General features: G+C 43.7%; 2 long non-coding RNA genes across 2 annotated transcripts; both read left to right on the top strand.

Annotated features, from left to right (window-relative positions):
- Nucleotides 1–21838: 21838 nt before the first annotated feature.
- LOC146785260 (uncharacterized) lies at nt 21839–56054 on the top strand. The gene is made up of 3 exons (XR_014970947.1): nt 21839–22028; nt 44435–44521; nt 55949–56054. It is a non-coding gene; the product is annotated as an uncharacterized LOC146785260 (long non-coding RNA).
- Nucleotides 56055–60855: 4801 nt separating this feature from the next.
- LOC146785259 (uncharacterized) lies at nt 60856–61640 on the top strand. Its single transcript, XR_014970698.1, has 3 exons — nt 60856–60938; nt 61389–61477; nt 61581–61640. It is a non-coding gene; the product is annotated as an uncharacterized LOC146785259 (long non-coding RNA).
- The last annotated feature ends 10449 nt before the right edge of the window (nt 61641–72089 follow it).

Genomic DNA, 72089 nt, shown 5'->3' with positions numbered 1-72089 from the left:
AAGCTCTCTCTGTGTTACTGGTTTGCTATAACTTTGGTACTCTTCAAATAAAGAATGTAAACTTTTTTTAAAAAAATCAGAGAAAGGTGTTGTCTGTGGTGGCCAACATGCACTGCCTGCTGTACTGGCCACTGTGCCACTGCACACTGTACTCTCTCCACGTTGTACTGGCTTCTGGCAACTCTGCTGCTTTTCTCCTGACCTCGATGTGTCTCTGTAGCCGCTTTTCCACCCACTCTTTACCTTTTGTGCTATCATGTTACAAATGAGTTGGGACTTTCTCTCTTGACTTCTGTTGTCTCAGCTTATGAATTACGAGTCACAATGTCGATTGTGCTGCCCATGGGTGGCGGCGGTGGCAGTTAATATTGTACGAATGCATGTTTGTTGTTACAGTCCATATTTTGATTGCTTACTGAAGGGCGAAGTGATACAACCACGGATGGATCGCGAGCGTAAAATACAAATCATTGATGAAATGCAAATTTAATGAAACCTCAAAACATGAATATGACGTTTGATGTCGAGATTTCCACACCACCAACACTCCCCGGATCAGATGCAATCTCTTTTGACACAGTGACAGAAACAAGGGCCAAATATTCAAAGCCATTTATTGGTCCTTAAGCTTGTGATTCACTAAATCTCTGGGTTTGTGACTGCTAAATGACCTTTCTAAATGCAATAAACATATTTTATGATTTAGTAACAGGTTACTCAATCACAAAATAGTTTTAGAAAGATATAGCAAATCGCTAATTGGAAATGGCGCACATAGGTTGTCCCATCTAAATAGCAATTCGTTATGGCTTGTGGAGAAGCACAGTTTTACGCTTTATGTTTTGCATCAGTCTTTCTTTAAAAATTTGAGTAGGAGTTGTGAGAGGCTGGCTCTGTAAATGATGTACACTTATGTAAGTGGACACCTTGCACTGATCCAGACAACCCTTATGGTGATTTTAGTGGTCTTAGACAACCTTAGAAAACTCTCTAAGTGGTAGCTGTGGAGAGCAGCCTTCAGGCTTAGTCCAGAAAGAGTGTAAAGCTGCTTGTTTTACCAGAACATAATCTTATAGGTATTGATTAAGCAAAAAAGAAAAACACAGTGTATTTATAAAAATATGTATTTATTATAAAACACTCACTAACACATACAGATATCTCCTAGCCAGAGATATACACAATGCACACAATACTTTGCAATAGAAACAGGTAAATAGCACAGAACACACAGTGGTCCCCAGTGGGAGACCAAACCATATATTAACCCTTTCGATGCGCATGACGGAGCGGTTCCGTCATGCGCATCAGTCGCGCTGTGCGTATGACGGAACCTCTCCGTCACGGCCCCGCCCGCACAACGAACCTTCAGCACAGCGCGGTAATCCGCGCCGCGCTGAAGGGGTTAAATATTGGTATGCGAACCACAACGCGAGTCAAGACAACGTGTAAGTCGTTGTTGCAATTTTAAAGAAATAGGACCCTTCACAGTGGACCCTGAAGAAACCCTGTGGAAGACAAGAGGTTGGAGAGCCACCCCACCCGTGGATACCTTAGGAGCCAGGCTACCTGCACCAAGGAAGGTGGATTCAAGATGTGAAGAACCTGTAAGCAGAGGGGACAGAGTCTATGCCACTCAGGAGTGGCCAGGAGGCATGGAAGATGAATGCCCACCGATGTCAGGTGCTACAGGAGAGCTGATGGTGACCTTGAAACTGCAGCTGTGTGGAGCAGGCAATGCTGTAGAAGACCAGGAGCTGTACACGAGCTGTCCCATGTCAGATGTCGAGAGTTAAGTGGTCGGTGTCCAGCGGGAGCACCAACAAGCCTTGGCAACTGCAACCAGCGTGGAAGTTGAAGACGGTGCAATGTGGGGACCAGCAAGGCCCAGGAGACTCACCACAAGTAGGAGAGTTGGGGCAGGCCCGAGCAATCAGTGGAGCCCAAAGAATTCAAAGGTGACCCTAAACAGGACCCACGGGCCGTACGAACTGGATTTGCAAGAGGACCTCGAGCAGCTTACCAAAGAAGCAGGCACGCGGTGCAAGCAATGCGGTGTGGTCAAAGTTTCTGGTCACTGGAGATGCTTGAGGTTGGGGCTACTTGGAGCCTGAAGATCTAGATGAAAGGAAGCCAACAAGCTTTGCAACGGCAAGTCGACACGTTGCACAGGGGTTTGGTTCCTGTGGCTCTGACGAGGGATACTGACCTCAAACTTGGTGAGAGGACAGGGCAGGCCTCAACGGATGTGGAGAACTACCACCTGTATTGCTGAGCCTTTCAAAGTCTGTTGGAGCCCAGGATCAGCAGACCGGTCAGCTTAGTTGCGGTGCCTGCAGATGGAGGCAAGTGACTCCTTCACTTCAAGGGAAAATCCTTCAAGTGTCTTGGATGGCCAGAGGCCTTGGAAGGTTTCCTATATGGAGCACACGCACGGACGTTGCAGCAGACGAGCAGGGCGAAGAGATCAGGAGCAGCAGGAGTCTTCCGGTTTGCAGCCTTGATGCCCAGAGCAAAGTCTAGCAAAGTCCAGAGTGCCCAGATGGTCAAAGTTGAAGTGGTGTCTGAATTGAATTGTGTACCACGACAAATCTAGGGACCCACCCTCAGGTAAGCCCTTAAGTACCCTAAGTAAATGGTTGGGACAATTCAGGGTTTTCTCCCAGGGGAGGGGTTGGACAGTGGGGAGGATACTCCCATGTCCTTTGTCCATTTTCACGCCAGAGAGGGAGCCAACGGTTCCCTGAGCTGGTTTGAACTGGACTATGCAAGAAGGGCAACAAATGTGCCCTTCAAGTAGACTGAGGGGCACTGGCAAGTGCTCCCACCCAGCCCCAATACGCTAAACCCTTTCTGGGAGGTGGTCACACCTCCCTTTGACATGATACCTGTTGTTCTGACTTCCCCTGCTCGAGTTTGGCTCAGCAGCAGGAGGGCAGAATCATGTCTCTTGTCCGCAGCGGCCATATTGTGCTGTCTGGGTCTAGAAGACTGGTACCGGGAGCACTGAGGGCCTAACGGGGGGCATTTACAGTGCTTGGAATCATACCTCCCACACCGTTTACATGGTTGATACTAAACATGATAGGGTTCGTTACAGCCAGTTTCGAGATGGTCATCGCGCAATGATGCGGTGCCCCTCTTTATGTTATATGGCTGTCTCACTTACAAACCGGGAACATGGACTCCGAAGGCTGTAGGCGTGTCCTGCTCATGCAGGGGCACCCTCACACTTAGAACCGAGCACCCTGCCTTTTGGATTGAAAAGGCCTGCTGTAGTGGTGACTTATAGGTTTTAAGTGCAGTGACCCTTGATATAGGGAACCTATATCTTTCGTAAGTGGGCTTAGCCCCAGCTTACACAGACTGCTATGGCAGGCCTGTAATGACAGTTTGAATGGTCTCCATATACATGCTTCAGCCCATGGGGGACCCCTGGTGGGCCTATGCCCTGGGTACCTAAGTACCATCTACTAGGGACTGATAAATGTACACCAGTGTCCAATGTAGGATGTACCCAAGTACTTACTATAACAATTTAGGGGAGAAAGCAGAGAGACTGGGGTCCTGATTAGCAGGATCCCAGTCAGACTAGTCAGAAACAGCATAGCACCAGGCAAAAAGTGGGGGTAACCATGAAAGCAGACCCTACTTTCCTACAGGAGTGCATTATACTCACGAGTAGTCGTTACTCACGTGTTCTTCTGTGGGTAAACAGCCATTTGTGCACGACTTTTATTTCACATACCATTACAACGCAAGCATAACAACGCATGGGCTGTAACAACGTGTAGCCTTTACTACGCATGTTATTACTTCGCATGCGCTGTTAAAACGCATACGTTGTAATGCGTGTATGGCGCGCATTGAGTCGTCCCACTCACTGCTTGAGTTGTGGATGGTGTGGTCACAGCGTGTGGTGTCGGAGCAGTTGCAAAAGATGAGTGTGAGTGGAGTCGTTTGTTCTGATGACGCCATGCACCAGAGCCACATCCGTGGGATTCCACGCCAAGCATCTGCTTCCTGACAGAGGATTTCCCTTTTCCACTGTTGAAGGTCTGGATGGGGAGGAGCTTGCTCCGTTACGGACCGGATTGTAATGTAAAAAACCACTGCTGCCTAGACACTGCAAGCAAGGTACACTGGTTGGAGCTGGGGCATCGGGAAGTGAATCCTTTGGATTCTGTGACGTAGCAGACGATGGCTAGTGTAGAGAGGCGACGTCGGCTGCACCTTCAGACGGTATGGATTGGTGAGCTGTGGGGCCTTGAGCGGCGCGGCTGAAGCAAGTAGAGGAGAGACACTGGTGCCGAGGACAAGGGACATGCACCGAAGAGAGAGAGGTAAGACGGGCTGTGTATTTTTAAAGGGTTTGTGTTTGAGGAGTAGTGTTTTGGGGTTGTGCAGGGTAGTGTTTGTGTGTAGGGACAGGAGTGGGGGATGGGGAGGGTCGTGCAAGGGTTAGTGTTTTAGGGATTAGGGTAGTGTTTTGATTTTTGTGTAGTGTAGGGTAGTGTCGGTGGGGTTGTGCAGGGTAGTGTGTCAGTGTAGGGACCGGACTAGGGGTAGGGGCGGGGTAGTGTTTTAGGGTTTAGAGTAGTGTTGTGGTGTTTGTGTAGTGTAGGGTAGTGTGTTAGGGTTTAGGGTAGTGTCGGGGGTTGTGCAGGGTAGTTTTTCAGTGTAGGGAGTGGACTGGGGGTAGGGGCAGGGTCGTGCTTGGGGTAGTGTTTTAGGGTTTAGGGTAGTTTTGTAGTGTTTGTGTACTGGAGGGTAGTGTTTTAGTGTTTAGGTTAGTGTCGGGGGTAGTGTAGGGTAGAGTTTCAGTGTAGGGGACGGACTGGGGGTAGGGGTAGGGTCGTGCTGGGGGTAGTGTTTTAGGGTTTAGGGTAGTGTTTGTGTAGTGTAGGGTAGTGTTTTAGGGTTTAGGGTAGTGTCAGGGGGTCGTGTAGGGTATTGTTTCAGTGTAGGGGACGGACTGGGCCTAGGGGTAGGGTCGTGTTGGGGGTAGTGTTTTAGGGTTTAGGGTGGTGTTGTAGTGTAGGGTAGTGTTTTAGGGCCCGATTCACAGAACTAACTTAAGACAAAATCCTAAACTTACTACCATTTTGGTATTCACAGAAGGCACTTACTCATTTTGGTATTCACAGAAGGCACTTACTCATTTCGGTATTCACAGAAGTTAGGAGTCCTAACTTTAGGACTCCTAAATGCCTTCTGTGAATACCCAAAGTCTTAAAATTAGGATTTTTCGCAGTTTAGTAGTAGTATAGTTAGGACTCCTAACTTTAGGACTCCTAAATGCCTTCTGTGAATACCGAAAATCTTAAAATTAGGATTTTTCTCAATTTAGTAGTCCTAAGTTTAGGACTCCTAACTTTAGGACTCCTAAATGCCTTCTGTGACTACCGAAAGCCTTAAAATTAGGATTTTTCTCAGTTTAGTAGTAGTATAGTTAGGACTCCTAACTTTAGGACTCCTAAATGCCTTCTGTGAATACCGAAAGTCTTAAAATTAGGATTTTTCTCAATTTAGTAGTCCAAAGTTTAGATTTAGGACTACTAAATTGAGAAAAATCCTAATTTCAAGACTTTCGGTATTCACAGAAGGCATTTAGGAGTCCTAAAGTTAGGAGTCCTAACTATACTACTACTAAACTGAGAAAAATCCTAATTTTAAGGCTTTCGGTATTCACAGAAGGCATTTAGGAGTCCTAAAGTTAGGACTCCTAACTTCTGTGAATACCGAAATGAGTAAGTGCCTTCTGTGAATACCAAAATGGTAGTAAGTTTAGGATTTTGTCTTAAGTTAGTTCTGTGAATCGGGCCCTTAGGGTTTAGGGTAGTGTAGGGTAGTGTTTCAGTGTAGGGGATGGACTGGGTATAGGGGAAGGGTCGTTTTGGGGGTAGTGTTGTAGTGTTTGTGTAGTGTAGGGTAGTGTTTTAGGGTTTAGGGTAGTGTCAGGGGGTCGTGTAGGGCAGAATTTCAGTGTAGGGGACAGACTGGGGGTAGAGGTAGGTTCGTGCCGGGGGTAGTGTTTTAGGGTTTAGGGTAGTGTTGTAGTGTTTGTGTAGTGTAGGGTAGTGTTTTAGGGTTTAGGGTTGTGTCAGGGGGACGTGTAGGGTAGTGTTTCAGTGTAGGGGGCAGACTGGGGGTAGGGGCAGGGTCGTGCTTGGGGTAGTGTTTTAGGGTTTAGGGTAGTGTAGAGTTTTGTAGTGTAGGATAGTGTTTTAGGGTAGTGTTGTGGAGTGTGTGTTATATAGGGTAGTGTATATGGATGTAGACATTAGCATAGTGATGGGTTTAAAAAAAAAAGCGTTGTAAATCTATGCGGGGAATTGGGATCCGTTGTAAAGACATTTCTTATGCATTTGAAAGCAAATGCGAAGTAATGGGATTCGTTATAGAAAAATGCGTTGTAACGGTACTTGGGAACTAAAAACAACATTGTAAAAGTATGCGTTGTTTCAGTTTGCGAAGTATCGTCGTATATTCTATTCTGTGTAACTAATTTAGGACTAGAGTAGAAGAGTTAAAGTTCAAGATGTCGAAGTCTTTCTCTGTTCAATCGTATATTTCATGTGTGTTAGAAATGTAACTGACTACTTTGAATCTCACATAGACACCTAAGTATAGCTTGTCCTATAAACGTGTTTGTGAAATGATCTAACATTACAATTAGGATAATAACTTGAATGAAAAGATCATTCATGATGCTGTACATTATGTTATAAGGTGATCAATGGGTCACAGAGAAGATTTATTGTTACCCGTGTGATGTTCATTTAGCCTAATGGTAGGCCTGAACTGTGTTTTAATTTTCTTTTCCGACTAGCGTTCAACTTTGCATTTGCCTATACTGCGGAGTGGGATCTATAGTAGCAGGATTACCTGTACCCTGGCACCTGTACTAACCCACTTGGGATAGCAAATATGGTTAAACGGGTTTGAATATCTATATATTTATATATATTATGTGTATACATAAAGAAGGTACCTGTGTCCTGTGTCTCCAAAGCCCATGTTACCAGTGCTGCTCCTTACGGTTCAGAACTCTGGCAATTCTGGACTTGGCAAGGCTAAGTGTAAATGAGAACAATGTCATATGGACTCTAATGAACTCAGCCCAGAGTACCCGTTACTGCAGTTAAAAGTGGACCTTGCATTGAAGCTAATTGTAGATATTGTAAACCTAAGGCTCAAGCTGTACTGGCTTGGCATATGGTCCATGGAAGAGCTGAAGATGTACAGGGATGCGCTCAGTGAAATTTTATTGTAAGATGTCCTTCTGCTTCCAGGATCACCTGGTTGAAATATGTCAAAAGGTCCTTTGCAGGCTTAAGATTGAGAGACCTGTGCCATAACCCTTGAACTATTAGACTGAACGGAGCTGGTTACCCCACTCCCCCCCCCCAGCGCCTTGAAACCCTCACGGGTGAGTGGTGCGCTTACAATTCCCTGATTGATTGATTGATTGATTGAACTATCTTCACCCACCAATGCGAAGGCAAGGTACTGAGGTGTCCTTATGGATAACAGAGAACCTGCAGCTGCGCTATGCAGACTTACCATGCTCTTCTGCTAAAAAGAAGTGTTTTCAACCATGAGGATTTCCTGGATTATATAAAACCCTCCTTCTCCAGGTATTTGTTTTTGAAATTCAGATATGGTGTCCTTTCATTAGATACTTTAACTTTTACGTGGTCGGCCGTTGCAGTCAAGTCAATGTTATTTCCTGTTTCCTGTACCTCAGAGAAATACATGCTGTTTTTTCATCATGCTGATCATAAAAGTAGAGCAAGTTGAGTTGCATCCCCATGCCTTTCTTTGGAATTAATCATCCGAGTTAACGCATTGAGAATATACAAAACTGAGACCAGTTTAAACATAGTTTGTGCTGTCTCAAAGTTTTTTACATGCTGCCTGTCTCAACGGGCCAGATTATTGAACAGTGTAAAATGCTCATTGATTAATAGCTCATCATATTTGCAAATTATCACAATTTACATTGTGAATTTTAAATATGTAGGGCCTCATTTACAATATTTTGACACACAGCAGCGCAGCAAGCCTTAACGCTGCACAGCCATGCGTTAAAATAAAATGGCAGGAATGCGCCTTCTCTACAAGATATGGCGCATTCCTTTCCTTCTCCACTGGGTTGGCGCACAAACAGCAGCTGTGCGCCAGTGCAGACACCTTGCACCATTTTGCAAGGGTGCCTGCGCTGAGAGCATGATTGGTTTGATGAGGAAAATACACCTTCCTGCCCAAAAACAATCACTAACGGCATTTTTCTCTTTCTTCTGCAGCACGCATAGAAAAAACGAGTGAAATTAAAGTATTCCTCCTTGTTGCTTATGGTGACTTTACATGGCCTTGAAAATATGGGGAAACCCATTGAGCTGCTGGGTCGTCTATAAAAGTGACACACCGGTGGCACAATGGACTTCTAAAAAAAACCCTTAGGATGCTATTATTTTATGAACATTGATTATTAATATGTCTGTGATGTGCTGTTGGATTTTTTTTTGTTTAACAACAAATTTTATTTGGTCATTTTGCAATATATCGGGCGGAAGCCCCACAGTGGCATATATGATCATTTGAAAAGCATATGCAGTGATAACCATTTCCATCAAAATAAACAGCCCCTGCCAAACATGCAGGTAAACCAAAAATAAAAGCAATATAAACAATATGCAGACAGTGGTCAGATCCCGAAATATAGTACATGATGCAACAGATTCCCAATATTCATTCCAATAAGACGGTGATACAATCAAGCCACATAGTTCGGGGTAATGCAGGGCGGAGAGCAAAGGGTAACTTTTATGGGTCTTCCTCTGGCAGAGGGGGCAAGTCAATTCCCCGATAATTCGCCCATCGTGTCCAAATCTTATGGTGTTTCCGGGGGCAGCCCCGAGCTGCAAAGACAGCGATCTCAGCTCCCATACACTTATCTAGTGCGGCCTTCCATTTGCCTATAGTCGGAGGAGAGGATGCCTTCCAACACTGCGCTATGTCTCTCTTGGCAATAGTAAGGGCAAGGAACAGTAGATGTTGTTTGTAACGATTCCCCCCAATGTCGTCTGTGGAATGTAATAGGAACAGCCCTGGGTCCAATGGAAGCACCCACCCCAACACCTCATCGAGACATGATCGAACCCTGTTCCAAAAGGGTTTTACTGTTGGATTTTATTATCCGATCTAATAATAAAGATGAGAGTGAATGCATAAATATCACTATATTCAGCCAGCGATTTGGCCATTATGGTGGATGCTATGAAGCTTTCTATCGGTGTTATAGGAGGTTCTGTGGAAAGGCCTACACATGTTGAGGAATCAGTGATTTGCAAACTGCGAATACTATGATTTCTTGACAGCAGCTTGGTATTTTTAATATTTGCTAATGGTAAAGCTGGGTTCCACTACAGAACTTTTAACAAGGAACCCTAGGTCGATGTCTCTTTTTACCTGCTGAGAAGTGTAAAGGGGAGAAACAACTCATCACAATATTTTTTTTTTGTAAAACTTTTTATTGATAAACAAACATCAGCAGTACAATCACATTTCAGAGGAAGTAGTACATCAGGCTTCATGGGAACAGTAGGGAATATACGTTATACAGAGTATACTGTAGAAGGTCTAGGGTAAAGGGGGATCTTCGTTACTGGAGACAAGGGGAGGTAGACATATATCTCCTCGGTAGGAATTCCACAAACCCCAAACACGGGTCAATTTCTTGGGACAAACTCATCACAATATTAACGTTCCAAAACTAATCAAAACTCAAGGACCACTGACTCCAACTTTAGTTTAAGGGGTTTATTACAAAGCCAAAAACAACTGGATATACAAGCACCTCAAGACGAGATGGTAGAAGTACATGGGAACTAATCCAAATCCAAATCTACGTAAGATCCTACACTGATAAATCATAAACAGAATGAAAAGCTTCAAAAATAGAACGCAAGCAAGAACTGCTCCAACATTTAGGTCAGTCTTCATCTGCAGCTAGGAAGAAAAAAAAACATTAAACTGTCCCTACACTATCTCTAAAGCTCTAAAGTGACATCCCTACTTAGCATTTCCCAGACAAAACCCAATCAAATGGTGTCAGCTTGTGAAGTCTTCCTAAGAAGCACCTTCACAGTGTAAGTCAGATGATTAAAGCTACAGAGCTCGTTCTAAGATACCCTTCCCAGATAACTCCTCTGACCCCTTCTCCTAACTCATCCTGTCTCCTTCTCTCTCCAACGCTCCTTCTGCTCTCCTCACTCGGGGCTCTTTCCATATTACAAAGTCACAAAAACGTAGACAAGCCCACAAATCACCTCATGCTAATGGACACTTCTCCTAGGTAACTTTCCACCGTCTTCTTCATGTACAGTCCGTTGGCCTTGGTTCCCAGGCCTCCTCAGTGAGAATGAACATTGGCTCCCAATTATCGGCATTCCTTATACAATGTTTCATCTCTCCTCCATTCCTTACTCCTAAAACAAAAGACATTAGTTCTAACTAACAAAGGCAGCTTCTCACGCCTGCAACTGAAACGTGAGAATCGAACATCCTTGTGTGCACATGAAATTCGCTGACTACTTCCAAATTGAGAGCCTACCAGGGAAAATACATTTCAGGCCTACTCAATTCAGCTAACATAAGAATAAACGAACAGGCCTTTTATAGCAAAATGTGAACATTCATTTAGGCCTTTACACATCAGGATTTACACACATTAATAATACTTTTGCTACAAACGTCTAATATTATTACATGTTAAGTATAGCTCGTTATTTCTTCGTGCAATCTTCATCATGGTGCACGTCTAAATCAAAATGCATTTCATTACACATAAACTTTTCGTTAGGCAGCTATGACATACTAAGGATTACAACACCAAAAATAAACAGCTTTTCGTTTCTTCTTTGCATAACACAAAATCATTTTCAAGTATTTCACTTACACATTTTTGTAAATACAACACACTTCTACTGATCGAAATTAATACAACACAAATATATAGGTGGGTGCGAACTATCTGTGATTATGATGCACCCCTAAAACTTTAGAGCACCATCATGCTCTATCAGTTCCCCCCTCCGATGACTAGTGTCATCACAACAAATCACACTCCCTGGAAAAAGAACCGATCTAAACAGAACCTGTAGCCACCCTTTCCTGTCGGAACTTCTCTAGGCTCTTAATATTTTCGTAATGACTGTCCTGCTGTTTTTCCATCCTTCGCTCTTGCTCTTTAAGGGATCTCATAATTCGATTCGCCCTATGCCACTTATAGAGTCTCACAAATCCCCATATCAGAATCACACAAACCACTACTATAACGATGGGTTTCAAGATATATCCAAGAATTCCCTGTCCTAGGGAAGAAAACCAACTCCCCACCTTACCAAATCCTTTTCTAACCTTTTCCCAAATTGCTTCAGTAGCCAAATCATGCACCTCATGATGTATCTCAGTAATATTGCTTATATACCTCTTCAGATCTTTACTGTTATCAGGTATATAAGTACAACACTCTTGGACTTTCAACATTTTACAGACTCCGCCCTCTTTTGCCAATAAAACATCTAAAGCAAGATGATTTTGTATCACCATTGCCCATATAGAGACCATCTCTTCATCTACAAGCAACAATGACTGAGCTGTATTAGTCGATAACTTGTCCACTATAGTTGACAACTTCCTAATCTTGACATCATTCAATGCCACTACCAGACTGGGTATTATTGCTCCAAAAATGTCTCCTACTATTTCCCCTGCACTCATACCTCGCTTGCTTCTGGAATGTAATCCACTTTCGAAATGCTTAAAATCCTCTGCGTGATACATCTTGGGAAAAACCACTGCCACATAACACGTATCATACCAGTTCAATGGTAATCTCACATAGGCATTCTTCCCACATACAAAATAAATATTCGGCACCACTTGTATCGCATCTTGCAAACATTTCTTTGCTGAGGCCTCAATGGTGAAAATATGATCACATATACTTTCTCCCACAAAGGCCTTATCATAGTAAGTTTGTACTTGTCTCACACACAACTTCCCTCTTTGTGGAAAATCTAATGCAATTGGACCACTACTCCCTCTAGCCTTGTGAGCTAACTCCTCCTTGGTCCACTCAACTTTATCTACCTTGTTGTAACTGTTTCCAATTAATTGTCTATGTCTATCTTCTACTTGATATATAAACTTCTCTTCTACATCTGTTAGTGAACATGTTAGATTGTATCGATGAGCATAAGCTGTATCTAATGTCACAGTAGATATGAAATACTTTCCTACTCTATCTTCCTGCTTGTAATAATGATATTTATTCAAATGCTTATAAGCTGGAACTTCTGAAAGCACTACATCATAATTAGAAAAATAATACTCGTAATGACTGTTATCATAAAACATACTAAGTAACAAACTACAAGTAATACCATACGTCAAAGGGAGATTATGGTATCGAATACCTTCCTCCACAGATGCAGGTAACTGCATACACACATAGCAATCTCTCACATCCGTTGTATCAACGTACTCATATAGCAGCTTTGCACATGCGTTAAGCGTGTAATCACCTTCAGACAAACCTACATGCAACATACGACTAGTCTGATCTAGCATAGCCTTTTCAGCTCCTACGATACCCTCTTTTGTGCTAGAAGTGATAGGTGTGGACATCCCTTGTACCCCCTCTTCCCGAACTTCTGCATCATGTGAAAGAATTACAGATACAACAACTACTATTATGATTGCTACTATCGCTCCTACAATAAATGTACCTAATGCACACTTAGACCTACGGTTCGAATTTTCAGACTCCATCTTTAACTTGTCGATTCAGCTCAACGAGAGGATACACAAAAGTTTCTTTTTCCTCTTCAGATTGCTTGTTCAAACAGTTCAAACACAGTTCCTTGAAATCCTGGAAATTCGGTTCAAAGTTCAATTCCTCTAGTTTTATATACACAGTCCAAAGAGACTTCCCTAGGCCTCTTTCTTCTTCTACAAGAAAACCCTTAAATTTATTCTTCTTCCACTCGGACCTAGGTTATCTTCTTTGAGACATTTATTTACAGTTCACAGTTCATTCACAGTCTCTTATAAGTTCCGAACGAATTTCAATGAACACACGCTTCAAAATTTCATGACGAACAGCTGTGATCTCTTGGGCTGGAGGATCAGAATCCGCACCTTGCTCAATACTGGAGGTCTCGGGACGATGATTGTCAGCACCCCCTCTACTTCCAATCCAGGAACTATCAGTCCCACCTCGATTTTCAACTTGGGTGTTCTGCTGATCACTTGCGAAGACCTCAGTCTTCCGGTTCCCACCACTCCCGGCATCTTCTACAAGATAAGTTCACTCCGGGGCAGCGTACTTCTGACAAGGCACTCTTACCCTCCTTGACCTTCGTGGACCCTCCTGAGCTTGCTCTACTTCACTCATCTCGGATACAGAAGTCTCCTACAGAGGGGCAAGATCTCTCTCAGGAGCTAGTCTCAAGTTTAGCCTTCTTTGTCTCCCAGGCCACAACTCCTCTGCAGCATCAGCTTTTCTTCTCTGCCACCGACCACCTTGCACACCAATCACTTCAGCTGAGTCTGACTCTATACCATTCGCAACGTTACCTTCTCCCTCAGAGTCAATACCTGGGTCTTGTGTATCATAAACCTCCTCAGCTTGATCTGGTGAACCCGCTTCGTCAGCAACCCCCACAGCTTGGCTTGCCCTCTCTAGTGGCCCTGCTGCCACAGCTGGATTTTCAACTCCAAGCGGGAATGTTTCTTCCAGGGGTTCCGGAACTCTGCGAGTATAGGAGGCTTGTATCCAAGTCGGCAATCCTCCGCACTTCAGTGCTATATTCGTTACCAGAATCACTTGGTAAGGACCTCTCCAACGGCCATCAAGGCAACTTTTCCTCATGTGCTTGCGGACTAGCACCCAGTCGCCCGGACACAGGTCATGGCAGAGATCTCTCAAGGTAAGGGCAGTTGCAGCTTCCACCTGGTGAGACACAGAACGGACCACATCAGCCAGTCCCTTGCAATAGTCAAGGCTCAAATCATCTGTGATGTTTATCAAGGCTGTGGATGGCACTGCTGGTAATCTCATAGCCCTGCCCATCAGAATCTCATGGGGTGAAAGACCAGTCCATCTATCAGGGGTACTACGAACACTCATCATCACCAGTGGCAATGCATCCGGCCACTTCAGAGACATGGAAGAACAAACTTTTGCCATCCTCATCTTCAATGTCCCATTAATCTGCTCCACCATACCAGAAGCCTCTGGTCGATAGCTACAGTGCAGTCTCTGGTCAACATTTAAAGCAGCACAAAGTAGTTTCATGATTTCACTGTGGAAATGTGTTCCTCTATCCGACTCCAATGAAGTTGAAAAACCGAACATTAGGGTTAATTCCCTAAGTAACAGCTTTGCCACTGTAAGGCTATCACACCTTCTTGTCGGTATGCTTCCACCCACCTAGCTAAAAACACACACCACAACCAAAACATTTCTCAAACCATTGCACCTAGACATCTCGATAAAGTCAAGCTGTATCCTATTGAAAGGCCCTCCAGACCTCCCAATATAACTCAAGGCAACCAGTTTTCTTTCCAGCATTCATTTGCTGACATGTAACGCACCGATGGCACACTGTTTCAGCAAACACACAAAACCGTGGGTTATACCACGTCTGTCTGAACACCATAGCATCCCTTCCAAGATGTACTGCTCCATGAATTTGTCTCGCTATAGGGCTTAATAAATCATCTGGTAACACTGCTCGACCATCATTTGAAACCCAAATCCCTTCATCTCCTTCCTCACATCCTGCTCTAATCCACACAGCTTTTTCCTCATCTGAAACCTCTCCCTGCAAACGCTTGAGCTCATGTTATGTTATGTTATGTTAAAATTGGATTTGTAGAGCACACAGCTACTCAGAAAAGTATCCCGGAGCTGAGACAGAAAGATACAGAGGCCCGAGATGATCACCGGTCCAGGGACGGTCGGCCGTTATACTGCTTGTTGGAACAGCCAGGTTTTCAATTGTTTCCTGAAAACCATTATACTCGTGGCCTGACTCAGCGAAAGAGGCAGCTTGTTCCAGAATCTAGCCAAAAGCACTTGGAACGAGCGTCCGCCACGGCGGGCTCTAAGACACTTAGGGATAACGATTAAGTGTTGGTGTGCTGATCTAAGGGATCTGCCAGGTACGTAGTATGAAACTCTTCTACAGATGTAATGTGCCCCTATGCCATGTAGAGCTTTAAAGGCAAGGACAAGTGCTTTGAAAAGTATTCTGCATCGGACAGGCAGCCAATGCAGCTTCTTTTTTTTTTTTTTTTAATTTTCCAAAACCTTTATTGAAAAATTCAGCATTACCAGAATACAATTTTGTATCAAATCAGCGCATCACACATGGTAGATCATTTACAAAGCACATCACAAATAGTAGTAGATCGATCAGGCAAAGGCATTATCTAGTACAATAGGGCAAACGCTTCATTAAGCCATACATAACTGCATAGGGTAGCACCTTAGAGAAGGGAGCAGGCCCGGCTCAAGAGCGTTGGGGACAGGGAAGGAAGCGGCTACTGACCAGCACCGGCGGCCGCCACAGGAGGAGTGCTGGCGGGGAGTGTGGGGGAGGCAATCCGGCTAGCATGTGGGCGGGTATGTAGGTACGTCACCAGGGGGCCCCATATGTCAAGAGGACGAGATCTGGCAGGCAGAAGGTCCCAAAATTCCGATAGTAGGGTCTGACATCTAAAAGCATCTTCAAGCCAATGGGCAAACTTAGGTGCCGGCCTGCACCCCCAACACATGGCCACCCTACACCACGCAAGAATGAGCAACATTGCGATCAGTCGGCGAGAGGCATCCGGACAGAATTTAACAAAGCCCAGCAGGCACAGCGGTGGGTCAGGCTGAACCGGTGCAGAGGTAATCTCAGAGAGAGCTGCACAGACCTCACGCCAGAAATCGGACACCCTAGGGCACAACCAAGCCAGATGAGCGAAATCTGCGGCAGGGGCAGAGCAGCACAGGCACCTGTCATCAGGGATAAGTCCCAGTTTATATAGCTGAGCGGTGGTGTGATAAACCCTGTGTAAATATTTAAAGTGTATAAGACGGAGGCGATAATTGGGAGACAATTTTTTAGTCTGTTTGCAGCAATAGAGCCAGTCGGCTTGGGAAATGTCCTCACCAAGATCCTCACCCTATGCCACTAGGGCGCGATCAGTGGAAATGGAGGTGGTTGTCAGGGAGATGGCATATAGTTTGGTCACTAGCTTCTGGGGGGAGGAGGAGGAATAAATGAAGTCGAGAGTGGGCATTGACGGAGGAGGCTGGAGGAACGTGGTATGTAACTCCCTGCAGATCGCCCGCAACTGATAAAAGAGCAAAGTGTCCAAAGGACCAGAGGAAGCTGGAAGAGAATAGAAAGTGTTTCCAGGGTATCGATCCGCCAGTGTCACCAGTCCCAGAAGGGCGGCGTGCTTGGACATGCCAGATGGTTGGAGAGGAGGGAAGGTAGGGTGAATGACAATCGGCATAGTATTAGCTGATAGCATAGGGGAATTGGAGAAGCGACGCAGTCCCAGCCAGGCCCAGTGCAGTGTCTCAACCGTGTCCACCTCAGCTCGCGGGCGAATAGCCGGGGCGAACAGGGCGGTGTTCAACGGCCAGGGAGCCGTGAGGCCAGCCTCGACCGCGACATGCGGCTGATATGGGGTGGGGTGAATCCAAAAGTGCAAGAAGCTGCCCTGGATGCATAAGGCATAAAGTTTGAAGTTGGGAACGCCTATGCCGCCAACCGACATGGGGAGAGTAAGGATGTCGTAGGCAATCCTGGGTTGCTTGCCGGCCCAGACGAGAGATATGATCAAGGAGTGGAGTTTACAAAAAAAATGAGCAGTTAGTGGTATGGGGATATTAAAAAAGAGGTAAAGGAATTTATAGAGGACCACCATCCTGGCGATTGCAATGCGACCGGCCAGAGACAGGGGGTGCCGATTCCATTGAGGTATTTTAGACTCAAGCCAATCCACTGCGCGCCCGAAGTTGCCCCGCCATAGGTCATCCAAGTCCCTGCTCAGCCAAATACCCAGATAACGAGTGGGGCCGGAGGCCCATACGAAAGGGAAGTCCGGTGTAAATGGCTTGTGGCATCTGTGAGCGGGAAATGAACTGACTTACTCCAGTTCACCTGTATGCCGGAAAGACCACCAAACCGTATTATCTCACGCACTAGAGGGCTGAGGTTTTCTTTGGGATGGCGGACATACAGTGTAATATCGTTCGCATACATAGAGACGAAGAGGGCACGGGCTGAGAATCCAATGCCCCTCTGAGTATGGTGTTGCCGGAGCCGGGCGGCGAGGGGCTCCATCGCAATAGCGAAGAGCATAGGGGAAAGCGGGTACTCCTGCCGAGTACCGGCGCCCAATCGAAATAGGATCAGAAATCTGACCGTTGATCCGAAGGCGGGTGGAAGGGCTGGTGTAGAGGAGTGATATCTTGCGAATAAAGATGTTGCTGAAGCCGAGGCGCGGTAGAAGAAAGAATAAAAAAGGCCACTCAAGAGTGTCAAATGCCTTAGTGGCATCGAGTAAAGCAGCAACTGCGGGAAGGCTAGGATTAATCTGATGAAGGACTGAGAAAATTGTCCAGAGATTGTGGGATATGGCGCGACCCGGGATGAAACCGGAAGAGCGATGGTTTGTATGAGGAGGAGGAGTCGGGAGGCCAGTAACTTCTCGAAGATTTTGTTGTCAATATTAATTAAAGAGAGGGGGCGATATGAATCGCAGCAATCAGATGGTTTGTCCGGCTTAAGTAAAAGCATTATCATTGCCTCACAAAGTGATTGTGGGAGGAGACCATTATCAAAGGAGTCATTGTACATGGCGGCCAGATGCGGCACAAGAAGCGATGCAAAGGTCTTATAGAACGAGGCCAGGAGACCATCTGAACCAGATACCTTGTCACCGGGTAAACTATTTATGGCAGCGAGTATTTCTGCTTTAGAGAAGGGCTCATCTAAAAATTTACGATGGTAGTCCTCGAGCCAGACCAATGCGATTGTATCAAAATATTGGTCAAAATCCTCACATGAGGGGGTGGAGCCCGCGGTATAGAGTTGCGCATAGTAGTCCGTGAATCGAGTCTTAATTTCCTCAGGGGAGGTGGTTCTGGTGGGGCCACCATTCCGGAGGGCCATGATATACGACGCGGCACGAGGGGGACGAAGGAGGTTGGCCAGGGTCTTGCCGGGCCGATCGCCCTCACCAAAACGACGAGCCCGGGCTTCCCTGCCAAGGAACGAGAGTTCCCGGTTAGCCTCCTCAGTGAATTCCGTATGTTTTTTGCGCAGACAAGCGAGAGTCTCAGAGCTTGGGTGGGTTGCATGAGCGGCGTCCAAAGCCTTAGTCTCAGATTCAAGCTTATTTAAAGTGGAGCGGATGGAGCGAAGGACACCAGATTGTTCAGAGATACACTCGCTTCAGATCACGGTCTTGAAGCCTTCCCACTAAGTGGATGCTGAATCTACAGAGCCGACATTCAAGTCAAAATAGTTAGAGATTCCGGTTTGGATCTCGTCACAGAAGACGGAGTCACGAGAGCATTCGGAGGAAGCCTCCAGGTAAAGGCACGCTGAGGAAAGTGGGGGAGGCGGAGACAAAGCTGGACTTTGCGCATGATCTGAAAGAGTATGTGCCATGTTGTTAACGGAGGTTAGCCAAGTAAGAACATCAGGGGAGGGGATCCAAAGATCGATACGAGACCAGCAGCCGTGGGCACCGGTGACGCAATTGCCCTCTCTAGCCTCAGTCCACATGTGATGCCATGCATCATAAAATGAGTTGTCGGTAAGTATAGACTGAAGGAGAGCGGTAGAGCGAGGGTGGGATAAGTAGGGGCCAGAGCGGTCCAAGATAGCTGAAAGTGTGACGTTAAAATCTCCCCCCCAAAGAAGTGCCGTGGGACCCAAGGATGAACTCAGGTGCCATATTTGAGTAAAGAAGACAGGGTCATCTGAGTTGGGGCCGTACACTGCAGCGATCGTCATAGGTTGGGACAACAGGGAGCCATGCAAAATGGCGTAGCGTCCTTCAGGGTCAGTAAGAACCTGAGTCGTATTTCATGGGAGCCCCCTCCTTAACAAGATGGACACTCCCCGGGAATAGGAGGAATAGAAAGAGAAGTGCGATTCCCCCCAGTAACGCAATTTAAGTCTATTAGAAGTCGCTGGTAGCAGGTGAGTTTCCTGTAATAGGCATATGTCCACTTTGTGCCGGAGTAGGTGAGAGTGAATGAGCCTGGCCTTGAGATGGTCATTTAGACCGCTGATGTTCCAGGTCCAGCATATGGTGTCAGTCACACTACGCTAGACCAGGGTAAAATAGGGTGCAGGGCAGTGAGTTCAGTCTGTGGCCGTAAACTGGTGTGTGTAACGGGGGCGAGCATGCCTGGAGGAACAATGGACGGGACAATCGCAGAAAACGTGCTATGGAGCCAACCAGGACCTGTGGGTGTGTATGGCCAAACTATGAGGAAAGTCCCTCATAGGGAAAGAAGGGAGAGGCAGTCGGTACCGATCCAAAGAGTGCCAACCTATGGAAGGGTGAGGTGTATTATACAAACACAGTACAGTGATCAAGCATAGCAGTGTAGTGATGCATACTGAGGAGATATAAAAAATAAGGACAAGAATACATAAACTACCCCCGCCCCAATACACGCTAACCTACCATGCAAGGTGCAGTGTAGGAGCCCCAGAAGGGGGCAACAATTCCCAATCAAACCCCCAATCCAATGCGCCCCACCCCCAAAACCAAAAAACATTTCTGAAAGTCCCTCCACCCCACACCCACTCCAAACCCCCAATCACCCATTCCCACCCCAGGAACCCGCAACTTGGAAGAGGGGAAACCATGTTGAGTAAGGGAATTATCCTATGAGGGCATGGCAGGGCTCAGCGTACTCCCCCGCAATAAAGCAGGGTGGCCAAGCTACAAGAGCTTCAGACAACGATCAGAAAGTAGTAAGCCAATAAAACACAACCAGGCAATCATTGTCACTAAGGTGATCGGTTGCAGCGAGCTGAGAGCTGGATGATGAAGAGCGTGATGATTTTTCAAATTTCTTAGCGAAGGCGAGGGCGTCTCTGGGATCAGGAAATACAAGCATTTTTGCGCCCTGCCGGACTCTCAGCTTTGCTGCATATGCCAAAGAATAAGAGACATCATGTTTTTGCAGAATCCGCTTTGCTGGAAGGAATTCCCACCGGGCAGCCTGAACTGTGACTGTGAAAGTGTAGTCCGGGTAGAACGAAAGTGAATTACCTTGGAGGTTTATTTTGCCCATGTCGGGTGCTGCAAGGAGAATGGCATCCCGGTCTCTGAAATTTAGAATTTTTGCGATAATAGGGCAAGGAGGTAGTCCGGGACCAGGGCTTGGACCAAGGGAGCGATGTGCACGTTCAATAATAAAAACTGAGGAGAGAACGTCACTGAAAAGTTCCTGAACCGGTTGCTCCACGAATTCTTCCATGCGGGCAATGTTGGTGGATTCCGGGACACCCGTTATGCGGAGGTTACTTCGACGAGAGCGCGCCTCCAAGTCCTCGTTTTCCTCCCGAATGATAGCTAGGATTTTATCCATCTGCAACAGCTTCTGATGATCCTGAGTGGCAGCATCCTCGGCGTCCGAAACCCTGGACTCAATGTGGAGAAGATGATTGTCTTGGGAATCAACCTGGGCCTTAACTGAGTCCAGATGGGCAGAGAGTTGATCCAGTTGAGTCGCGATTCCAGTGACCGCTGATTTTACATCCAGCATAATTGCCTTTAGGTCATCGTCACGGGCAGGAGGCGCGTCCACGGTGGTTGCATGCAGGGTCACCACTGTCCGAGCTAACGCCATCCTGGCGAGTGGACCTGCGCTGATCAAAGGCAATTTTGGGCTGTTTGGGGTCGGTCCTCCCCATGGCGGATGATCCAGGACAGCAGGCGCCACCAGGGAGCGGGGGAGAGGTGAATTACCCAAGAGAGGCAGCGGCAAAGTGTATCGCGGGCTGCTCAGCCCCCCACAGTATGTGTAGAACAGCCAGGAAAGATCGCCAGCACACCACTGAATGAGGGCAGCAACGGACGGCCTCCCAGACCGGTGAGCACTTGAACAGAGAAGTGTGGCTGACAATGAGGGCAACAAGATGTTCGCACAACGAAGGAGTGCCCCACCGGCGCAACACCCCAACGGATCAGAGGCCAGAGAGGGAGGCAAATGAGCACATTGAACTCCGCAATGAGGCTAGGCAAACCCCAAGCTCGGGGCCTATCAATGCAATGCCAGCGATGGCTGGGCTGAGCAGGTGGCCAAGGGGAGCGTAGAAAGTGCAGGTGCTCTCACAACATGCCAAATGTCTCCACCGAAGAAGTCAGAGAGGGGGAGAAGGTGCTCAATAGGGACAGCATCCAAAGTGCACAGCGGGCGAGGCACAGCCACACAACAGTTACAGGCTGAAACGGAGAAGTGGCAGTGTCATCAGAGCTGGGAGGCAGCAGCGGTCAGTCCCAGCTAGTAGTGGACGCTGTGTGATGAAAAAAGGACGAGGCAGATGGCAGAGGGGCCAGGGCGGCAGCCCAGCAGGGTGATAACGAGAAAGCACAACACTCGAGGCAGATAGCAGATTAAGGAACTGGGGGGCCCACAGGTCACCAAGCAGAGAGAACAATCGTCCAGCGTGGGAAGGGCGCCAGGGATCACAATGCGCGACACATTTTGCTCAGGCAGTGCTGTAGGAGACGCCACCGTAGGAATGCCTGCATGAAGAGATGTCACCATAAGACTGGAGGCTCCAATGCAATGCCGCAGCAAGCGTATGCCGGGGCGGACTCGAACGATTCAGGCTGGCAGCCCCAAGGCCGTGCCGGGACACTCATCAACAGGCGCAGAGTGGGCCCCGGGGCTCACACAGGTCCGGTCAGAGAAATAGGTGAGCAAGCAGAACGTGGGCTGCAGCAACGACAGAGGCCCGGGGCCAGGCACGACCCAGAGCAGGAGCAGGAGCAGCACCGGCCACTCGAGGCAGAGACCGTTCAGGAGGGGCGTACCTCGCCATGGGGAGAGGTAGCAGGTGTCGATGCAGGTTTAGGGCTGTCCGCACCGCACCGCGGCCCACAGCAAATCTCGGGGCCGATGCAGGTCCAGCTAGCAGCAATTGGCAACAAGCCCAACATAGGGGGCAGCCACAACCGAGGAGTCCAGAGGGAGCAGCAAGGGCACGGGACACCAGGAATCAGGAGCGGCGGAGCTGAGGCGTCACGGGCCGCAGGAGTAGGCTGCCAAATTGTGTGCGGATTCAGGGCACCCCGCATAGCACCACAAGAGTGTGGCCGGGAGCGTGCGCCGTACCGGGGCAGTCGCGGCGGGGAGGCACGGGGGGCACACCGTTCTCGTCACCAGGCCCGGGCATGCAAAGCTGACGGAGTAGGTGCCAGAGGGAGCGGGAGCGGAAAATGGTTCCAGATTCGCACTAGGCCCGGGCCGGGCAGTACAACTCGTGGGCCCCCGACCCTGCCGCAGAGAGCCCCGGCGGTAAAGGCACTCACCGGGTGGAATCAGTCCAGGATCCTCCGCTGTCACTCAGGCAGCACGTAGCCCCAGGCAACCCAGCCAGCCGAGGAAGAAGGGCTGGGCCTCGCCGAATCGTGAGGTGCAGGTCTGGCGCCGCAGACAGGCAGCAGCTCTCAGCCCTCGAGAGACTCCGAGTAGCAGGAGCAGCACCAGGCGATGCCGCAGGTAAGAGCGAGACAGGGTACGCTGGTTTTAGGTGGTAGAATAGCCGTCGTCTGCAGGATTCTGTCGGATATTGAGCTTGGCCGGCAGAGCCCACTTAGTGTGCGGCCCTCCGCCAATGCAGCTTCTTCAGGTGGTGGGAGTTCTGGTCTCTAGGTCCAAGTCTCAGGACTACCCTGGCTGCAGCGTTCTGCACGACTTGCAGTCTATTGAGCATAAACTCCGGAAGGCCCAGATAGAGGACGTTGGCGTAGTCCAATCTGGGGGTGATAAGGGCCTGAACGATCGTCTGTTTGTGCGAGGTCGGTAGTAGGAAGAGAAACCTATGGAGCATTTTCAAGAGGCCGAAGCACGTGCCCACTACTGACTGTACTTGGGGCGCCATAGATAAGGCATCATCAATTTTCCCTCCCAGGTTTTTTACAATCTTAACTGCTGACTGGGGGGGAGACATGTCCGTGGGCCACCATTGTTTCCAGGCGTCCAGAGGGGGGTACCGAAAAAAGATAATTTCAGACTTTTCTGAGTTACATTTAAGATGTCTGAACCAAGCAAATATTTCTCTCAAGCATTTGTTAATCTTCTCCCGTTAAACTCCTCCCCCTTCTTGCAAGTGAACAGCAGCTGAGTGTCGTCGGCATAGGATATAATCATAGCCTCACCCGCTTCCGCCAGGGGAGCCATTTACAGATTAAAAAGTACAGGGCTCAAGATAGATCCCTGTGGCATGCTAACCTTCAAGGGCGGCACACTGGCCGAAAATGGGGGCAACCAGACCTCTTGATTTCTATCCTCCAAGAAGGAGGAGAACCACTTCAACACCGTGTCTGCCATGGCTAACATCATGCTGAGCTCGATTCTTTCTGGGCTATTTCCAGTAAAATCTCCAGTAAAAATGCACCCTTGTTCAGCGCAAAAACGTGCAACTTCGTCTGCATACCTATTTCTGAGAGAAACAAAGTCATTTCCCCTCCCATGGGCCGCACATTTTACCACAGCAATTTCCTTTGGACGCTGTAAAGCTTCCAACAATTGTCTCACATATTCTCCATTTCTAATTGGAGATCCTGATGACATTAGGAACCCTCTCTGTGACCATAGCTGTCCGAAGTCTTCAACCGAACCCGTACTGACTGTCGTTGTAAACGGTGATTCGTATTTGATCAGCAGCCAAACAGGCGCGAGTCAGAGCAATGATTTGTGCTACTTGTGCGGAGTATACTCCCTGTAAACAAGCAGCTTCCACAACTCCAGAAATGGTACATACAGCAAGTGCTGCTCTCAAATGATCCACATTGTCTCTTAAGCACGAACCATCTACGAAAAAGATTTCATCAGGCTCAGATAGAGGTTCGTCAACAATGTCAGGCCTCGGTTTGGTGCAAAATTCAGTCACATCAATACAGTCATGGTCCTCACATTCTTCATCAGCAATATTTGACACAGGCATTAAAGTAGCAGGAGTCAAAACAGTACATCGTTTCAAAGTCACATTCTCTCAGGCAAGTAATATCTGCGCATAGCAGATAAGTCTATTGTTTGTCATATGCTGTGTCTTGGTTCTCGTCATCAGGAGCACTGCTGAATGTGGTACATAAACTGTAAGTGGATGACCCATAACAATTCTCTCATACCTCTCGATGCTGACACCGGTTGCAGCAACGGATTTGAGACATCCGGACAACGCTGAAACTACTGGATCTCAGGTTGCTGAGAAGTAAGAAACTGGTCTACAGACTCCTCCATGATTCTGAACCAGGACTGACAAACCACAGCCCTCTCACTCAAAACAGAACAGTGAAAAGGACTTGTTATAGTCTGGCATCCCCAGAGCTGGAGCACGACAGAGGCTATCCCTTAACTCTAGAAATGCAACCAGGCAGTCGTGATCCCAAGGCACTGGATCACTCACATCCTTGTGGGTCAGCTTCTGCAGGGGCTTCGCCTTCATGGAGAAATTGGGGATCCATTGGCGACGATACCCAACCATCCCCAAGAACATTCTGACTTCGTTTTGCGTGGTAGGCACATTTATGTTCATGATTGCCTCAATTCGGTCTGGTGACACTTTCCTTTTGCCTTTTTTGATTCGGTGACCTAAATACTGAACCTCACTCAAGCAATACTGTAACTTACTCGGTGACACTTTGTTTCCATTCTCTGCTAGATGGTTCAGTAACGCTACAATATCGATCCTGCAAGCATCCTTTGTCTCGGACGCAATTAAGAGGTCGTCGATGTACTGCACAAGAACTGAATTATGCGGCAATACAAGATTCTTCTTCAAAATCTGATTAAAAATCGATGGACTCTCTGTATACCCTTGAGGAATGCGACACCACATTAACACACGATCTTCCAGCCGGAAGGCAAACAAAAACTGGCTGTCCTCATGTAAGGGTACTGAAAAGAATGCTTGACACAGATCAATCACTGTGAACCATTCAGCTTCACATGGGATCTGAAACAGTATCACTGATGGATTCGGTACCACGGGACAACATGGAACCATAATCGTCTTAACCTTTCACAGGTCTTGCACAATCCTATACTTCCGACTCGGTTTCTGCAATCCCATGATTGGTGAGTTACATGGACTCCCCATTATCTCCTTCAGAATTCCCTGTTCAATCATAGACTCAATCACAGGTTTAATTCCTGCAATCGTCTCCGTTGACAGATTATATTGGGGTATTCTCGGAAATTCAGCATTGGGTTTGACTTGGATCTTAACTGGCTCAACCCCCTTGATCAATCCTATCTCTTCTCCGGTAAAATCCCATACGTCCAGAGAGACAGAGTCCCTTAGGTCGAGGGGAAGTTCTTCGACTGTGAACAAATTCATATTTTTTACCTTGAACGTGGCGTCATCATCATTGGTCTGTAACTCCACTCCCTTGGGTGTGCAGTAGATGGTGCAATTCAGTGTACACAAAAGATCACGACCCAACAAACAGACTGGACTCGAGTCACATACCACAAATTGGTTTCTATCCTGAAAGGTTCATATTCTCACAGGTATCGGTTCAGTCAATGGGTTGTTCATTCTCCTATTGGCCACTCCTACGACTTGAATTGATTGTCCAGAAAGGGGCAAGTTGGGAACTACTGCAGATCTCACAGTAGAACGGGTAGCACCAGTGTCAACCAAAAAGGTGGTTGGGTGATCGTCAACATCTGCCTCTACATACGGTCCTCTCTGGTCTACCTCTAAAACTGCTCCAAGAGTACAGTCCTCCTCCCCCCTCAGGTACTGTTGTTGCCCTAGGTCTGAATCAATTTCATCAACAGCCTCAATCAAAGGCATCTGCTGGTATGTTTGGTTTCCCTGTGGGATTCTCAGTGGCTCGGGAACTTGTACCTGCGAACCTATTATCCCCCTCTGTACAGATCTGGGTCTCATCACTGTATCGACAACCTCAGGTGTCTGCACCACTTCCTCTTGCTGAGTCTGATTTGCTGGATTCGATCTACACTTGCGCTTCCAATGCCCGATCTTGACAATTGTGACAACAGTGGTCTTCTTTAGGGTAGCAACGTCCATTCCTGTTTTAGGATCTACAGGTTCCCCCTTTCCCTGACCTGATATATTCTGAGTCCCTCCTTGATTATTTGCCTGCCTTCTTCCTAACATTCCTCCATTGGACTGTGTCTGATCTTCCTTTTCTGCATTCTGTATTTGAACTAGCATCAGCTTATCCTTAAGCTTCCTATGCTTCGAGTCTACTTTGTCACTGCAGTATCTGGCATACAGTAGGATTTTGTCCACGGACTTGTTCTGCCAGCAAATCAGGTGTTGCTGAATCATGAGGCTAACTTCTGGTCTCAATCCTAACACGAATTTTGAGACGAACTGACCCATATCCCTTGGGTTGAGGGTGTCCAACCCACTGTACTGCTTGAAAGCCTGCAAGAGCCTCTCATAGTAAGCACGTACAGTCTACTTCGGCTCCTGAACAGTTCTGTCTATCTTAACCCAATCAATATCTTGTGGCGAGATCTTAGATTGCAGCCAGGTGATTACCTGCTCATACTTTTTCATAACCATAGGTGAAGGACCATGTGTAACAGAATCTCGCTCAGGTTCTGAAGACGGCCAAGCAACAGCGATTTTACAAGCTGACCACAAATCGCTTGGTACTACAATATCAAACAATGTATTCAAATCAATCCCATACTTTTGAAATTTTGACAAACCGATCAACTTGAGGTTTTTCCCTCAGCCGAGGAAAGTCATTGGTAAATGCTGCTAAATCACCTCTACTTCAAGGCACATGCACATATCCTCCACTCTGTACCACTCACAACGGAAAGGCCTCTACTCTCACTGTTCCTCCTCCCGTAGGTGGTGTTTCCCCTATGCTCTTTCTAGCACACTTCTTCTTTGACCACCTTTCCTCCCACTTGTCAAGCATGCTCCACGCACGTATCCCTATAATCAATTCTCGAATGTGCGTTTCAACTCCAGGACTCTCTTCTCTTCCAGTTCCTAATCACTGTAGTTGAATCTGTGATTTCCCTGCAACATCTTCGTCTTGGTCAAATCCACATCATATCTCTGTGCCACATCTGTTAATTTCTCATGTGCTCTCCTCTCCTTGCAAATCACATAATTCGCCACAAACAGCAATTCATCTGGCTCATAGAGTTCGATCCTCTCTAAAGGCAAATTCCCACTAATTATCTCCTCCACTTCTGCCTTCAATCTCACTACATTCAACACCTTGACCCTCAAATCAGCTTTAATTGTCCCTCGACTTGACGCACTATTTGACTCTCCACTCTCACTGCTCTGATCTTCCCGCTGATTCTCTTCCATTAAGTTCTGTGAAACAGATCAGTTCCCCGAAACTCCCTGACTATTAGCACTTTCCATCATCTTTCCACTAGGGCCTCTCACTGGGGGTTCCCACATCCTCAGGTCAGAGCGTGATTCAGCCAATGACCCTGTCCTTACTACTCTCTGTTCCACCTGTCCCCTCTAGGAATCTGCTGTGGCTGGCAATGGTGTGCTCTATTCTATAGGTCTCGAAGGGTGTCCACTTCCACTTGCTGTCCCTTCCTCTCCAAAACCAGTACTTTCTCCCATCACTGACCGTACAAGACTTCCACTTCCTGCCTGATCTGGATCGTATACTGACACTATGGGACCAATAGTAACCGGTACTGTAAGAGCTTCCGGTAGTCTGGTAACCGTTTTAGTTTCATTTGCTTTCATTCCCCTCAACGGTTGCATCCCTATTCTCTCTGTTCCCACTGAAATCTTCCCTCTCACTTCCACACTGGGGTTTGTCTGTGGCTCTCCATGCTCCTCTGCAAGAGCCCTCATTCCCTCTTCTGAATTTGGATTATATGGAGGCGGATGCTCTGCCAACAACCTCTCCAATAAGCTGTCATCTGTATCACTGTCGTCTGCCTCTTCTTTCCTCTGCTGTGCATCTCCCACTTTCACTAATAAAGGAAACAATCTATCTCCCTCAATGGTATCTACCCTCCATCTTTTCGTCAGTGCATCCCACTGTGCATCTTGGAATGCCCTGAGCGACCTTTTCATTCTTTCCTGACTTCGTTCTCTTCTCCTCGCATACGCTGCTCTTATCCATGCATCTAATGGTTCAAACTGTGTTGGTCTGGGTGGAGGTCACAACGCATTCATCACTGCTCTCAATTGATACAACACGTTAAGTCTAAATAAACCATAACGTGGGAAAGCCAAATCCTCCTCTTTTTCAGTCATCTTTTGCCAATTCTGAAGCCAAAGTATGGTATGGAACCCTACGTTCGTAGCCATATAATAGGCTGGGGTATCCTGGGGCGGTGCTACTTCCCTCACTCGAGTTACCACTCCTTTATCTCCCCTACAAAGATCTTGCAATACCTTAAAACATTTCATGATGAAATCAACTCTTTTACATACAGTGTTGTCATTTTACTTCCTGATGTCAGTCCACCAATACGAGCGCGGCTTTACACTAACCGAGCTATCACAGCGCGGCACACTTTGACGTCACTCTTCCTCCTCGCTCTTCAGTTCCCCTCCTTCACAATTTGTCTCAAACACTCTCACACGTCTGACTCAAACAGCAGGTAACTGTCTGTCCACCATACGACCGGACAATCACCTGATTGACTGTCTGTCCAGCAAACAACCGGACAGTCACTCGTAATTGTCTACCTCAATCTGACAATTGTCTGTCTGCAAAACGACCGGAAAACTGACCTCAACCATCTGCCCACGAACGGCCGGACGGTCACATAAATAGGTGATAGGATCCAATCACTCGATTTTACACACACAGTAACCCACGACCTGAGTTGGTCACGCAAACACTTGCTCTCTTGTTCCCTATCTCGGGTGGGGTTGTTGATGACGTCTCACGACTCCCACAATCAATGGTCGACAATTACGGCTCTGGGTGTCTTCTACACCACAATCTCTCTATCCCGTGATCTTAAGCTACTCGTCGAGCCTAACATCAAAAATCACATGGACCGCGCGTGCTCACAGTCCGAAACCACAATCACTCAACTCCCATTCCGACTCCGCAAGACATCACACAATCAAATCATCACCGCAATCTAACAACATCCCTATTCATTCTCACTCCTCCGCGAACTGCTGCTTTCGCCGCACCGTCACTCTCCATCGGTCTCCGTCACACAGCGTCGTTCTCCTCTCTCAATCTTCGGGGTAACCATCTCTTAGGCTCTATGGAGCTTTCCTTAACCTTTCCCTAACTTCTCCCCTTACTGCAGAGGTAACCGTCCTCTCGCTACCAACTGATAAAGCTGGGTTCCACTACTGAAATTTTAACAAGGAACCCTAGGTCGATGTCTCTTTTTACCTGCTGAGAAGTGTAAAGGGGAGAAACAACTCATCACAATATTAACGTTTTAAAACTAATCAAAACTGAAGGACCACTGACTCCAACTTTAGTTTAAGGGGTTTATTACAAAGCCAAAAACAACTGGATATACAAGCACCTCATGACGAGATTGTAGAAGTACATGGGAACTAATACAAATCCAAATCTACGTAAGATCCTACACTGATAAATCATAAACAGAATGAAAAGCTCCAAATACAGAACGCAAGCAAGAACTGCTCCAACATTTAGGTCAGTCTTCATCTGCAGCTTTGAAGAAAAATAAACATTAAACTGTCCCTGCACTATCTCTAAAGTGACATCCCTACTTAGCATTTCCCAGTCAAAACCCAATCAAAAGGTGTCAGCTTGTGAAGTCTTCCTAAGAAGCACCTTCACAGTGTAAGTCAGATGATTGAAGCTAAAGAGTTTGTTCTAAGATACCCTTCCCTGATCAATCCTTTGACCCCTTCTCCTAACTCATCCTGTCTCCTTCTCTCTCTAACGCTCCTTCTGCTCTCCTCTCTCAGGGCTCTTTCCCTAATACAAAATCACAGAAACGTAAACACACCCACAAATCACCTCATGCTAACGGACACCTCTCCTAGGTAACATTCCGCCGTCTTCTTCATGTACAGTCCGTTGACCTAGGTTCCGAGGCCTCCTCAGTGAGAAAGAACATCGGCTCCCAATTATCGCCATTCCTTATGCAATGTTTCATCTCTCCTCCATGCCTAACTCCTAAAACAAAAGCCATTAGTTCTAACTAACAAAGGCAGCTTCTTACACCTGTAACTGAAACGTGAGAATCGAACATCCTTGTGTGCACATGAAATTTGCTGACTACTTCCAAATTGAGAGCCTACCAGGGAAAATACATTTCAGGCCTACACAATTCAGCTAACATAAGAATAAACAAACAGGCCTTTTATAGCAAAACGTGAACATACATTTAGGCCTTTACACATCAGGGTTTACACACATTAATAATGCTTTTGCTACAAACGTCTAATTTTGTTACATGTTAAGTATAGCTGGTTATTTCTTTGTGCAATCTTCATCATGGTGCACGTCTAAATCAAAATGCATTTCATTACACATAAGCTTTTCGTTAGGCAGCAATGACATACTAAGGATTACAACACCAAAAATAAACAGCTTTTCGTTTCTTCTTTGCATAACACACTAAGGATTACAACACCAAAAATAAACAGCTTTTCGTTTCTTCTATGCATAACATGAAATCATTTTCTAGTATTTCCCTTACACATTTTTGTAAATACAACACACTTCTACTGATCGAAATTAATACAACACAAATATTCATTCATTCATTCAAGCTTTATTGCGGTTTGGTTTACCATAAAAGCACATAAAAAAGAGTAAAACAATTCTATACAATAATTAATCAGTCAATATAATTCATATAATCACTGTTGTATAGCTAAGTTATTAAACATCCTTTAAGACTTAAAAAATTTCAATAGTGTCTCAGACTCTAAAATTGTTAAAACAATGATCATTACGCTAAATAAAATACAATCTGTTCTCTCATTATCCAATAGACTTAGTGCAGATATGTAGCAATGTTAGTTATCAAATTCCTTCGAATTGACCACATAGAAAGCAAATATTTGGCTACTGCAGACACAATCACTGCATTGGTATCAGTTTTTAGGATCCTAAAAAAAAACAAATATTGCTTTAAACCCAGATTTTTACACAACTGAATTATCCATTTCCTCCTGATGTTAACATATGCTGGACAGAAAAGGATAACATGGACAGTGGTTTCTTCCTCAGTTCGACAACCTGGGCAAGGGTGTGCCGGACCCCCTGTCCACCTATCAGTGTTAGAGTAAAAAGGCAAGGTGCCATATCTAAATTGCAACTAGAGCTTCTTCGCCAAAGTGGGTTGTATTACATCAATCTCCGGCACAAAGCTATAAAAGGACTTAACATCCAAAAAGATGTCGGTTAGGCTTGAGGTTTTTACTGAGCGGAAGAGATTCCTTAGATTAAAGTCTTTTACAACACATGTCATGGTTTTCTTGGAAATGGCTGGGCAAGAGACCTCGGGATTTAACCAGAGATCCTCGAGCCCAGACAATGTAAGTGATTGTCTTACAAATGTTAACCAAGGGATCCTACCAGATCCTAATGAAGCCATGACTACTTTGAGCTCCTCCTTGTAATTCACCAGCTCAGGGGTGCTCCACAGCCGCCTCCAATAGAGTAGGGGCCGAGCAGCAATAGCGTCTGCGATTGGGCGAATATTCAAGTCCAATCTGAGCGGGCACAAGGGAGTACTTTTTGGCACAAGGGAGTACTTTTTGGCAAATCCAGCCTTATAAAATTATTTTCTGTTATAGATAGGTCACTTGCTGTTGTATGTCCCCAGAGTTCCACCCCATAAAGGGATGATGCCCTGGCTTGAACTCTAAAGCTTTCAAGGGGGGCACTTATTATTTTCTGGGTACAATTCTTCTGCACTTTTAGGATACCCCCAGCTGCCTGGGTTAATCTTAAATTGGCCTTGGCCAATTGAGGGCCCACCTCATTTTGTTATTCAAAGTTAAACCTAGGTAATCAAAAGTTGGAACCCTTTTGAGGGGTCTACCTTCCATCATTGGATGGGGGCAATTAACAGTACTAGCATTAAAAACCATATACTTGGTCTTATTTATATTGACCACCAGGTTCCTTTTATTGCAGAATTTGGCAAACTGATTCAACACCCGCTGCATCCCCATTGGGGATTTAGAAAGCAACAGCGTGTCATCCGCAAACATTAATGCGGGAAATCTTTGGGCAGCCAATTTGGGGGAGTCAATGTCGTTTATGGCAAGGAGATCTTCAATAAGCCCGTTGAGGAAGAGGGAAAACAGGGACGGGGCAAGCACACAGCCCTGTCTAACGCCTTTCTCAATCGTAAATGGTCCAGTTAGCTGACCTTGCCTGCCAAAACGAACTCTGGCAAAAGTGCCTTCATGTAGAATCTTAAACTGATGACATAGATATGGCGGAACCCCCATTGATAATAAAATGGTCTATAGCTGGTTCCGGTCCATCAAGTCAAATGCGGACTTTAAGTCCACAAATGTAAGATATAGACTACCCCCTCCCAAGACCACATGCTTCCAATGAAGGACCTGCAACCGGAATAGTTGGTCTATTGTTGATGTTTTAGCCCTAAATCCCGCCTGAAGCGGGGTCAGGATGTTGTTATCCTTAGACCAAGCCTGTAAACGTTGTAACAGGAGCCTGGCATACATTTTTTGGGTCACATCAATAAGGCTAATAGGCCTATAATTAGAAGGTTGGAGCGGAGAACCCTTCTTATGAATGGGAATTATCTCCGCCCCCAGCCAAGTACTTGGAAGTGGTAACCCCTGCAATATCGCGTTAAATAATACTTGAAGGTATGGGGCCCAAACTGTCGGTTCTTCTCTATATAAATCACCAGGGATCCTATCCAGTCCTGGTGCTTTGTTCGGCTGGATGCTTAAAATGGCCGACTGGACTTCGACCAACGTGAATGGTTGTATTGACCACATGGGATTCGGAGCCAATAGGCTCGGTGGGGGCTCACTTATAAGTGTAGAGGAGAGAGAATAAAGATCTTTAAAATAAGAAGACCATGCTTCTTCAGGGATGTTTGGGGCAATTGTAGTCCTGCCCTCTGTTTTTCCAGTATGGACAAGATTCCAAAATGACCTTGGGTCCTTTGCCACGAGTGCAGATGTAATAGCAGACCAACGATCTGCCTCCCATTCTGATTTTGCGTTACTTAGCATTTTCTTATATGCCTGCCTGGCTTCTGTAACACAAAGTCTATTACCTTGACTTAGGGCCAACAGTAATGCCGCTTTCGCATCCCTACAGCACCTATTGAACCATGGGTTCCCATCATTACGAAGTTTAGGCTTAGCAAGACCTGTCTTGTAGAAAGTGTCCTTTAATGTTGAGACCAATTCCCTATGGATATCCGTAAGTTCACCCATATCAATACCCAAGGAATTGATAAGGGTGAGATTTACCCTTTCAAGCAGGGGGATTACATCTCGATATATTTTTGCCATAGATTCAGTGGACAAATTCACGGCTGGGTTTACACACATTAAAAATGCTTTTGCTACAAACGTCTAATTTTGTTACATGTTAAGTATAGCTGGTTATTTCTTTGTGCAATCTTCATCATGGTGCACGTCTAAATCAAAATGCATTTCATTACACATAAGCTTTTCGTTAGGCAGCTATGACATACTAAGGATTACAACACCAAAAATAAACAGCTTTTCGTTTCTTCTTTGCATAACACACTAAGGATTACAACACCAAAAATAAACAGCTTTTCGTTTCTTCTATGCATAACACGAAATCATTTTCTAGTATTTCCCTTACACATTTTTGTAAATACAACACACTTCTACTGATCGAAATTAATAAATATATAGGCGGGTGCGAACTATCTGTGATTATGATGCACCCCTAAAAGTTTTGAGCACCATCACGCTCCATCAGTTATTAAGAATTTCTATTGCAAAGTTTACTGCATCTGGCCCTGTGGGGCTCTGGCCCTCTACTTTTGTTTAGCAAGTTGCAATCCAGGTGCTAACTGGTTTGCGACCGCAAATCAAATGAATGGTAATGTTTTCAAATATTAAAAAGCTATTTTCATTAATTTGAATGTGAAGGAAATCAAATGAATACGGAATGCCTATTTTGTTACTAGAACTAGTGACTCCATAATAGTGGCTCAGTATTGGCGAGTCACAAATTATAGGGACTAAATATTTGCCAATACGGACTATTAGAAATCAGCAAAATTGCATTTGCAAATTAACATCAAGTGGAAGCAAGTGATAGTCACGTGCAAACTATAAAATCAGGGGTTCTATTTTTTGTCTTTTACAATGGCTGCACTATAGGATGGTAAGGAGAATGAGACTTCTGGCAATGCAACAGAGAGGAAAGAGGCAGGAGATGATTTTTAGGATTAGGCTGATTTAAGTGTACGAAACAGAGAAGGAGCCAGGCTGACTGAATAGACAGCTTATATATGATTTCATTGAAGAGTTAGAGCCAATGTGACCTACAAACACCCAAAGAAGTGGGGCTGTACTCACACATGTACAAGTCTTGCGTTCATTACATTTGCTTGCAACTGGCAGTTATCTCAGGGTTCTTTGATGCATTGGTATCTGAGACACTCACACACATATTTAGTTTCCTAGTACACTATAGGAAATCAGCAGTGGCCGGTGCAGGTAAGGGCAGTGGGATGTCGACAGACGATGGAATAGGTAAAATTAAATAAATAAATAAATCCTACTCCGTCGTCTGTCGACATCCCCCAGACCCACTGCCCAAACGCACTTACCTGCACCGGCTGCTGCTGCAGGAAATACAACAAACCAAGGTGGATTTCTACAGACCATCCTATTTTTCCCAGGGATTAGGACATGTTGATCGCACACACGCCCCTGATTTGCCCACCCTCTGCAATAGAACATCTGTATCTGAATAGGAAACGTCAACCCTCCCTAAACATACAGATTGCTTGCAATGCCAATAACCTTATTACTGATCTTGTAGCAAGATATCCAGGAAGCACCCATGATTCTTATAGAGTAGAGAAGGAAACACAATAAGTACTACTAACTGATAGCAAATGGAATTTTAATCTTGTCTAACATCATTTAACTATTATTGGTGACAATGCCAATGCTATACGTCCAAGGATACTTACTCTATATCACAATGCAGAGGAAGAAGTTCCAATACGGCACACAGACACCCTTTCTGCTCTGGAGTTGACTTCTGGTCTGCTGAAGAGCGAGTTTTGAAGCTTATATAAAGGTGGAGGTGCACTTCAGTATTCCCCAGAGACAAGGTAGTTCCCACGTGTGCCATATTAAACATTACAACAAGCAAAGAACCCGATGACAGCAGCTAAGATGAAGATTTCCAGCCCACATCCACTACATGCCACAGGGGTGCCAAGGAAGAGCAGGGTTACAGACAATTTTGTAAATATTAATTATCCTTACAGAAAGTTAAAATGGTGCTTGTTGCATGATTTTTAACAGATCTGTGAAAGCCTTTTAAAGCTGAAAACATGTTCCTTTGCTCACGGCTATATTTTCAGTATTGCTTGGCAAAAATAAAATAAGTATTGCACTCTGATGTAAATAATAGTTTAAGTACTGTGCCAAACATCTTAAATTCAATTACCGAAGCAAAATCTATCTTTTGTGATGCAAGCAATACTGAAAATATTGCACGAAAGTCGTAAGCAAAGAAACATGTTTTCAGCTGTAAAAGACTTCCAATGAATCATAGACCAACATTTATTTCCTAATACATGCACCTAATACAGGACTACAACTCCTACAATGCATTGCTATGGTTAAAAAAAGCATATCAAATATATATTTTTTAAAAGAGACAACAAAATGTTAGTGAAACTTATGGTACTATGCAAAAGGATTTCAAATACATACCTTCTTTTGGTGGTGCCGAAGTATCAATCTATTCCACTCCACTAATACTCCCTCCCTGGTGCAAAAGTGCTTTCAATTGCCTCCTCATGTTGTGTTGAAGGTGGCTCAGTAGATGGCCCGTCTCGGTGTGCAACCCCTTCTTTGGTTATGGTGCGCATTGAATGGCACTTTTATGTATTCCGTCTATACTTCAAGTGGCAACTCCTACAGCATTTACACATTCCTGTAGTCTTTGCCAAATGCACCTTTTTTCTTTCACGACGTGTGAGACAACGTTTTTTTAAATAACGTGCTGTTGTTACCACATGCTCCTTCACTAGGATTTCTAACTATATTTTGGAAAGTTCTCTCTTCCTTTTCCTTGCAGCGCCTGGTCTCTGAAGATCTTTACTAACATTCTGGTGGATATGAAACTAAAAATGTTCTACAAGGCATAAGAGCAACTAGTTTCAATACTTTTCTGTCCTCCTCCGACCTTTACTGTGTAAGCGTAGGCTCACTTCCTCTTTAGCATGTGTTAAAGAAAAATTGTGAACAACAATTTAAGGATAGCAAAATTACAACTATTAAGAAATGAGGATTTTAAATAGCAATTTCTAAGAAATCGCTATTGCATTCGAAGTACTGTAGGTACATATGACACTGTGATTGGAAATAGCCATGTCTTAATAAATCCAATTTTGGACGCGCTATATATATATTTATTTACTGTAGTACACCTGTATAAGTCGCAGTGCCCTTTAGATTATTATGTGCTTTTTCTCGGTTTGGTGAAAATCCATTCAGCCATTTTGGCGATAAAAAGACAAAATGTGAAGGTCATGTGCACAAGTCTGTGAATGTCCTGTGGGCATGTAGAGAAAATAGGATACCAGTGATCTGGTACACTGACACTAAGGCTCTCATTAAAAAAAAAAAAGTTTTTATTGCTATTTTTAGGAACTCAAGAGACATACAAGAATAAAAATAGCACAGCATTACACAGGTCCCAGCAACCTGTTGTTAAATGAAGTAAAGCATGATGTCTTTTAACAGCCCCTAGTACCCGATGGGTGTTCTCCACACCGCCCGTATTTTCCTCCATTTTCTGGGGCAGCCCCTGCTTTCGTAGATTGTTTTTTCCGCTAGCATACAACAGTTCATGTCTCTGCTCCAGTTCTCCAGCCTTGGCACCTCTTCCCCTCACCATGATCTAGCTATGTTTCTTTTGGCCACTTCCAGACCAAGTGCTATGCACATTGCCCTCAGTTCAGAGCTACATTTCGATCCCTGCTCAAACACGTGTTTACACAGTGAACGGAATTTTAGGTTGTGTGATAATTATTGCACCCTCACAGTTTTCCTCTGATAAATTCTAGCAGATCAAACCACCTGCAATGTATGGGGAGAAAACACCCAGAGAAAAAAGTCAAAACAAGTGGAATTCAGTGTGTTGAAAACAGATTCTGGATATTATGCCTCATTTTCCTGTTGCAAACCCTGGAGTAACGGTAAGTTCCTCATGTGGTATATACCCTATACTGTTCTGACAAACTTGAAATGAGTGCCTAAGTAATTATTTTTTTCCCAATGTTTATAGGCATTGGGAGAAAAACAATAAAATCTAAGAAAAAAAGAAAAGAAATTAAAGCAGCGAAAAAGGAAAAAATCAAAGCCGCTGGTGAAAATCAGATGCTTCTTTACTATGGACCAGAATGGGGGCGGGGGGGGGGGGGACTAATCACCAAGTGCGGGGTGAATTCATCAGTGAGGGGGTAAATGCCTCTGTCATCCATCTTCTTCCCCATGAACAATGTGGCATATGAGGCAGTGTAATTTTGACTCCCCCCTTTCATGTTAAACTAGGCCACATATATGTATACACATGGCCTCATGTACAAATGGGATGTAGCATTATTAACTTAATGTAGTGCACTTTAACAGATACAGAAAATGCACTGAATGTGTAATCTCGACATCTATATAAGTGTGCATATTAACGTTTTCCCTTATAATACCAACAAATTGAGGTTCTCACATATATCTGTATTTGTGTGGCTTGAATAATATTGTCAATTCTTAACCCCTTCGCTGCTAGGCCTTTCCCCCTCCTGTGCTAAGCCTTTTTTGGGCTATTTGGGGTAGTGCGCGCTAAGGCCCCTATAACTTTTTGACCACATTAGGTATCCACGCCAAATTTGCGTCCTTTTCTTCCAACATCATGGGGATTCTAAAGGTACCCAGGGTTTGTGGATTCTCCTAGAGGGTTCCCAGAAATTAGTCAAAATTCACCAAAATTTTGTTTTTTGTGTGAAAAATTAGAAAAACTGGCTGCAAATGAAAGCGTCTGGGTTTTTCTCTGCAAATGGTATCAAGAAAGGGTTTGTGGGGCTGAAATCACCATTTCTCCAGCTTTTAGGGAATGACAGATTTTTGTCAGAAATCCAACATTTTTTACACAGTTTTGACATTTTTCTGGGACATACCCTATTTTTGCTATTTTTTGTGCTTTCAACCTCCTTCCAGTTAATGGTAGAAATGGGTACAAAAGCAATAATGGATCCTGGAAAGCTATACATTTTTGAAAAGTAGACAAAATTATGAATTCAGCAAGGGGTCATTTGTGTAGATCCACCAAGGTTTCTTTATAGAAACTAACAGTTAAATATAGGAAAAATTAAAAATTAGTTGAAAAAAGCAGCCTTTTGTGTCAACGTTTTCACCTTTAACTTCTTCTAATTATGACATCTCTTTGAAAGCAATGTACCGTTACATCCGCTGGACCTTCCTGGCTGTGGGGATATATAGAACTTGTAGGTTCACCAAGAGCCCAACGAACCCAGAGTAAAAAACTGAGCAGCATTTTGTAATGGTTTTTTTTTGTTCCGGGTATATAGCAATTATTGTGGGAAAATGTATACATGGAAAAATTGGTATGAAAGACACCTATGTATTTCTGAAATGGGAACAAATTACAGAGTTAAGAAACGGTGCATATTTGCACATTTTCGAAATTGGGAATACTCATACTAGCATAAGAATTATTGGTCATTTTTCAAAATGACTTTTTTTTTACACAATGTCTTTCATTTGGAAGGGAGAAATGCATCAAAAATCAATAGGTAATAACAGTTGCTTTACAAATCTGAACTACCCTAAGTCTCCCGATAAAAATGGTACCTCACTTGTGTGGGTAGGCATAGTGCCCACGACAGGAAGTGGCTCAAAACCTAAGGTGAACACACCACATTTTCACAATGAAAATTTACACATTTTTTGCGAAGAGTCTAGCTGCAGTTTTTGAACCCTAGCTCTGCCGGCACCTAGGGAAACCTAGCAAACCTATACATGTTTGAAAACTAGACACCCAGGGGAATCCAGGATGGGGTGACTTGACTGCCTCCCACCATGATCTGTTACCCAGAATCCCTTGCAAACGTAAAAAATTGACAAAAAAACACATTTTCCACACATTTCTGTGATGGAAAGTTCTTGAATCTGCGTGGATCCACAAATTTCCACCCACCCCGCGTTCCCCAAAGTCCTACGAGAAAAATGGTACCTCACCTGTGCGGGTCGGCCTAGTGCCCGCAACAGGAAACGGCGCAAAACGCAACGTGATCACACCTCAATTTTGCAGTGAAAAATGACCCTTTTTTGGCAAAGTGCCTAGCTGTAGTTTTTTAACCTTAGCCCTGCCGGCACCTAGGGAAACCTAGCAAACCTATATATTTTTGAAAACTAGACACCCAGGGGAATCCAGGATGGGGTGACTTGAGTGCCTCCCACCATGGTCTGTTACCCATAATCCCTTGCAAACGTAAAAAATTGACAAAAAAAACACATTTTCCACACATTTCTGTGATGGAAAGTTCTGGAATCTGCGTGGATCCACAAATTTCCACCCACCCCGCGTTCCCCAAAGTCCTACGAGAAAAATGGTACCTCACTTGTGCGGGTCGGCCTAGTGCCCGCAACAGGAAACGGCGCAAAACGCAACATGATCACACCTCAATTTTGCAGTGAAAAATGACCCTTTTTTGGCAAAGTGCCTAGCTGTAGTTTTTTAACCCTAGCCCTGCCGGCACCTAGGGAAACCTAGCAAATCTATATATTTTTGAAAACTAGACACCCAGGTGAATCCAGGATGGGGTGACTTGAGTGCCTCCCACCATGGTCTGTTACCCAAAATCCCTTGCAAACGGAAAAAATTGACAAAAAAAAACACATTTTCCACACATTTCTGTGATGGAAAGTTCTGGAATCTGCGTGGATCCACAAATTTCCACCCACCCAGCGTTCTCCAAAGTCCTACGAGAAAAATGGTACCTCACTTGTGCGGGTCGGCCTAGTGCCCGCGACAGGAAACGGCGCAAAACGCAACGTGGTCACATCTCAATTTTGCAGTGAAAAATGACCCTTTTTTGGCAAAGTGACTAGCTGTAGTTCTTGAACCTTAGTTCTGCCGGCACATAGGGAAACCTACCAAGCCCATACATTTCTGAAAACTAGACACCCGGCGGCTTCCAGGGAGGTATGGCTTGCGTGGATCCCCCAACGTTTCCTTACCCAGAATGACCTGCAAACCTCAATTTTAGCTGAAAAAATCACTTTTTTCACACATTATGGTGTTGGAAAGTTGTGGCATCACCGGGCTCACACAAAATTAACACCACCCAGCATTCCCCCAGGTCTCCCGGTAAAAATGGTGCCTCACTTGTGTGGGAGGCCCAAGTACCCGCGGCAGGCAAGGGCCCAAAACGTAGTGAGGCTACATCAAAATGGCCTATCGCAAAACCACCTGGTTTTGCAAGGGGGGTCACTTGGGTTTTTGGCCCGGTGCTCGGCGGCCATCTAGGGAAACCTACCAAACCCATACATTTCTGAAAACTAGACACCCGGCGGCTTCCAGGGAGGTATGGCTTGAATGGATACCCCAACGTTTCCTTACCCAGAATCCCCTCCAAACCTCAATTTTAGCTGAAAAAATCACTTTTTTCACACATTATGGTGTTGGAAAGTTGTGGCATCACCGGGCTCACACAAATTTACCACCACCCAGCGTTCCCCCAGGTCTCCCGGTAAAAATGGTGCCTCACTTGTGTGGGAGGCCCACGTACCCGCGGCAGGCAAGGGCCCTAAACGTAGTGAGGCGACATCAAAATGGCCTGTCGCAAAACCACCTGGTTTTGCAAGGGGGGTCACTTGGGTTTTTGGCCCGGTGCTCGGCGGCCATCTAGGGAAACCTACCAAACCCATACATTTCTGAAAACTAGACACCTGGCGGCTTCCAGGGAGGTATGGCTTGAATGGATACCCCAACGTTTCCTTACCCAGAATCCCCTGCAAACCCCAATTTTAGCTGAAAAAATCACTTTTTTCACACATTTTGGGTTGGGAAAGTAGTGGCATCACCGGGCTCACACAAATTTACCACCACCCAGCGTTCCCCCAGGTCTCCCGGTAAAAATAGTGCCTCACTTGTGTGGGAGGCCCAAGTACCCGCGACAGGCAAGGGCCCAAACATTTTTTTGATAGGCAATGTTGATTTCGCCTCACAACGTTTTGAGCCCTTGCTTGCCGCGGGTACTTGGGCCTTCCAAGGGGTCACTTCCATTTTTATTTAAACTAATTCCCTGGTGTCTAGTGGGCTTTTCTGCACCCCTGGGAGCAGAAACGACTACTCAAAAGACCAATCTGCCCCCAGGGGGGGGCAGAAAAGTCTTAATAAAAATTTGGGACCCCAGGAAGCGACCCATGCCCAAGGGGTCGCTTCCTTTACGCAAAAAAATAACATCCCTGGTGTCTAGTGGGCTTTTCTGCCCCCCTGGGACCAGAAACGGCTACACAAACAACCGATCTACCCCAAGGGGGGGCAGAAAAGTCTTGATAAATATTTGGGCCCCCAGGAAGCGACCCTTGCCCAAGGGGTCGCTTCCTTTACTCATAAAATATCATCCCTGGTGTCTAGTGGGCTTTTCTGCCCCCCCTGGGAGCAGAAACGGCTACAAAAACGACCGATCTGCCCCCAGGGGGGGCAGAAAAGTCTTAATATAATTATGGGGCCCCAGGAAGCGACCCTTGCCAAGGGGTCGCTTCCTTAATTCAACAAAGACATCCCTGGTGTCTAGTGGGCTTTTCTGCCCCCCCCGGGAGAAGAAACGGCAACAAAAACAACTGATCTGCCCCCAGGGGGGGCAGAAAAGTTTTAACATTCATATGGGGCCGCAGGAAGCGACCCTTGCCCAAGGGCTTGCTTCCTAAACACAAAAAAGACATCCCTGGTGTCTAGTAGGGCATCCCTGCTCCACGATCGCGATGCTGTGCGCGATCGTGAAGCAGGAATGCCCAGCATTGAGACATCAGGGGAGAGGAAATACTCTTTCCTCTCCCCCGATGCCTCAAGGCATCCCAATTTCCCCCCCACCCACCCCACCGGAGGCAAACACGTACCTTTTTGCTTGGACGCGCTGGAAGAAATGAATTTCAACGCTTCCTGATGACGTCAGCGCGCGCTGTGCGCGCTGACGTCATGGGGAAGCGTGGGGGGGTTCGGGGGTGGCAGCGGAAACTCTTCCGCTGCCATCCCCCTCTGTGGGGGCAGGATCGATGCCCCAGGGGGGGAGCGCCAGCGCTTCCCCCAGGGGCTGTGCTCATGACGGAGCGGTTCCGTCATAAGCACAGCCCAACCGATGCTTATGACGGAACCGCCCTGTCATGAGCATCGAACGGGTTAAATGTCTGCATATTCATTTAAATAATACTCTCCATGTAACTGAAAAAATGTATCCATTTGAATAGTGCTTAACATCTATAATGTAACCGTATATTTATCTGTAATCATGCATTTAAAACATGTATTGAAATGCATGCCGCACGAAGTTGCGCTAAGTCTTTAAGCATTGGGATTTCTTAACCCCTTCTGTGCCATGGATGTAATGGTTACATCCTCGGCCATGGCACTCCTGTGCAGAGGATGTACCCATTATGTTCAGACACCTACCCACAAGGAAAGCGCTGGGGCTCTCCCCATGGGGCACCCACCCAAATGCCCCCACTAAAGATGGACCACTCTACCCCCCCACTGCAATTTCTGCTCCACGATAGCAGATGGGGCTGCGATCGTGCAGCAGAAATCAACACCACTAGTCACCAGGGATGTTTTTGGGTGTTATTTGTGGGAGGGATCCCTTAGGCAAGGGCCGCTTCACTGGGGGCATATTTAATGGCTGATTTGGCCATTTTTTTCAGCCGATCCGACCCTCATGGCAATGGTCGCTGCCCTGGGGGAAACATGTTTTTCCGTGTTGCGCCCTCCCTAGGGCTAGATCATCAGTTTTTGTGGCCGATCTAACCCCTGGGGGGTGGGTTGAAACCCACTGGAAGCCAGGGATTTTATGTTTATTATGATTACGGGGCGCAACTCCTTGGGCAAGGGTTGCTCCCTTTTGGGAGAAAATATTTTGGCTGGTTCTGCCCCCCTTGGGGGCAGATCGGCTTTATATTTTTAGGCCCATCTGCCCCTAAGTGGGACAGAAGCCTCTAGACCACCAGGGAATTTTTTTTATCTGACACATAATGTTTTGGGGAACGGTCCCTTGGGCATTGGTCACTCCCCTTTTTAGGGGGGGGGATATTTTGTGGCCCCTTGGGGGCAGATCAGCTTGTATTTTTTGGATCATCTGCCCCCAAGGGGGGGGGGGGGGCAGAAGCCATTAGACCACCAGGGATTGTACTATATATGGTGCATAATGTTTGGGGTGGTGGCCCCTTGGCCAAGGGTTGCTCCCCTTTTTGTGGTGAATACGTTGTCTGTTTCTGCCCCCATTGAGGGTAGATCGGCCATGTATTTTTAGGACCATCTGGCCCCAAGGGGGGGCAGAAGCCATTAGACCACCAAGGTTTTATTATATTTGGCGCATAATGTTTTGGACAGTGGCCCCTCGGCCAAGGGTTGCTTCCCTTTAGGGGATGAATGTTTTGGCTGAGTCTACCCCCGGGGGCAGATTGGATATATTTGTAGGCCCATTAGCCACTAAACTACCAGGGCAAAGTTTGCGTGTGAAATGTAGTTTGGCTAATGGTCTGAGTGTTCTGGCAATTGGCTGGCTGTGTGGAGTGGTGCAAGGCTGGCGGTGTGTGTGGCTTGCATTTGGATGTGATGGGCACGCTTCAAAGTGTTTGATAATGTAAACTGTTATTTTTTGTCATCATTTGTGATCGTAATGTTTTATTTCTCCTTTTTATTCTAGTGCCAAGCTTTTGTTTTCCTTTGGTGTAGCCCGTGCTTGCGATTTCGGCACTGGTAGATCTGCAGTTTGTGTAGTTGCAAATGTTTGGTAAGAAAAGTTTTTTTGTCAAATATGTTTTTATTGATTTTTCAACCCAGAATATAACAATACATACACCCTAGGAATCCTAACATAGCCTCCCAATAGCTATATCAATACACAACGTTCTTTCTGTTTTTAGGGTACCCCCTCTAACAGAGTCTTGTTAAACATACCAAGGCTAATAATGAAACATTTTACAATGACCCCTCCCAAACTGTGCTCTCCCCTTGTCTTATGTCCCTCAATCCTCCCTTTTGAACTGAAAAGAAAAAGAAATAGAACACAACAAATGAAGATAAACATAGCAGTAGACTCGGGTGACATGGAGGTGAATATGAATCTTGCAGTTGGTTCTCTAGTGGGTGAGACTTCGCTGTTCAGAACTGGAAGAGATGTAACCCTGATATCCGTGAGGGGCAGGCCACAAGTGGGAGATCCCTAGAGAGGTAACTCAGAGGGCCCCATACTTATTTAAAGTTTTTAAAGTCATCTCTAAAAATGTCACTCATTTTTTCCAATATGACTTCCTGACATAGGCGTGCGTGCCATTGTGTCAGGGCCGGTGCTTCCCTCTTTTTCCAAGCTGCAGCAATTGCAGTCTTTGCTGCTTCTAGGCAGAGCCATGGTATAGCTTGGTCGGATTTTGTTTGATATTTCATGCAGTTATCCCGTAAACCCAGGAGTGCGAAGTCGGGGTAACTTGAATGGGGTACCCCAACATGTCTTTGATTTGGGCTAAGATTTAAGCCAAAAAGAGAGGACTGTCGGCAGTCCCACCAAATATGACCAAAGTCACCTAGTAGTCCACAACCCCTTCAACAAAAATCTGATGTGTTAGGGAAGATTTTTTATTAATTTGGTGGGATATATGTACCAATCATAAAGTATCTTGTAGTGGGCTTCTCGGAGGCCGAGAGAATGATTGTGCCGGGCTATGTCTTTCCAGGATGCCTTTCACTGGATATCCGAAATGTCATGTCAGAGAGTGCGTTCCCAGAAATTGAGGTTACGTGGTTGTCGGGAGGGTAGTGTGTGTAGCAGGATGGAATATATAAAGGAAATGGCACCCTTAATAGTAACAGCCCCCTTGACAAAGCGCTCTAGTGGTGTGAGCTCCCTAATCTCTACTTCTCGGATCTCTGGCTCTGAGTCTAGCAACTTGACACAAAATTGTTGAATATAAATTACTCTATATTGGTGCAATGCTGCTTCTACTATGTTGTTTGGCCTAACTATTTGATTATGTCCTGGCCACACTCTTTTGTTTATGCCTTAGTTTCTCTTTTCCCTAAGTTTTTTTGTCTCTACCACACTTCCTGTAATTTTATTTCCATGTTTTTCATGATGTAAATTAAAATGTTTTTTCTTATAAGAAGTATATGACATAGTCGTTATTATATTTCTGTGTTGATTTGCTCCAGTCAAAATTGTTGAAAGAGACCACTGTTTCTTTAATGTATTCTACCGAGCCATGACATGTACATGGGGGCCCATCGTCTAAGGTCAATCTTTAATTGGCGGAGGAGTGGAGGGTAGTTAGCCACTAACATACTTATGTTCTTGGGAGTTACCTTAATGCCCAGGTAAGTGAGCTCTTTCCTTGCACACTGAAAGGTGGTTGCACCCACCAGCGTCCCATCTCCATGTTGGTCAACGTCAGGTTAAGGAGAAAGGATTTAGTTAGGTTAATGCGTAAGCCCTCTACCCTGTCAAAGAGTCGCAACTCCTCTTGCAGTGTTGTCAGAGAATGTTGTGGATCTGTAAGTGTTAGTAAGATGTCATCGGCGAACAGTGAAATCTTATGATCTTCTAAGCAAAAACAGATGCCACTGATCATTGAGTTCTCCCTTATCTTTGCTGCCAAAGCTTCAATACTGTGCGCAAAGAGAAATGGGGAGAGCGGGCATCCTAGTATCTTCCCCCTGCCCAGTAGAAAGGAATCTGAGCTCACCCCATTGACTAGTACCCTAGCGCATGGCACAGCAAAGTTAGCCTGTATCATTGCTATAAAGGCCTTGCAGAAACCCAATCACTGCAGGGTGTGAAACAGAAAGGGCCATTCCACCCTATCAAACACTTTCTCAGCATCTAAACCAAGCAGTACTGTCATAATATGCTTTTTAGTGGCCTTCTTAACCAAATGGAGTACCCTCCTTACATTATCATGTGCCTGCTGGCCTTTAATGAAGCCTGATTGATCCGGGTGGATCAGAACTGGCATCAGGTCCTCCAGACGCGAGGCCAAGATTTTAGAGTATAACTTCACATCCAGATTGAGCAATGCTATAGGAGGGTTGGAGCCACATCTTTGTGGGTCCTTTCCTGGATTCGGTATAACCGAAATTATGATCTCGCTCATTATTGGAGTCACACGTTTGGTGTCTGCTATATGATTAAAAAGACCAGTCAGGTAGGGAATTAGATCTGAGCTAAAGGTTTTATAAACTTGTGCCGTCAGGCCATCCGGGCTGGGTGGACTTGTGAAGCTTCAGGGCCCCTTTTCCCTGTCGTACCTCTTCCTCACTTATTGGTTCTCCCAGTTGCTCATTTTGGGATGAGGTTACCAGTGGAATTTTCACTGAGCATAGGTAGTCCTGTTGCCCTTGCGTATCGGTCTGGTCAGCTGTATACAATGATTTATAGAATCTCCCAAAGGTCCGTGCTTTTCCTTGCTCCATAACTTCTAGTTTCCCTGAGGGGGCGCATATATCCCCAATATAGTCCTTCTCTCTTTGGATTCGTAGTTGTCTCACTAAGTGTGCCCCTACCTTGTTGCCATGCATGTAGGACATTTGCTTAAGGTGGAGCAATTTCAGTTCTGCTTTATTAATATAAATCACCTTTAGTTTCACCTTCATGTCTGTGACTTTATGTTGGAGGGTTAGTTTGGGGGTGATTTTATGGGCGTGTTCTAGAGTTTGTAGTTTACCTTCTAACGTCAGACGTTCTTTGGTCCTCTGTTTAATAAGGGCTGAGATCAATGCCATGCATTGTCCCCTTAGGGCCACCTTAATGTGTCCCAATTTTTAGCTGGCGTAGTGTCCTGGGGATTATTCAGTTGGACGAATTCCCAAATGGCCATCCTGATATTGTCCCGAAGTGTTCTGTTAGCAACCAATGCGTTAGAGAAGAACTAACAAGTATATTTGGGCGGAGAGTTGTTCCACTCCAGGGAGATGACCAGAGATAGTAATGGAGTATATTGTCGCTTTTCTGATGTTGTGGATAAGGGCCTGACTAAGGAAAACATAATCTAGTCTGGAGTAAGTATGATGGATGTGGGGAAAAAAGGTGTTGTCCCAAACCTCTGGGTGACTTTCCCTCCAGGCATCAAGTAGTACTCGGTCTTGCACAGCCTCCTTTATGCTTTTCGTAAAGCCACCCGTGGGCGATCTGTGGGGATGTGTACTGTCAATTCCAGAGTGCCATGTGAGGTTAAAGTCCCCTATTAGGCTTATGTCTCCCTCTGCAAATCCCCCCAAGAGTGCCAATTCAGTTACTGTTTGATGCGTAGGCTGTTGCAATCGTGCATAGTTTCCCACAAATACGACCCTTCACTAGCACTACTCTCCCCTCCTTGTCTGTTTTTAAGCCCTCTGGTGGAAATTTTAAAGGGGAGTGAAAGAGGAGCACCACATCATTATGTCTTGTGGAAGCGGAGGATTTGTATATCAGGAGATACATCTTGTGTTTTAGTCTGTGGTCCTCTGATCTTTTAGGCGGAGGGTTGTTCCACTCCATGGAGACGACCACTGGTGCATGACCGGAGATAGTAATGGAGTGTATCATTGCGTCTCTGATGTTGTGGATAAGGGCCTGACTAAGGAAAACATAATCTTGTCTGGAGTAAGTATGAAGGATGTGGGAGAAAAAGGTGTCCCTAACCTCTGGGTGACTCTCCCTCCAGGCATCAAGTAGTACCAGGTCTCGAACCGCCTGTTTTATGCTTATCATAAAGCCACCCATGGGCGATCTGTGGGAATGTGTACTGTAAATTCCAGAGTGCCATGTGAGGTTAAAGTCCCCTATCAGGCTTACGTCTTCCTCCGCAAATCCCTGCCAATAGAGTTGTTATGAAAGCCACCTGGTTAGTGTTTGGTTGGTAGGCTGTTGCAGTCATACATAGTTTTCCGCAAATACGACCCTTCACTAGCACTGCTCTCCCCTCCTTGTCTGTTTTATAGCCCTCTGGTTGAAAGTTTAAAGAGGAGTGAAAGAGGAGCACCACACTATTATGTTTTGTAGAAATGGAGGATTTGAATATCAGAGGATACATCTTGTGTTTTAGTCTGTGGTCCTCTGATCTTTTGAGGTGGGTCTCCTGCAGTGCTATAATATTATAGTGCTGATCGAACAAGTATTTCCATATCTTTTGATGCTTGGCTGGGGCCTTTAAACTTGTAAAATTCCACAAAAGAGCATTAATCACCATGACAGCAACAATTTCTCCCCTTCTCGATTTTGAAATCTCCCATCTCTTAGCCTGTCCTCCCTCTCTGCACTCCACCGTCCAATCTTCCCACCCATCCCGGTGACTCCCCCATAGGGTGTAGTTCCACTTTGAGGCAATCGTTGTTGCTCACAATGAGGCCGATTCACAGAAATAATCTGAGACAAAATACTAAATTTACTACTTTTGGGGCCTCATGTAGGTACCTCAATACCGGTCGGTAACGGCCGAAAATCGGTAAATATCCCGTTACCGACCGGTATTGAGGCACTTGAGATGTAGGTGGCTGATTTCTGGATTTGGTATTTACCGAATCGGAATTTTAAGAAATCGGTAAAATACCGATTCGGTAAATACCGAATCCAGAAATGCAATGTAGGGGGCACTCAAGTGAGTGCATTATTGGTGTCTGGATTCGTTATTTACCACCAACTACAAGTTGATGGTAAATGACGAATACCTTACAAAAAGCATTTTTGTGCTATTTGTAAAGTGCCATGTGGCAGACATACATACCCTTAGGGCATGCATGTGCGCCACATGTGCACACATGCACGAATCAGGGGTGCAACAGGGTGTCAATGTGACACCCTGCCACCCATGATAATGCCTCCCCTATTACCGATTCGGTATTTACCGAATCAGTAATAGTAACTGGCTTCCCATTCATTCCTATGGGCCTCCAGGCCCATAGGAATGAATGGGAAGGGATGCATTATTACCGATTCGGTAAATACTGATTCATAAATACCGATACTTACTGAATCGGTAATAATTGCCGATTATTTACCTACATACTATTTACCGATTCATAAATACCGAATCGGTAAAATTCGGTATTTATGAATCGGTAAATAGTATGTTACCTACATATGGCCCCAGGTATTCACAGAAGGCATTTAGTAGTGGTAAAGTTAGTATTTTGTCTTAAATTAGTATTTTGTCTTAAGTTAGTATTTTGTCATAAGTTAGGATTTTGTCTTAAATTAGGATTTGTCTTAAGTTAGTATTTTGTCTCAAGTTAGGATTTTGTCTTAAATTAGAATTTTGTCTTAAATTAGAATGTTGTCTTAAATTAGTATTTTGTCTTAAGTTAAGATTTTGTCTTAAGACCAAAACTTAAGACAAAATCCTAACTTCAGACAAAATACTAATTTAAGACAAAATCCTAACTTAAGAAAAAATATTAACTTAAGACAAAATATTAACTTAAGACAAAATACTAATTTAAGACAAAGTACTAACTTTACTACTACTAAATGCCTTCTGTGAATACCAAAAGTAGTAAGTTTAAGATTTTGTCTCAGATTAGTTCTGTGAATCGGCCCCCCCCAATCTTTTAAGTGTCCCCCCGAGTACCTGCAAAAAGAAAAAAACATAAACCCCAAAACAATTTCCTTTGGGACAACGGGTCCCCAGTTTAGTCAACAGGTGTAGTATGCGTAGATCATTGGAGGCAATTCGGACCGAGATTGCTACCATGGCTCTAGCCTAGCAACTGTTTGGAAGGGGCATTGCAGCATCAGAAGTGTGTTATATGACGTGTGCCTTCGGATGAGGGCTTGTGGAAAAAATCTAAAATATTCATTCCTTTTTAAGCCTCAACATGGAATGTAACATCCGTCCGTATCATAGTGTTCATTCCTGTTTGTATTCCCGTCGATGTGTCCAAGGGCAGGCGAGCCAAAATAAGTGGTGACACTCTGCATGGTCAGCACCTTCTCTGTGGTCTGGGGGGGGGGCGCTGGGAGAGCTAACGGCCCTGCCCTCAGATCCCAGCGGAGGACATCTCTGGGGCGTCAGGCTCATCAGGGTCGTTGCATCTCTTGGGGCACGGAATCCTCGAAAGGGTAAAGGCCTCTTTCACCTCAGTGATTTAGTAAGTTTTATTTTGGAATTCAAAGGCCAAGCCAAAATGGTAAGTTCAGAGATATTTGATGTTCTCTTGTGGGAGTTTGTCCGTAAGCGGCCTAAACTGCTGTCATCAGGCCAAGGTCCCTACACAGGGGAACCCCTGAAACGTCACAGTGCCTAATTTCCTGGCTGCCAGGAGGATGGCCTCTTTAGTTTTGAAAGAGTGCAATTTAGCCAAGACATCTCTTGGGCGCCTTTCGTCGCCCAGGAGGGGTTTCCCCACTCTGTGGACTCTCTCTATTTGACCTTCACGGTCATTGTGCCAAGTATTTAGGAGAAGAGCCCTATCATGAAGGCCTCCAGGTCTGGGCCCTCTGCTCCCTCCTCCAGGTTCCGGATTCTGATGTTATCGCATCTAGATCGGTTTTCCAGATTTTTGTTTTTTAACAAGACTGTTTGCAGCTTTGTTTGGAGAGCCGTATGTTGTTCAACCACTCTAGACCCCCCAGAGTCCACGTCCTGCTGTAGCGAGGTCAGTCTACCATTTAGGTCAGCCTTCAATGCCTTGAGGGAGGTTCTCATGTCTGCCTTAAGTTCCTCCCTTAGCTCTTTCTTGAAATCGCGTAAGGAGGCGAGAAGGTCCTCTTTGGTAAGCCCCATTGTGGTCTCCTCCCCTGTGGTTGATCGGCTTCCTCTGGATCCCATGGTGGTGAAAAACCTGGATACTCTGTTCTTTTGCTATTTTTTGGGTGGCATAAAAGAGGGTCCTTGAGTGTACCCGTGTGAGGTTGGATGGTGCCTAGGGAATGCTGAGATAGGCAGGTTGCAGTGGAGGCAATATCAGCTCTGACCAAGGTGGTGAATGCCCCTAAATGTCCTCCGGACAGAACCCCCATGTGCCGTCCTCAGTAAGCCCAAGGCCACTCATCAGATGACTGGGGACGGCGGCCATGGCCCCGTCTCATGGTGTGACCCCACCACTCCTCCGTGCTGCTCCAAGAGATTTGCCGTGTGTGCTGGGCTCACCTCCTCCTCGAGTAGGCAATAGTTCAGATTAGCACCCCAGCCTTTCTAACATGTCTCATGCTCCAGCTCTTCACCTCACGTTGCGAAAGGGCTTCTCCACTGTATCGAATGAGACTTGTGTGGTTTCGTAGCGAGCCGCCATGTCACGGTCAGGCATCATCAGTGGTATCTCTGTGTCCACCGCTCTTCCCTGTCGAGGAACAGTCCCCCCGCAGGCCTGGAAGAGCCCCCCCGAGGTCCAGCATTGGTTACGCTGCAAGGCTGCTCTTTCATCTGCTAGCCGTTGCCTGCCAGCGAGCCATGTAGTCCAGCTGCCATCTTAGGGTCAGGAAGGCCACAACCCCAGGTCGTGCCACCTCTCAGCCATTGCTCCACCCTCGGTTCTTCTGCGTGCCTCCACCCAACATGGGTGCCCCCTCAGGCCGAATGTGCCCCCTCACTCCATGTCAAGGTGTGTTTCGACTGGAAGCCTGCAGCACGCCAGTGCAGCTGTTATTTTTTGTTCCCACTCACTATCATGTTTCGGGCGTCTTCTCCTGTGTCCTCGGTGAGTGGGGCAGCTGCCAATCGCCTTCGGTGGAGCACCGACCCCGTACCAAAGCATGTCCTGGAGTCTGTCAGACGGTTGAGCATTTTACCGGTATTTTTAGTCCAAGTAATAAGAGCACCAGTTCTTTAGTTACAACTGATTCACTTGTTTTACCTCTAGAACGTTGAAATTTTAGCGAGACGATTTCTGTCGGTGAAGTTCATAAAGCAATATTAACTTCTGCAACTGAGAAAGCACCGGGTCCAGATGAGGTCCCAGCTGAGATCCCAGCTGAGATTTTAAAAAACAATCTTGATTTGCAGGCCCCTGTGGTAACAAATGTTTTTAGAGCAGTAGTCAACGAGGGACTCATAGAGGCTTGGAGGCAATCCATAACTGTCCCTATTTTTAAGAAAGGTGATCGAAACTCACCCGCAAATTTCAGGCCCATTATATTGCTAGATGCCTCAGTTAACAGTTTTGTCAGGGTAATTTTTGCAAAACTAGAAGAATGGGCGAAAGAGAAATCTTGTTTTATGGAAGTCCAATATGGGTTTTGCCTGGGCTTGGGTACAACCGAGCAAGCCCTGAATTTATATCTGATCCTAGGTAAATATGTCAAGGCCAGAAGAGGGGCCATGCACATGGCTTTTATGGACCTCCCCTGTGCTTTGACTTAGTAGACCGAGATATATTATGGGGAATCCTGGATTGGGCAGGTGTTGACCCTGCTTTACTTTATAAAAGCTTTACATCAAGATACCCACATGATGGTTGGATATATCCAGCAAGGAGATTTTATGCACTCTGTCCAAGTGGAACGTGGAGTAAGACAAGCTCATATTTTGGCTTCTTTTTTCTTCCTAGCCTATATAAATGCCTCAGAGACGTTTTTAATATCACGCACTTGTGACGTCCCTAAAATAGGTTCCCGCTTATTCCCTGTACTATTATATGTGGACGACGCAGTTTTAATCACATGCACAGCAAATGGTTTGCAATTGCTCTTAAATGGTTTTAATAATTGTGGCAAGATTTGAAGCTCAACCTGAATCTTAAGAAATCGTATGATATGACTTGTGACCCAAAGAAAACCTGGTCAAAAACTTTTTTATCGGGGCGACCAAAGTTTTCAAATCAAAAGATTTTAATTATTTAGGTCTCATGTTTAATTAGACAAGGCATGGGATGGAGTCTTCTTTTGAATCCATTTTTAGATTTGCCAGGAATTTAGGACATAAACCCCTAGCAGAAATGATTATGCTCTACTAAAGTAAAGCCCTTAGCGTGGTTCAATATGCAGCAGGAGTATGGGGATACATTGCCCCTAAGGCCTTACAGGGAGCAGAGAACACATTTTTGAATAGGCTGTTGGGAACACCAAAATCAACCCCAAGCTTTATGATCCATAACGAACTTGGGGTAGGCTTTTTGAAAGACAAGGTAGGATTGAGCCCTATTCAATTATGGTGCAAAATTTGGATGACACAAGAATTGGGCTTCACTCAAAGTATAATCAAACACTACCTTGCGCAGAGTAACATGATAGCCATCCCATGGCTTAAGTATATTAAAAACACCCTTAGCAGGGGGCGTGGTCTCGCACCACGACAAGATGGTGGCTGAGTTTTAAGCTCCGCTCGTACGCGGAGAAACTCCACGGAATACAGCCGGTTTCAGCGAGTTGTGCCACATTTCGAGGATGACGTGCGGATGATGAAGGGTCGGGGCGATGATTGAACCCGTTCCGATCCTGGAATCTTCTTCCGCGGACCTGGTAGATGCGGCGGTGATTTCCCCTCAGTGAAGCACCTGTAACGGCCGCCATTTTGCGATGGCTGCTTGTGAAGTTGCTGGACACTCTGAGGTAATCCGGCGCTTCAGTAATTAGCGTACGGCAACGCTTTTTTTTTTTCCCTCCTCAACATTTATGAATGTGCTGCCGTAAGAATTGTCATTCAGCACGCTATCATGTCCGGATGTAGGCGAGGCATATATTTTTGTCCTCCTCACTTCATGCCCCAGTCGCAACATGTTATTTCTAGCATCAATTTTTTGAGAGCTATTTGGGCGATGGCGCCAGCTGCAATCTTCTCTCCTTTCTATGGCTCTTAGCTTCCTATCCAGTATGTGCTTACCTTAATTTTTTGATATTTGTTGTCACACTTCCTAGCCTCTTGGTGAATTGTCCTGTTTAACAACGACGCTGTTTTGCTCACATGTGTCAACTATTGCTAGAGTGATGACGGAAGGTGTCGTTCTTTTGTGATTTTTTTTTTTTTTCTCTGTTCTCTGGTCCCCGGAGACTTTTTGAGGAGTGAGGTGTCTCTTTTTGACAGATGGGCAGGCGCAAGTCTTTATTGAAGATCACTTCTCGACCACCTTACCGTTTCATGATGGCTAGTGAAGCTTCTACTGCGGCTAGAGCAGTCTCTTCAGGTACCAAGCCTAAGAGAGCCAAGAATGACCCTCCCTCACCCATACTTTCCTCTCAAAACCCTGTTCTGGATACTATTTTGGATGAGGTGAGGGGTCTTAAATCTTTTATGGCCACTACTAATGAGAAGCTACAGCTAATTGAGGATAGGTGGATTACTATGGAAGCTAAGGTGTTTGATATGGAGCAACGTATTAGCGATGTGCAGGATATTTCTACTAAAATTTCAATTTTGGAACAGGAAATCCAGCGTCTTAAACTGCACACAGAGGACCTTGAAAATCGTAATCGGCGTAACAATCTACGCCTTTATGGCTTACCAGGAAATTTGGAGGGTCCTGATTTGCTCCTTTTCCTGAGGAAATTTCTGACTGAACTTTTAAGCATTTCCCCGGAACCTGCTTTGAACATTCAACGTGCACATAGACTTGGTTGTCTTCAGCCTAATGCTTCTAAGCCTAGAGGCATTATCATGTTGTTTTTGGAATTTACGGACTTAATGCGAGTCCTATCAGCTGCCAAGTTGAAGCGTCACCTTACTTGGTCAGGTCATAACATCTTTATTTCACAAGACGTATCCAATGCTACCAACGCGAGAAGGAAGGAATTTCTGGCGCTTCGTCCACAAATGAGACAGTTGAATGTTCGATATGGTATTCTACATCCATGTCTGTGTAAAGTCACTCATGATGGCTCCACTCGGTCTTTTGATGACCCTCTTAAATTGAAGTCGTTTCTTCAAAACCTGTCCTCACGTGCTGCGGCTAGCTCTTCTCCTTCTACTTAATGTCCTTGTGTCTTTTTGTTCTTCCTTTTAATTCGGCTGTTTCTTGGTTTTCTATTTGTATCTTTTTCTCTGTCACGTCATCTCTTGTTGGTGCTGTTACGCTCCATGCATTTGTTTTTATTGTTGTTTCTCTTTAGATCTGGATATCTTTCCTTGATCTATCTTTTTTCACTTCTTTTTCTATCCTCTATTTATCTCTTTGCTTTGTTACTTTTCCCGTCAGTTTGTCCTATTATGCATTTGATAATGTGCTGTTTATTGCGTATGTCTTTTGGAATTGTCCACTGTTCTATTGTATATTGTGGTTTTTATTCCTATTTTGATCAATTTTGGTGTCTCTTTTCTTTTAGATGTCTCCCTGAAGTGTATCACCTCCCTCCGTATTGTTCCCCTCCGATCCCTCATTATGTGTAATTTTGTTACATGGAATGTTCGTGGTCTGGGCAACCCCGTCAAAAGACAAAAGGTACTTTCTCATTTATCCAAATTAAATTCTCAGGTATCTTTCATTCAAGAAACACATTGTACTGAAGCAGAATCACTTAAGCTAAAAAGACAATGGGTAGGCCAAGTTGTGTATTCCCCTGCTTCTAGTAAAAAAGGGGGTGTAGCTATATTGTTTCATAAATCTTTATCTGTGCAAATTGTTTCTACTCAAAATGATGCTAATGGACGATGGGTGATGGCCAGGGTTGTTATACATGGTAAGGATTTGGTTTTATTGAATATATATGGCCCAGTCAAACCTGACCCCAAGTTCTGGCATGACATCAAGGTTCTACTCTCCTCCCTTGATTGTCCTAATGTTATTATTGCTGCTGATTTTAACCAATGGTTAGACCCATTTTCTGATAGACAATCTCAGTCCAAGTTTCATCCTGACAAATCCCATAAAGCTTTTCAATCGGCCATTACCTCTCGTCCTCTATTTGATGTTTGGAAGACATGTAATCCAGATTCTCTTGAGTTTATGTTTCTTTCCAATGTACACCATACGCGATCTAGGATTGATTATATTCTGGTCAGTAAATCCCTGCTCCCATCTATTCAATCCTCGGAGATTGGGTCAATTTTCATTTCAGATCATGCACCAGTCCTTTCTGTTTTGGATCTCTCGTTAACCTCCCAAAAATTTAGTAGGTGGAAACTCAATAATGTTTTATTATCGGATTCTACTTTCATAAAAGAAGCTACTTCCTTTGTCAATGAATTCTTCATGTTTAATAACCCCACATCAACCTCTGTTCCCAATAATTGGGATGCTTTTAAGGCCTCATTTCGGGCATTTACTATTTCTTATGTCTCTAGGAAAAAGACAATTGCTCGAAATAAATACTTAGCTTTACTACAACTGCTTAAACTACTGGAGCATAATTACTTCACTTCTAAATTGCCCTCTGCTTTACATGACCTCATTAAGGCCAAATCTGAGCTTAACAAACTTGCGACAGTTGAAGCTTGTAATATTCTTCTCAAAATTAAATCCAAATACCATGGCGGCCAAAACAAAGCTGGTAAGATGTTAGCTAACTATTTGAAAATCAAATCTGAGCGTAAAAATATTGGTCCCATCTTAAATGAATACACTAAACGCCTGGTGTCCTCAGACGATGATATTGCTAATATCTTTCATAATTACTAGGCCCTTTATTCTGATGACACGAACCCGTCTAATCAAAATTTAGATATTTTCCTTTCTGGCCTTCCTTCCCCCCCATCCTTGCCACAAGAATTCGAAGCCTTGGAGGGTGCTATTACCGCCCAAGAAATTATTAATGCCATTAAATCCCTAAAAAAATCAAAGGCTCCAGGACCGGATGGCTTTTCGGTCGAATTTTACTCCACCTTTGCATCGATTTTTGTTCCCAAGCTTCTGACATTGTTTAATTCCTTTATTAGGGATGCCAAGGCCTCTGGCTCCTTTATGGATGCTTTAATAATCATCATTCCCAAACCTGATAAGGATCACTCACTATGTAAAAACTATCGCCCTATTTCATTGATTAATTATGATTGTAAAATATTTGCAAAGATTCTTGCCATCCGTCTTGAGCGTCTTCTCCCACTATTGGTTAAGACTGATCAAGCTGGTTTCATTAAGGGTAGATTAGCAGCAGATAATGCTCGAATGTTTGCAAATGTTATTGCGCATGCAAAGAAATTTAAAACCCCTCTTGCAGCGATATCTCTAGATGCTGAAAAGGCCTTTGACCGTATTAATTGGCAATTTATGTTTCGTTCCCTTAATTGGTTTGGTTTTGGTTCAACTTTCATTTCCTATATTAAATTATTATATTCCTGTCCCCGGGCTAGTATTTTTGTAAATAATCATTTTTCCAAGTCTTTTTCTTTATCTCGTGGGACTCGTCAGGGCTGTCCTCTCTCCCCTTTGTTATTTGTTCTTTGCCTTGAACCCTTCCTTGAGCGTATTCGAGTTAATGCTCATGTTTCTGGTTTCACACATAACTCAGTAGAAATTAAAATATCAGCCTATGCTGATGATATATTGATTTATATGTCCAACCCTCTCACATCCCTTCCTCCCTTCTTGGATGAGGTTCGACTATACTCCAGCATTTCTGGATATAAGTTAAATCTCTCTAAAACAGAGGTTCTACCCCTGAACTCGTTATGTTATCAATATATGTTTCAGGATACTAATTTTACATGGTGCCCCACAAAAATCAAATACCTAGGTATTTGGTTCTCTGCGTCCATACCTGCTACAATAAAGTATACATTTGCAGCATTACTTACTAAAATTCAATCATTGCTTCTTACATGGTCCCCGTTATTTATTTCTTGGTGGGGTAGATTAGACACTATAAAAATGATGATTGTTCCTCATGTCCTTTATATATTGTCTATGTTACCCATTTGCATTCCCCTTTCATATTTTTCGCAAGTCAATTCTATTTGTGTAAAATTTTTATGGAATAAGAAACACTCACTTGTTGCCCTTTCAAAGCTCCAACGCCCGAAGTCTGAGGGTGGAGTATGCTTTCCCGATTTTAAGGCTTACCACTCAGCCTTTCTCATTAAACAATCCTTCGCTTTATCTTTTGATTTTGCGAATACTCCTATCCCGAGATGGATTGCTTTTGAACGTTCCTCTCTAAAGGATTTTTCTTTTCAGAATGTGATTTATATGTCCAATTGTACTTTCATTTCTAATAACCCGATTATAAGATATTCCCAAAGTTTACTATATAATACGTTTACTAAGGGTTTAACTCCATTTTAATGCTTTCTCTCTTCCACTATCTGGTATAATAAATTTCTTAGATACAAGGGTAAATCATTCTATTACAAACACTGGAAGGAGAAGGGTATTATTTCCGCTCACCAATTAATCCTTCAACATTCTATTATTCCCTTCCTTGAGTTGCAAACACGATTTCAATTACCCGACACATTTCGTGCTGAATACCTTTTAATTTCAGCCGCTTTACAATCACAATTATCCTCCTTTGACTACACCTTTATATAGTATATTCCCTATACATATACCTAAAGCAGCCCTTGTTTATAAATTGTTGTTATTACACTCAACCGAGAGACCTAAATCTCCTACTGAACTTGCCTGGGAATCAGAATTATCCCTTTCATTTTCTATTGTTGTATGGGATAAACTATGGTCTAAGTTATTTAAAATCTCTGCTGCTGCTCGTATAACTCAATCCTTGTATTTTATTTACAATAGAGCTGTTATTACTCCTGTTTGCATATCCAAGTTCTCCCCTTCCTCGTCTCCATTATGCTGGTCTTGTTCTAAATATCCTGGCACCCTGAGACATCTCCTTTATGATTGTCCTAATGTTGTGACTTTTTGGAAGTCGGTTTGGTCAAAGTGCATGAACATTTTTAATTGCGATTTGAGTTTATCATTTCATAATGTTTTTTTAGGTTCCTCATCACCTGATTTGGATGACTCCACTTCTATTTCGTTATTGTTTGATCTTTTTATTGCAATGGCATTTAAAGTTATTTTATCTTCATGGAAAGATAATTCGAAAATTTCTGTATTAATGTGGTGGAATTTTATCTGTGACGAACATCGAATTGCCACTGCCTCCTCCTCTGTCCTCTCGCAAAAAATTAAATCTGATCTTCTCTGGTTACCATTTACATCTTATCTTTCCTCTAGCGCTCCTCTTCCCTAACTTGGAATTTTCTTCTTTTATTTGGTAGCATACGCAATCTTAGGACATTGCTATTCTTTTCTATTCCTTGATTTCTATTTTTATTTCTTCTCTATTCTCCTTCTTCATTTCTTTCCCCTTTCCTCCTCATTCTTTTTCTTTTCTTCTCTTTTCTCCTTCTTCATTACTGTTTGAGCTATTGTATTTATTACTTGATTTTTATACTTTGTAAGTATAATTTAGATTTCCTGATTGATTGCATTCTCTATGTATTTCTGTGCTTTGTTTATTCCTGAAAACTTAATAAAAATTCTTAAACAAAAAAAAAAAACACCCTTAGCAATTTGGGATTAAATGATTACTTTGCAGATACCCCACCATTTAAAGAAACTAGTTAAAGAAAAGCATATTGCTTATAACAAGGAAGCTAGGTTCACAAAAATATTGGACCTGGCTATAGTCCAATCCTATGTGCCAATGTTTATGTCTAATGGCATGGAACCTTTTCTGACTTGGGTAGAGGCACCAGGTTTTATCGCACACAGTTTCATGTGAACAAGATTAATTTTTTGGTGGCCTTTCCTGTATTTAGTACTTGGTTCCCAACTTTACCTTGTTGCCCTTGTGATGGGAGGTCGCACTAATCAATGAAGCACTTTATGCTCTTTAGCACCTTATATTTTTCTTTTAGGCCACGATTTTTCTGTCCCATTCTTAGTGGTAGAATTTTTAATAACCATCAGAGTGAACTGCTATTACTCCAGCACCTGAAGTCCCCATTAATATGCTACTCAGTTCTGAACTTTATCATTTAAGCACTAAAACTGAGAAAGACATATGCATTATAGCCCAAGCAATGTGAGTGTTTTAAATCTGTAGGTTTTTAAATAACAGTTCAATTTTAACATGACATATCCTTGATATTCTATTATGTATCCTCTTTACTTTTAATATGGGGGATAATCGGTTTATGATATGCTTTTGTTGTAACATGGGGGTTTCTTAATTGTGATTTTTATTGTACTTTTACGGTCATTTGACCGAATAAAGTTGTTGAACGAATGTTTTAAAAATATGTTTGAAAAAATGTACTACATTTTTATTATTTTAAATGCAGATATATGAACCCAGGGAGAGTGAGGAGATAACAGCCTCAAGTGTTCAGACCATTTCCAGACCTTGCCACCATAGAAGAAAGGTATATAATTCTTAATTTATTTCATCAGCTGGAACCAAACTTCTGCCTCACAATAGGAATCCCACATCAATAACACCAATGGTCTATATCATGGCAGTACTTCATTTTCTGGCCACAGGATAATTTCAATATACTGTGGTAGTATCTGTTGGAATGTCACAACCAACTTTCAGTGGTGTGCTACAAGAAGTTTTTTCTTAAATGATGAGCCACATCAACAGCTTCATACAGTTTCCACGAAATGAGAATTTTGCCAATGTGAAGGGAGATTTTTATGCTTTGCATTGCTTACCACATGTGGTTGGAGCAATTAATGGCACAAATATTGCCTTAGTGCCAACACATGACAGTGAACAAGTCTACTGCAATCACAAGAACTTACATTCACTCAATTTGATGTTGTCTGATTACCAGATTTATACATCACAAGCATGTGTGCGTGTTTTCCAGGATCAACCCATTATTCCTTTGTACTATGGAACAGCACTATACCCCTGCAAATGTCACAACTTGGACCTGAGAGGGGGCCTGGCTTGTTGGTAAGTACAATCTGACAATATATTCTCTTGGTTAATTTCAAGTGTAATGATCAAAAATAGAATGTAAGTTTTTGGGCTCTTTTTTTTTAACTGGAACATATAGGAGACTCAGTTTATCCGAACCGACCATGATTGTTAGCACCGCTGAGGAATCCAACAATGCCAGGGAAAGACCACTTCAATGAGACCCATGGAAGGACACAGAGGCCAGTGGAGCGGGATTTTGAGCTCCTAAAGGCCAGATTTCAATGACTGGACACGACTGGTGAAGCTCTCCTCTACTCACCTGATAGGGTGTGCAAAATCACCATAGCATGCTGGATGTTACACAACATAGCCCTGCGACGGAACATCATGTACCTTGCAGATGAAGAAGACCATGAAGAGCCACCAGGTGAGGCTGTTGAAATGCCAAATCAAGATGATAGTGGTGAAGAAGAAGGAACTGACTTACGTCAAGATGTTATTGACAACTTCTTCACATGAGTGTGGGTATATATTCACTTATTATTCCATTACATTTTAAACCAACTTTTAATCTAATGAGAATCAAAGTCTGTGCTAGACATTTTTGTGGAAGGGCAAGCTAAGGTCAATCCAGGGCAACGATGTTTGTTGATCTAAGTTTGGACACAATGACTACTGTGTTTATTTACATTGTTTATCTGAAAATGTGTCCTCAAAATGTGTCATTTATAATGTGCCTATTTTGTAATGTCATACAAATATTATTTTTTCATTTAATCTGTTTTAGGTTTCTCCACCACATTATTTTCATTTGGACAGTTCAACATTGTGACATTTGCAGTTATATGCTGCTGTTGCGAAGTACAAAGGGAACATAAATTGATCCTGTGAAAGAGACACACACGGATGTACAGATCTTGTACAAAGACAACTTGCACAGTGATTGAATTGTATTATGCAATATGTTCTACTTAATTTGCTCTAACCACATGTGGTAGACCACCCAAGCATACAAATCTCCCTTCAGATGGGCTAAATTCACATTTTATGTTACCTGTATGTAGCTGTTGATGTTTTTCATCATTGAAGGAAGAACTTCTTGTAGCACATCACTTAAAGCTGGTTGTGACATTTCACCAGATACTGCAACAGTGTATTGGATTGATCCTGTGGCCACAAAAGGCAGTACTGCCATTATTTTCACTAAGGCTGTTATATATGTGGGTTTTCTATTGTGAGGTTAATGATCTAGCTCCTGCTGTTGACATCCATCAATCATAGTTTGCCAATGATCTTCCATGGTGGCTAGGCCTGGACCTGTAAAAGAAAACATGGCATGAATGTTTTGGAATATGCATAGGTTATAATGTATTAGGAAAATATATGAAGCATTTGTTTAGTCCAATCAAATTATATATTAGTTTTTGATTTGTGGTTTTTATAATTTTTTTATCATCTTCTAAAAGAAGTGAAAACCGTAACATACATGAAATGTATTTATGAATAAGCAATCGTTTTAATTTAACTTTTTAAAATGTATGATGGAAGAAAAAAAGTTAACAAAATGAGAAAAGAAATACAATACCAGTCAAATCAAATCAAATCAAAAAGCTTTATTCGGTACATATTACATGACCATAGAAGCATACTAAAAGCACAGTTAAAAATATCTTATTTACACAGTCGCTATTAATATAGAAATACAGTCCATATTTCGATAAACATCCAGGAAACAATTTGATATAAATTCATTAAAATCTTATAGATTCATTAAACTTTAAAAATCATCTTACAGAGTACATAAAGTGCATTCATTTATAAATATTACACGTTTTTAAAAATTGTGCATTATATTATCCATCATCAATTCTCATAGTTTTCGTAAGTTAAAGCCTCCAATTGAGAAAAGGTCTTTCTTTTCTTAATAGACATTTGAATAAAATTACAGGCAGCATTCATAATTTTTTCATCCTCCAAGCTACATATAATATTAAAAGCTTGTTTGTAGTGATAATATATATTTACTTTACAAAGGGGTTTCAATGAAAATTTACAAATGTCCCTATAAAAATCACAAAAATAGTAAGAAATGCAGCGTGGTTTGGGGAGATTTTCCATCACAAGGACAAGTTGGTAATACATGATACCTTCTCCTGATCTTAGGAAACGCAACTAGATAATGTAGGGTGCCAAATCTTAATCTAGTAAAAAAAAAACCTATGCTGAACATTTCTTATTGTAATAAGGTAGGGTTGTATGCCATTGAAAAATGGGCGTTTATAATAAGAGATAGCACTTTGTTTTGTGCTTTGTTCGCCCTCCCTTACTACGTCCATAGCTGTAATAAGCCTTGTTTAAAGTTCTTTCTTACTATATTCTTCAATGGACATGAGGTCCTTAGGCTCTAAAGTTAGTTTGCAGATTTTTAATATAGTTTGTATATATTCAAGCAACAATATTTTCCTGCTATTATATAGGGCCAAGCAATCAAGTATTATGCTCTTAGTGAACCTAGCTTCTTCTCGCGTCAAAATCCCATGCCATAATGTTAACCCAGCTGTTTTTATAAAATCGCTAATGTAGGGAACAGACAATTCTCTATGAACTAAGCAGTTAGATGTAGAACTTGGGACTGCTGGCAAATGTTTTAAAAACCTATTCTCATGTGTTTGGAGGGTTACAATATTATCCCCCCCACATAAAGCTGCACCCTAGCATGCAGTCGAAATTGCTTTACTTCTATATAGGGTGAGCATTTCCCTTATGGGTTTGTTTCCTATTTTTTCTGAGAATCTAAAAATGCCTTCTATGCTTCGTGTAAATTTTAAACTTGATAAATTAATATGTGGGCCACATGTACCATTTTCATTAAACAATAAACCCAAATAGGTAAAACTAGAAACCCTCTCAATCGCAATGCCGTCCACATAATGTTTTTTAATCCTTCTTCTATTTTTGCCACAAGTCATGGCAAAGGTTTTTGTTAGGTTCAGTTTTAAATCATTTTCAGTCATGAAATGGGCACATTTTTCAATCAGGCATTGCAAACCGGTTGCCGTCCTTGAAATAAGGATGGCGTCATCTGCATAAAGGAGCACTGGGGTGGGATGGGGTCCTACTTTCGGTGCGTCAGCCTTCAAATCCTGTAGGCAACAATCAACGTTATTTATATATAGTGAGAATAAAAGGGGTGCTAAAACGCACCCCTGTCTTATCCCACGAGTTAACCTAAAATCAGGCGTACAGTCTTCCTTTAAACCGAATCGAACTCTGGATAACAGCAAAGTGTAAATCTGGGATAAATAAACAACAATGTCTTTGGGGGCACCTAACTCAAGCAGTGTTTGCCACAATTTTTTGTGATTTACCAGGTCAAAAGCACTGGTGAGATCCACAAAACAAAGATGTAGGGCCCCCCCTTTTGCTAAGGTGTATTTTCCCACCAAAAGATCCAAGTTTACACATTGTTCTATTGTCTCGATACCTCTCCTAAACCCATACTAGGCATCTGAGAGGATGTTATTCTCAGCCCAGGTCTCTAGTCTTCCCAGCAGGACTCGCCCCATTAATTTCAAAGTAGAGTCAAGGAGAGATATGGGACGATAACACTTGGCATTTCCTCTATCCCCTTTTTTAAATATGGGGACTATAATACTTTCAACCCAAGATGCGGGCAGTTTTCCATCGAGGGTTGCATTAAAACAATTACGTAGGATAGGTGACCAGAATTCAATATCGTGCTTAAAAACGTTATTGGGACCCCGTCAGGGCCAGCGGCTTTTCCACTAGCACTTTTATTAAGTGCTCCTTTAATTTCTTCTAGAGTTATCATGGGCATCCCCACGGGTTCGACTATTATAAAATTATTTTCCTCTTTTTGCGGGCTGTTTACCCCTCCTAGGTTACAGATAGCTCCAAAATGAGTTATCCAATCCTCCATAGGCACTAGGACGTCTATCTTTACTGCTGCAACATCTCTAAAGAAAGGATAATTAATTGTTTTCCAAAATAAAGTAGTATCCCGAGTTGGTGCAGCTTGTATTAATTTATCCCAGGCCTCTTCTCGGATCACTGTTTTCCTGTCATTCAGAGCTAAATTATACTTTCTCCTTCGGTCTCTTATTTCAAAATTGTTCCTGGGTTTAATTTTTAGAGTATTTTTCAGTTCCCTATTCAACCTTGAGCATTCCTGATTGAATCATCTAGGTTCTTGTTTGTGCACTTTGTTCTTCTGTTTTTTTTTAAATCATCAGCTATTTCATTGATAATATTGGAGAAAGCACCAATAATATCTAAATTAGTTGATGAACCATCTAAACAGGTATCAATATCTTGTTGTTTCTTCCCTGTAAGATTTTCCATAAACAAAGAGGGATTTACTCCTAACCATTTTAATGAGACTCCGTTGTTGCTTTGGGTCACAATATTTTCATCAGCTACCTTCCCTCTTTTAATCCTGAGTGTATTTATCTTCAGAGTCAGTATTAAGGGGTGGTGATCGCTAAAAAAGCTTGCACGAACTATAAGGGAACCCACTAGATCCCTATATTGTTCTGTGACAATAAAATGGTCAATAGTTGAGGACGATCTAGCGCCTACAAATGTATGGGTGGGCGATTGCTCATCTACATCCTTTAATTCCAAAATTACTAGATCATATTTATGGATGGCAGAATTAATAGCTTCTCCATAAGTGTCATGGGGAAAATGCGAAATTTGATCTCCATAATCATTTAAATGGCCACATTGTTCCCCAAATATGACTCCACATTTTTCAATGTTAAAGTCACCAGCCCATATGAACATATAATCACCCCCCATCCCTATCAGGAAACCATTGAGATCCTTTTCTAAGGAGTTAATTACCTTAGATCCTGTGTTATCAAAAATGTTGTTATAGAAATTTATTACAACAATGGGCTGTTTCCCCTCGATTTTAAAATAGAATAATTGATAAAATTGTGATACATTGTATGATTTTTTTTAAACGAGGGAGGAAGATACTGAAATTGCGACTGCTTGGCCACCTTTTGCACGTCCCATTCTAGATGGTGCCGCATGAGTACATATAGTTTGGTAGCCATTTATAAAAAATGGTTCAGTATGCCACATTTCTTGAAACAAAATTAAAGCACAGTTCTCACATTTTTTAGCCATTCCTCATTATTTAATTTAGCTTTTACCCCTGCAACATTCCATGACATTATACTTAGATTGTCTTGTGAAAGTTGGCATACGCCAACCACTTGTTTGGTACCCATCGCTTCCTTTTCACAAACTAATGGCCACTGATTTAGGGGTTGCTTTCTAGCACAATCCTCTTTGGCGGTCATCCTACTCTTTTTTTCGAGTTGTATCTTATTATACTTAAGATTGACTTTCTGGTCATTTGGTTGCGACTCAGTGACTTCTATTACTTGTCAATCTATATCACTACAGGGACTTAGTGGCATAAATCTATTTGGTGTGGGGGTGATCCCCATTACTTCAGACATTCCTAAATAATTAATTTCATTATAGCAATGCCCATTTTTTGACCTATAAAAATATCCAAGGGGAATTGCAGTAATATAATCACCCGAATGCACAGTGGGCTCTGCTATAAGGTTACAGGACAAATTTAACAATTTACTGACCAATTCCCTACTACGAACGTTCACTACCACAGAGTCTCCTTGACAAGTTTTCCTTGAATTCCCTACCCAGCTTACTCTTCTCAACTTTATAATGTTTTGCTGTAGTAGGTTAGTTTTAAATTTAAACTTATTTGAGAACCAATGCACAACCTGATTTTTTAATGTATCATATGATTCTTTCCTGGCCCCTCTCACTTTGGAGACATTTTTCAGAATTATCACATAGGGGGTTGCCTGTTGGGGTAAATGTAAAACTTCAGCCGGGTTATTAGTTAATAATTTTTGCCCCTCTGTCAATTCCGGCTTATTTGTTTTAGCTATAATTTTAAAACCATCTTTGTCCATTCTTATTCTTTGGTCTAATGTGGAGTCAGTCTGATGGGATGATACATGAGGTATGGATCTTAACTATTTTTTACCCCCTGCAATTTGGGTCCCGATTTGAATCCCAGAGCAATCTTTCCGTGTCTCAACAGATGGCTTTATTGTCAATATTTTTTCCGGCATATTTAAGGACGATAATTCCGAGACCAATTCTAGGAGGTGTGTAACATCCTTTTTAACTAGCTCTATTTCTGACATTAGTCATTGATCGATGCTGTGCATTTCCCCGTGCAATTTTTTTAAGAGATTTTCCAAATTTAATGTTTTTGGAGCATAATTAGCCATGTTTTCATTGGGTATGCACCCTTCATTTTTTGTTCCTTTCTTAACTTTCGGTTTGGGTTTAACCTATTTTTTCTGGTTTAATGTCAATATTTCTTTTGCTTTAGGAAGATGTTGTTTCAATTTTTTGGCCGGCCATTACAAGGAATCGGACAGTGCAGAAATTTCTAGTGGAATTGTCATAATGCAAGCATTTGCCATACCTCTAGTATTTGCTATGGTGCTTTCACAGTGGCTAATAGATTCAACCACAGAGACCTTATCACTACCCTTATCAACATCCTTTGGCGTTGTGGGCGAAACAGGTTGCGTGCTCCCTACCTCTAGATGTGACTTTTTCATTACTGCATCTAGGGCATCCTTTGTGGCAGCAAGTTCTTCTTCAACCTGAGTTATTTCATTGTTGATTATCCCCACGGCACTTTTCAAAAAGTTAGTAATAGGTACATTTTTTGTATTAGCCTTCCCTCCATTTGGCACTAATTTTCTCTTGCCCATGCTCGGATATTTTTAATTCACGGATTTGTATGATCGGCTGCTTCTTACCTGTATGATGTTGTTCCTAGGGCCAAGGGGGGTGGCCCAGCCCAGCCTTGGCATGCTGCGGATGGGCGCAGACGGGCCCGCCCTTGGTCCGGGCTTCGTTCGGGTGCGCCCCGCGTGGCGGGAGTTCTTGGTTGCCTTTGTGTGCCTCCTGGCGCTGGTTGATGACGTTGTGGCAATTCGGTGCCGAAATCGGGCTGGAGCCTGTAGTCCTGGGTGCCGCGGATGCGGCCGCCTGGCTGCTTAGTATCCCGTGCAATGGGAACCTCCAGGAGCAAGGCAGTTTGGCTGGATTGAGAACCTGTGCTGCGGGGCGGGAGTTCTCAGTCGCCTTTGTGCGCCTCCTGGCGCTGGTTGATGACGTCGCGGCAATGCGCTGCCGAAATCGGGCTGGAGCCTGTAGTCCTGGCTGCTTAGTATTCCGTGCAGCTGCAACGTCTAGGAGCAAGGCAGTTTGGCTGAATTGAGAAACCAGTCTTTGTTATTTTTGATTTTCTTCAATAAAACCAAATTAAATGAACCGGGATCAAATGTTTGGAAAAAAAAAACTAAAATAAATCATGGATGAATGAGACTATTATTGGAAAGCCAAAATTGTTTGAAATCCAATCTACAAAATACAACTGGAATCAGAAAGGTAAATGTGTCCAGAAAATAGTCCAAAGAGTGAATGGTAGTCACACACTGGCAGAAATTAGGTTCTGCGTCTCTTGGTGATGATGGTGGAGATCTTGTCATCATCTCGCGGTGGTCCGAGTGAAAGTTCCTTCCTGAGGGGGAATGGTGAATCCACAGTTGCAGGGACTGAGGTGAGTGCAGCTATTTCCTCTTGTGACAGGGCCTCCCTTTCTGAGGCTGAGGCAGATGTAGTTAGCCCAGATGTTGTTGGGCCACAGAAAGGGGAAGTGGTTGCTAGAAAAACCCTGCACATATGTGTAAGCATATCATGCAACACTGCAGTCAGGGAGCCCAAATTGGAGTTCAGATTCTACATCTGTACATTGTGTTCCCTCTGCAACTGCTTCATCTCCCGGTGTTCTGTCAGGACCATGCTCATCATGTCTGATGGAGGAATCCCAAGACTTGGTTGATGGTGGCCTGAGTGACAATTAATACAGTGGCCTTACTTTGCTGGCCCACAGATCCCCACAGATTCCCTCCCATGACCCCTATCCCCACTACCCTGTGCCCTTGTCCCTATGTGCCGCATCCCACTGAGTCCTGACTGAACTGGAGGTGATGGTGGTGGATCAACAGCAGCTAGGACTATGGGCTACAAGATTGGGGTGATATTGGTTTGGACATAGGAAGTGGAGGTATCCATAGGCTGAGGTGTGGTAACAGGTGGGGTGGGAGATGTAGGTGTGGGCCAAGTAAAACTCACTGGAGCAGTCTGCCCATGCAGATCAGATGGACCAGGCAGCTCCTCATCATACGAACGTGCAGGAGTGGAGTCTTCACTAATAGCTTGTTCCTCATTTGAAATTGAGGTATCCTCAGTGGCGTATTGTTGTTCATGTACCCTGGGTGTTGGACCTATTATGAATTACAAAAGAAAATATTGTAAAAGTCTCGATTATACATCAAATGAGTTTAAAGCTAAAAATGAAGCAATTTAAGAGGAAAAATAAAACGTATAGAATGATTGTAATTTTCAGTGGTATTATAATAAATTACAAAAACAATGTAAATCACACACACAAAAAAAACCAGGTAAAAAAGATGTCCTGAAATGAAAAATAATTAGAAAGTATACATAAAATATACCAAACATTCAATACCACACTGTAGACAGGAAAAATGTGACAGAAACCATTCCAAAACTTAGTAGGCTACAAATCTGACAATTACACAACTTAGGAGGATATATTGCATTAGTCATCATATAAACATTACAGAGTACATTTATTAAGAAAAAGACTTATATTCAACATACAGAATTACATACCTTAAGATTTTTAAGTCAATAAATTTTGATTTGTAAAACAAATAACATCAATTCAGTAAAAGAACAAGGATAGAACAACTTACAAAATGGAACACAAAAATATTTGAACACATGGCATGAAATAGAGATTGATAAAAACATAACTCGTTAACATATGTGAAAAGTATATTAGAAAATAGAGAATGAGCAAGATAACATTGCAATATTATTTTGACAAAACAAAAACAAGGCATCCTGGTAGTTGTAGTCATTTCAATTAAGCATTCAAAAAACACTTGCAAAATTGTAAGTTAAACATAACTTAGTGAAAATATGCAACAAAAAGCAACAGACATTTACAATAATAAAACCCATATATGAAATATGTTATTTGGTGTGAAAACGCTTACAAAAACCATTACATCATGTGAAATGTAATGGAGATTGAATCATGTAATCTTAAATACAACAAAGTACATTCAAACAAACAAACAAGACCAAAAATAAATGATCCAAAAATATATATAGTTTCTATGTTTCCTAAAAGATACAAAACACATTAGCAACAGCTAAATGAAAACCAAAAATTACATTTAGGTCTAGTGGCACATACAAAAGTATAATTTACCAATTTACCAATTTACCAATTTCCACTCCACCAGGAATTCCTGTCAAGCTTTCAGGATGTAGGCTATTCAAGACCTTCTAATCCCAGAAAATCAGAGGAGGCTTTGAGAACCACCACCAGTCCTCTGGGTCTCCAGGTGACACTTAGAGGCCTAGAACGCACACTCCCCCGCAGGTCATTCCACCTCTTCCTAATTTCCTCCTGTGTGTGCGGGTTGTTTGCTACAGCATTCACTCTGTCAACTATTCTAGTCTACATTTGCCTTTTCTGAGCTATAGTTGTATTTTGTACTTGGGCTCCAAACAATTGTGGCTCTAATCTAATAATTTCATACACTGTGACTGGCAATTCTCCCTCTGTAAAATGGAGATTTCCCCTCCTTGTCATTATTAAAAAAGAAAAAAAAGAAAACTTAAATCAGCTGTCTTCTCTGACAAAAGGTCTGCTTGACAACGTTGTGCTGCATTGGAATGGCAAAGCATCGTGGTCTGACATGGAGTGCATTTTATAGTGTGGTATGCAGGTGAAACTAATTAGCCAATTCACATCAGGTGTGTGATGTTAGCATCCAGCCAAAAGCAACAGGAATAATACAATGTTTAACTCGTCCCGCAACGGAATTACTCCCTTGTGCAATCTGCCGCTAGAACAATGTCCGCACAACTATGAAATTTAAGTAGGCTCTGCGCAATCCCTCTGCCCTGATGGCAATGGAATAATGTTAGGCACCATAGAAGTCTGCTGCGTTGACAGCGGTGAACCGGCAGATCAGCCAGCCAATATCTAAATACGGCGGGCGGGAATCCATCAGCTTGATGAAGTACTTGTAAATTCTTCCGCTGAGGGATGACGGGAGTCCCGTCAAGATCTAAATCAGCCCCTACATTTTTTTAAAATAATTAAATTAAATGTTTAAACCTTTAAATAATAAAAACGTAATTTAAACATAACATGGGTTTTAAATAAATGTACTGAATATTAATTAAACATGAAAAGTCTAGTGAGGGTGGGGTTTTCAGAACTTTTGTTCAAAAAGTAATATTTATAAATTAAATTCATCTTGGTAAACTATTTAATAAAGATTTAATTTGATGAGTTAATTGGCTGTAATGCTTTGTTTTATTGCTTTCAAATTAATAATTATTATTTTAAATTAATTTTCAATTTTAGTACTCATTGTAATAGTTTTTAACTTTTTTAAATTAAGAAATTGTATCCCTTTCCCTGTATTTTGCCTAACAGGAA

This window comes from Triturus cristatus, chromosome 11, assembly GCF_964204655.1.
Source record: "Triturus cristatus chromosome 11, aTriCri1.1, whole genome shotgun sequence".
NCBI lineage: Eukaryota > Metazoa > Chordata > Amphibia > Caudata > Salamandridae > Triturus > Triturus cristatus.
This window is presented reverse-complemented; position numbering and strand designations above follow the sequence as displayed.